The sequence below is a fragment of the Helianthus annuus genome, chromosome 3, assembly GCF_002127325.2.
Source record: "Helianthus annuus cultivar XRQ/B chromosome 3, HanXRQr2.0-SUNRISE, whole genome shotgun sequence".
NCBI classification, from domain to species: domain Eukaryota; kingdom Viridiplantae; phylum Streptophyta; class Magnoliopsida; order Asterales; family Asteraceae; genus Helianthus; species Helianthus annuus.
Genome location: NC_035435.2, coordinates 129,105,653 through 129,177,741, shown reverse-complemented (window position 1 = coordinate 129,177,741; position 72,089 = coordinate 129,105,653). Strand labels below are relative to the sequence as shown.

General features: G+C 36.7%; 4 protein-coding genes and 2 long non-coding RNA genes across 23 annotated transcripts; 3 read left to right on the top strand and 3 right to left on the bottom strand.

Moving 5' to 3' along the window:
- The first annotated feature begins 41,507 nt into the window (after window positions 1-41,507).
- Window positions 41,508-47,586, top strand: LOC110894484. Of its 12 annotated transcripts, none has more exons than XR_002566348.2 (9): window positions 41,508-41,720; window positions 41,910-42,102; window positions 42,168-42,286; window positions 42,367-43,708; window positions 44,110-44,257; window positions 44,406-44,528; window positions 44,710-44,786; window positions 45,152-45,250; window positions 47,269-47,586. It is a non-coding gene; the product is annotated as an uncharacterized LOC110894484 (long non-coding RNA). The 12 variants fall into 12 exon arrangements; XR_002566352.2 differs by lacking the exon at window positions 47,269-47,586 and adding an exon at window positions 45,347-46,213; XR_002566350.2 differs by having other exon boundaries at window positions 41,509-41,720; window positions 47,338-47,586.
- Window positions 47,587-48,228: 642 nt separating this feature from the next.
- Window positions 48,229-53,087, bottom strand: LOC110894483. 7 transcript variants are annotated; one of them, XM_035988458.1, is made up of 5 exons: window positions 52,887-53,087; window positions 52,364-52,810; window positions 51,843-52,015; window positions 50,683-50,763; window positions 48,229-50,578 (listed from the first exon to the last, which is right to left on the bottom strand). In XM_035988458.1, exons 3-5 carry the CDS (start codon window positions 51,843-51,845, stop codon window positions 48,428-48,430), a joined length of 2,235 nt encoding a protein of 744 aa, XP_035844351.1. In that variant the 5' UTR covers window positions 51,846-52,015; window positions 52,364-52,810; window positions 52,887-53,087; the 3' UTR covers window positions 48,229-48,427. The 7 variants fall into 7 exon arrangements, with proteins under 7 accessions (XP_035844351.1, XP_035844350.1, XP_021997402.1 ...); XM_035988457.1 differs by having other exon boundaries at window positions 52,364-52,728; window positions 52,861-53,085; XM_022141710.2 differs by lacking the exon at window positions 51,843-52,015 and having other exon boundaries at window positions 52,577-52,810.
- A 688-nt stretch (window positions 53,088-53,775) lies between these two features.
- LOC118490501 (glutathione S-transferase T3-like) lies at window positions 53,776-54,349 on the top strand. The gene is made up of 2 exons (XM_035988166.1): window positions 53,776-53,977; window positions 54,060-54,349. The coding sequence occupies exons 1-2, from the start codon at window positions 53,776-53,778 to the stop codon at window positions 54,347-54,349; spliced, it is 492 nt and encodes a 163-aa protein (XP_035844059.1).
- Window positions 54,350-57,964: 3,615 nt separating this feature from the next.
- Window positions 57,965-58,748, top strand: LOC110894482. Its single transcript, XR_002566346.2, has 2 exons — window positions 57,965-58,124; window positions 58,513-58,748. It is a non-coding gene; the product is annotated as an uncharacterized LOC110894482 (long non-coding RNA).
- A 1,042-nt stretch (window positions 58,749-59,790) lies between these two features.
- Window positions 59,791-60,650, bottom strand: LOC110894481 (cytochrome c oxidase copper chaperone 2). Its single transcript, XM_022141708.2, has 2 exons — window positions 60,481-60,650; window positions 59,791-60,227 (listed from the first exon to the last, which is right to left on the bottom strand). The coding sequence occupies exon 2, from the start codon at window positions 60,213-60,215 to the stop codon at window positions 59,985-59,987; it is 231 nt and encodes a 76-aa protein (XP_021997400.1). The 5' UTR covers window positions 60,216-60,227; window positions 60,481-60,650; the 3' UTR covers window positions 59,791-59,984.
- Window positions 60,651-69,856: 9,206 nt separating this feature from the next.
- LOC110894479 lies at window positions 69,857-71,047 on the bottom strand. The gene has a single exon (XM_022141707.2). The coding sequence runs from the start codon at window positions 70,568-70,570 to the stop codon at window positions 70,136-70,138; it is 435 nt and encodes a 144-aa protein (XP_021997399.1). The 5' UTR covers window positions 70,571-71,047; the 3' UTR covers window positions 69,857-70,135.
- Window positions 71,048-72,089: the final 1,042 nt, after the last annotated feature.

The window sequence follows — 72,089 nt, the reverse complement described above, 5'->3', positions numbered from 1 at the left end:
GAAAGTTCCCTTTTGTTGCCGCATTTTTGCCTAGCAATGATTTCAAACAATATTCCAACTTAAAAGTTGCATAACTTCCGATCTACTTATCCGATTTACGTGATTCTTTTTTCTATGCGACCGTAATACAATTATGGATATGCTTATCACCTCGGTTTGCAATAAATCTGATTCATAAACTATTGGCTTATAAATCCTTTATGTGATTATTTGACCCGTTTCATTTTAACATCACACTACATGGTATATAACAATGGTCATTTCTTATCATTTTTACCCGTCTCGGGCTTATCAAACGTTAGCGTTTTTGCTCCCATTACATGGTTTGCGTACGCGTTTACATTCATCAGTTTATTTTCTAACTTTCTAAACACTTAAACCAACAATTAACCACCTACTTTATTTTGACCCGTTTAGAGGTTTTTTAGCATATAAGCATAAATTTCGCTCATCATTACTCGCATCTTTTTTCTACATTAAGATATCTATTTGCCTTCCACCACAACTATATTTGTGGTGGATTTACTTTGGAAATCTAACTATTCAGAAGTCTACCCTTCGGTTAGTCAATTTTACGGAAAAAGGCCCATTTTTGGGCGTTTGACCCGAAAAGGATTATACAAATAACTTTTACATTTATCAAAGACTTACTTGGTAATAATACTCATTTCTAAACAACCTTTAAAGGTCGTTTGCCCGGTTTATTGATCAAGGGCGTTTTGTGTCACGACCCTCGACCCCACCCTGGACGGAATCGGGAGGCGCGAACCAGTTTAGTGGTACCGGTGGTTATTTAGAAAAGTAGTGCAGCGGAAATTTCATCAGGAACGTGAGTTAGGAAAAATATCAGAGTTTAGAAAACACCGGATTTTATTTATTAAATAGATGGGATAAAACCATGTTTTGAAAGGTAGCTTTAATATGGGATAAACCCGAATACATAAAACAAATTTTATTAATTTAATTTAATTGATAAATTAAGCCACTTCTGTAAGCCTTTTGGTGTCGTATCCAACTCTTATTCCGATCTACTGTAATTACTTGAAACGCATTTTAAAAACATTTGGTCAGCAGGAAATACTGGTGAGTTTATTCAGTTTGTACAAAAATGACACATTGTTATAGATTACAGCATAAAAGCGATTACAATGGCTACTATCTTATTGTTATCTGGCGCCGTGTCACACCCTGGTGACGATGGTCATACCACTATTGGGTGCTTTCACACAAGTAGTGATGATTATCACAGTTAGGTTTGTTTACCTAACCGTGAGAAATTAGTAATGTGCACAATACCCCACTTACCAGTGATTTAAGATAACCAAGACTTAATCCCTATAATATATAACTAGAAAACATTTGGGTATTGTAAAACATTTTTGAGAAAAAGAGAATGACTCACCTTGTTAGCATATAGTCTTGATTAAACAAGCATCTACTTTACAGTTCTGAATCTTCTGATGATTAAGCATCTTGTTTGATTGTAAGTGTATAGTTTGGAGTTTTCTGATAGTTAAACATATAGTTTAACAGAGTGGAATACGTTTTAGTGTAAAACCATTTCAAACCTAACGATGGTCACGAGATCAGGACCTTAACGAAATTCACAAAGTATAGTCTTTATTTAGACAACACTTTGGCATTCGTTTCAGAACCCTAACGAAATTCACAAAGTATAGCACTTTGGCATTCGTTAGTTGGTTCCCGAATCGATCGGACAGAGTATCACATCGGTGATTATTGGTTAGAACACCAACGTATAGAGAGAGAAGAATAGAAGAAATGAGCAAAGAAAAATGAATCTTAAGCTTCCTATTTATAGGTAGGAAATATGAAATTTCTAGGAAATTTCATATAGCTTTTCTAGGAAGTTACCTATACATTTTCTAGGAAGCTTCCTACCCATATATATATCTTCTTATACCTTCCTTTCATATTATGTATCTCATATATTTTCATGTATATCTATTTAGGTGTTTAATTTACTTACTTAATTAATCTTACTTAGCTTAATTAATCTTGCTTACCTAAATTAATCTCGCTTAACTGATTAATTAATCATACTTAACTTAATTAATCATACTTATCTGATTAATTAATCTTACTTAACTTTAATTAATCTTACTTAACTGATTAATTAATCTTACTTAGCTGATTAAGTTTAGCTTATCTATTAAGGTTTCTTAACCGCTAAGTTATCTTAACTACTAAGTTTACTTAACCACTAAGTATTCTAGCTTAGTAGTTCCCTGGTTACAAGTTCTAATTTCTAGCTACAATGGAACTCTTATTAGTGTATTACTCAATTCAACTTTAACGATAATCACGAGATCAAAACTCACAACGAATGACAAAGTATAGCCGTATACAGGCAACACTTAAACATCCGTTGGATCAGTTTCAATCAATCGGATATAGTACCGTGTCCGTGATTAGAGTTATTACCCTGATAACGAGAAGAATTTCTGGTTTTAGAGTACCCGAGCTATTAGAAGCTAAAAGAAGAAAAGAATTGAGCGACTTTCAACTGAACTCGAACTCCTTATTTATAGGGCTGGAAATGGGGCGTGTCGTGGCCCGCGTAAACTCGAAGGAACATCTACGCGGCCCGCGAGGAAGTCTAGGTCGGCTGAGTCATCAGAGGTTTTGACACGTGTCATGCCATGTGGCCTTGATCATTATCCGGTAGTTTACATTGCTGTCGCGGCCCGCGTAAGCTTGGCTTAACTCTTACGCGGCCCACGAGCGAACCAGAAATCTTGTTTTTCTTGGTTTCTCCAAGTACGAAGGTATTTCAGGTCCGTTTCTCGCACTCGGGGTGTATTTAGGAGCGTTTAGGGTTACCTTAAGGGTCCTAGGAGAGTCGTTACATCCTCCCACCTTGTTTTAAATCTCGTCCTCGAGATTTGGGCTACGATATCTCTTTTAGAGTTATGTCACGTCTTAGTCAATAAGAGTAGTTTTAGGATGAATACGTGTTTTACAATAAATAGGGCTCAATGGTTTAACTGAATTAGTTCAAGAAGTCGATGTCAAATGAATGAGATGAAATGATATAGTTTCCAAGGTGATTAGGTTTAAGTCAAAAAGATATATGATCAATAGATGTGAATGTTTACAAGTTGTGAATGATTTTTAGAAACAATAGAATTCACTGTCAACAGAAAACCTACTTTGATTGTCAACTGAGGAAGTCTCAGAATTAACAAGCTCGAATGAAATAGAAGTACGAAAATGATTTGTCAACTATTGAATTATGATATGAGAAAAATCAATGGGTTGACATTTATCGAATTACAAGGATACACCAATATACAACAGAGTTTAGTGTATCATTGTCTTAACACATAGTTGTATTAAGACCAGTTTCAAGGATGAGTCAAACGAAAGGTATATATAGATTAGCTCAAGCTACAAGTCTATACCGACGCTACAAGGTGTCGTAGTGATCGAAATAATAATAACGGTGACTGGACGAGTTCACCGTGTTTTAAATCAAATGAAGTAAGTCCGAATATTTGTTTCAAACAAATCTAGTAGGATTTTCGATTGAAATTGAAACAATTGAATAATGTTTTTCGATTGAAGATGATAAAGAAATAAATATCACGAAAGGCTCGATTGATGCTGTAAGAACCATTAAGAGATACACTGAAATATGACATGAATTTGTGTATGATTATCTTAGCACACGATTGTGTTAAGATTGCTTTTATAGGATAAACCAAGAAAGCGGATTCAATATAAATAAATAAATAAATAAATCCGTATATGATGTGTGTAAACGAGATTAGCGCAAGCTTCAATTTTGTGAAAACGTCACCACAAGGTGATCGTGATTAAAGAAACGATTTAATGAAGTCGAAGACCAAACAAGCCTGTTATGGTTCAAAGTAATTGAAGGGCTTGTTGGGATTAATTCAAATATGATGACCTTAATCTATCATACGAAACCTTGAATTGAATACGTATTACGAGCAAGTTCAAACAATGGAACTTGGTTTAAACACAACGAGTTCATGTATCAATAAGAAAGTTCTGACATGGTCACAACAAAAACCATGTATACCATTCAAAAGAAAATCGAGTTTTTCAAGAAATTCATCGATTCGATATCAAAGAGTCATCGTTTTGCAAAAACGCGGTTTACAATGCAAAGATCAAGTATAGGAGAACGATATTTGAGTTTTAATAAAACAACAAATTGGAATGAAGCCCTCCCATGGTCTTCATAATTCAAACTAACCACATGCGCAACAAACAGTGCATGTGTAACGTGTGGATTTACCAAGAAATGAAACAACCAAATAAATATTCGCGATTATGAAAGAAATCCTCATGATGACCATTAGGAGAGTAGAAAGGCAAAAGTCTATTTACTATGTGCAGAGGTCTGAATTTTAACAAAAGGAATTTAAGAATTTTATCTGGAATTTTGTGTGATAACAGTTGTTAAGTGACATTACCAGGGAATGTCGAATGAAATAGGGGGATTGTAAAGGTATGTGACTTCTTTTGCAGCGTCAAGAATTGGATTAGACTATGCACCGATTGTTGTGAAATCTTGTTCTATCGTACCTTAGCAAGCTTCATGTCGTTTGTAGGATCACGTGGCCAAATGCTGCTTTTTTATTAGTAGTTCTTCCACTGACGGGATTTGCATTGGTGTCGTCATGCCCAATTATATTTTCCAAAGGTCTTGCCTTGAAAGTCGTGTGTGATATACTTCGACGTCTGTGGACATATAATTTAAGTTTCATGTGTTTTTCTTGTGCACTAGCACAACTTTACATGCTTCTTACTTGCGTTAATAGTCTATGGTAACGCATTGGAAATTCTTATACTTTTATGGGCGTCCCAACTTAAAGGGTTTCCATTGTTTATATTGTCACACGAGTTACGAGGTAGATGATCAAACGAAATAATGTTTGATATCGGAGTTATAGATATATGCAAGAGATTCCTGATAAAGAAATCTAGAATTATTATTGACACTTATGTTCATGATTTATTTTAAATTGTCAATCGTTATGGTTTTTTAAATTCCTAATAGATATACATATCTATATAATCATACATACCATTCATAAGGTCAATGTTTTTAACAGATTGATTTTTTTTTTCCAAAAACAAGTCACACATTAGGTCATGGTACTATTTAGGGAATTTTGTCACTTATTTGACATATTATACTCCTTCTTACCCGGTTCTAGCCGGAGAGGTAACCTCATCTTGCCCGGTTTTCGCCGGAGAGGTAATTATTATGTTTCCCATAAATAGTATCTTTTCAAGATTTTAAAAGTGCCTCTTTTATTAAGGCTTTCATCCAGAATCAAGGAAATTTGTATTCCCATAACATATCTTATTCTAGACCAAGTAGTATCAATAAACAAGAATTAACAACAATTAAGTGTTATTGCTTATTTATCGTACTTTGCAATGTTCTAATCATTATTCTTACGGCATACCAATATCTATCACATTATACTTATACAAGTAATTAGCTCATCTTGAAGCTCATATTAAGTCATCTTTCTTAAGTTCAAGTCTAAATACTATCCTGAGTGCTACCAGAAAATATCAAGTTCCTAACTCTTCGTTTAAACTTAGGTACTTTATTACAACACCTATTTGCTTAAACAAGTGGCTCTGATACCACTTCTGTCACGACCCCCAACCCCACCCTAGATGGAATCGGGAGCCGCGAACCAGTTTAGTGGTACCGGTGGTTATTTATAAAAGTAGTGCAGCGGAAATTTCATCAGGACCGTGAGTTAGGAAAAATATCAGAGTTTAGAAAACACCGGATTTTATTTATTAAATAGATGGGATAAAACCATGTTTTGAAAGGTAGCTTTAATATGGGATAAACCCGAATACATAAAACAACTTTTATTAATTTAATTTAATTGATAAATTAAGCCACTTCTGTATGCCTTTTGGTGTCGTATCCAACTCTTATTCCGATCTACTATAATTACCTGAAACGTGTTTTAAAAACATTTGGTCAGCAGGAAATTCAGTTTGTACAAAAATGACACATTGTTATAGATTACAGCATAAGAGCGATTACAATGGCTACTATCTTATTGTTATCTAGCGCCGTTACACCCTGGTGACGATGGCCATACCACTATTGGGTCCTTTCACCCAAGTAGTGATGATTATCACAGTTAGGTTTGTTTACCTAACCGTGAGAAATTAGTAATGTGCACAATACCCCACTTACCAGTGATTTAAGATAACCAAGACTTAATCCCTGTAATATATAACTAGAAAACATTTAGGTATTGTAAAACATTTTTGAGAAAAAGAGAATGACGCACCTTGTTACCATATAGTCTTGATTAAACAAGCATCTACTTTACAGTTCTGAATCTTCTGATGATTAAGCATCTTGTTTGATTGTAAGTGTATAGTTTGGAGTTTTCTGATAGTTAAACATATGGTTTAACAGAGTGGAATACGTTTTAGTGTAAAACCATATCAAACCTAACGATGGTCAAGAGATCAGGACCTTAACGAAATTCACAAAGTATAGTCTTTGTTTAGACAGCACTTTGGCATTCGTTTCAGAATCCTAACGAAATTCACAAAGTATAGCACTTTGGCATTCGTTAGTTGGTTCCCGAATCGATCGTACAGAGTATCGCATCAGTGATTATTGGTTAGAACACCAACGTATAGAGAGAGAAGAATAGAAGAAATGAGCAAAGAAAAATGAATCCTAAGCTTCCTATTTATAGGTAGGAAATTTCATATAGCTTTTCTAGGAAGTTACCTATACATTTTCTAGGAAGCTTCCTACCCATATATATATCTTCTTATACCTTCCTTGCATCTTCCTTTGATATTATCTATCTCATATATTTTCATGTATATCTATTTAGGTTTTTAATTTACTTACTTAATTAATTTTACTTAGCTTAATTAATCTCGCTTAGCTTAATTAATCTCGCTTAGCTTAATTAATCTGGCTTAGCTTAATTAATCTTGCTTAACTTATTAATTAATCATACTTAACTTAATTAATCATACTTATCTGATTAATTAATCTTACTTAACTTTAATTAATCTTACTTAACTGATTAATTAATCTTACTTAGCTGATTAAGTTTAACTTATCTATTAAGGTTTCTTAACCGCTAAGTTATCTTAACTACTAAGTTTACTTAACCACTAAGTATTCTAGCTTAGTAGTTCCCTGGTTACAAGTTCTAATTTCTAGCTACAATGGAACTCGTATTAATGTATTACTCAATTCAACTTTAACGATAATCACGAGATCAAAACTCACAACAAATGACAAAGTATAGCCGTATACAGGCAGCACTTAAACATCCGTTGGATCAGTTTCAATCAATCGGATATAGTACCGTGTCCGTGATTAGAGTTATTACCCTGATAACGACCAGAGTTTCGGGTTTTAGAGTATAATACCCGAGCTATTAGAAGCTAAAAGAAGAAAAGAATTTAGCGACTTTCAACTGAACTCGAACTCCTTATTTATAGGGCTGGAAATGGGGCGTGTCGCGGCCCGCGTAAACTCGAAGGAACATCTACGCGGCCCGCGAGGAAGTCTAGGTCGGCTGAGTCATCAGAGGTTTCGACACGTGTCATGCCACGTGGCCTTGATCGTCATCCGGTAGTTTGCATTGCTGTCGCGGCCCGCGTAAGCTTGGCTTAACTCTTATGCGGCCCACGAGCGAACCAAAAATCTTGTTTTTCTTGATTTCTCCAAGCACGAAGGTATTTCGGGTTCGTTTCTCGCACTCGGGGTGTATTTAGGAGCGTTTAGGGTTACCTTAAGGGTCCTAGGAGAGTCGTTACATTTTGGTCAATTTTAGTCCATCATTTTACGACGAAGGACTTTCACTAAATATTTGACCAAAATCGCACGTTTAACTATAATCTTATTTATGCGTACCTGGCTCAGGTCAAAGTATTGACCCGTTTTAATACCTTGCCTCAATAATTTGCTAATACATACCAAATGCAAATTTCCATAAGCCGTTTTACCCTGTGAGCATTAGACTCGACAAGCCCTTATTAGTCGTTATTTGTCAAATGGTATTAACATTACCATTTGACCCGTTTGGTCTAAACGACCAAACATTTTGCACTTATATTTGAATGGTATTTATTTACCATTTCGTTAATTAATTCATTTCAGATTTCTCACCATTTAGTTATGTCTCTTAAATACGTTTCTTATGCGTTTGACCCAATATGGCTTAGGCCACATGGTGTCGTTTTAAACTTCAACTTTTATCCGTCTACACGTGACTAAATCACCATTTTACCCTTTTTATTTGTTTAGGATTACTTATAAAGTAGCCATTCAAAAACTCATTTTATATATGTCATCTCATGACCAAATTACCATTTGGTCCCTTTTTACCATTAAACATGGTTTTTCATCTTTTTATATGTTTCGACCCGTACAATTTCTTGTCGGAACCATATTTTGGATATAACCTGTGTCGTATTTATAACCTATAAATAAATACATATATTACAAAAAGGGTGTAAGCTTTACTTACCTTGCATCCTAAATACGCTTTTCCTTCATGCTTGTTTCGTTTGACCCGCTTCCTTCCCAAGCTTCACCTAGCTTGTCAAGCGTCAAACTATTACCATAATTCGTAAGATGGTTAGATTAGTCATCCTTACTTACGACTATTCCATCTTACGAAATTTATGTCGAAACTACTATTCGACTTCATCATTGGTTAGTTTGACTTTCAAAAGTCAACTACCTTTAATCATATGATATGTGCAATTAATTTAAATCAACGTCATGATTAGAACCCATATTATCCCATATAACATGTAATTAACCAAATTAGGCAATTACGCATTTCTTTCATGATTTTATTCATATCTACATTCATTCGGGCATTTTAACAAACACATTGCGGGCAAGATTCTTATGCGTCTTTTATCTAATCTCATGGTCATTCTTTTAACCAATTTTAACATCAAAATCAAACCTCTATGTCTAGTGTTCATGAACTACATCTAGAACTTGCATCACAACATCAATGTTCATCCATTTAACACTCTAATTCAAGTGTTCATCATATTGTTATTGATGTGTGCAAAATGCAACATATAAATTACATCAAATGTGGCATAAAACTAACCCTTTTTTAGTACTAATGTTGGAAAAAGTGTGTTTTTGTCTTCCTTTTGTATTTTCAGGGTTAAAAGAGCTTAAATGGATAAAAGAAGCAAAAATGCAGCAAAATTTAACAATAATACAAGAAAAGGGATAAATGTGGCATGCCCGACCCCTCGACAGCATCTCCCCAAGCAAAAACAACAGAACAAAAGGCTGAACACGCCCCGTGCTCAATGAGCACGGGGGCGTGCCCAAGTGTCTGCAGAAAAGACAAAGTTGTAGAAGCTTCTATCACCCAACATGGGGGCGTGCCCAGCCAACACGGGGCCGTGGTCAACGCTAAGATTCATAGAATCTAGGCAAATCTTGATAGTACAGATACGCTTCTGCACACGGGGTCGTGCCCAGCGGACACGGGGGTGTGGTCAACTAATGCAGACAAACTACAATTAATGAAGAAAGTGAAGATGGGTGGACACGGGGCCGTGTCCGGGCTTCTGTGCAGGCTATAAATAGGGGTGCTTGGCTCACTTGCAACTCATCCCTTGGCAAACCACCTCTCTCACACTACACCCACCCACCCACCACCACCATCACAACCCACATCCACCACCATCATCCATAATCCATCATAGAGTGTGTGTAGTAGTCTCGGGATCCAAGATTAATCGTTGAGTTCTTGACAATCAAAGGCCATGTTTGCCTAAGTCTCTTACATCACTTGGTGAAGACAAGCATTTAGTGTAATACTTTATATTTTTTATCTTTTCGCACTTTTTATTTGGTTATGTATTAATGACTTTAATAACTAGTTTCTTATGTTGAAGGTGAATCTTCCTTATCGTTTGTCCGTGGTGTCTTGGTGTTATTTTATTGTCTATATAAAATAAAAGATTTACACCATTCATATCTCCACGGTCTATATTGAGATATGTTGGCTACCTGGTCGAGGGTTAAGGGAATGGTTTGGTAAGAGTCTTGCCTTGTTCAGTGTATAGATCCTGCAAGGACCTGGGTCAAGCTTAGTAGGACTTCCTTCAATACCCACTTGTATTGGATGGCGGGGGTTCGAATTTCTTGATCCCCTCATATGTAAACTACTATTAAAACATTAACCCGGCTATTTAGGATTGTATCCCTGCTGACTCAAACTACTTAGCCGAGGGTAACGTCACCTTCAAAAGAGGGGCCTACCACATTACGCATTAATAACTTAATTAATCATCTTTCAATAATCCAACCCTTTAGGATTGTATCCTTGCTGACTCAAACTACTGGGTTGAGGGTAACGTCACCTTCAAAAGAGGGGCCTACTACTATAACTAAGATAATCTCTTAAAAAGTGCAAAAGTGCGAAAATAATCAAACGTTACACTAAAGGATAGTCGGATCCAAGTGATTCATCTTGTCTATCTGTTTTTATTTTTATTTTTATTTTTCAGCATTTTTAGTTTTTTTTTTTAATTTTCTAGCTTAAAACCTTTTTCTAAACTTTTTGATTTGATTAGACGTTGATGATAAACCGATACTAAAAGCTGTTGTGTCCTTGGACGACCTCGGTATCTTACCTACACTATACTACGCTCACGATGGGTGCACTTGCCCATATGTGTGTTTGGTGTTAGTAAAATATCGTGTTTTATAAATTTATAACTTGAGTAAAGTGTTAAAAGGGGGCTAAAAATATACATAAAAATATGTCACACCGCATGCACATCAAGTGTTTGGCGTCGTTGCCGGGGACACAAGGATTTTAAGAAAGTTAGGAATCAACGGCCTAATCGTTTTTTCTTATTTTTCTGTTTTTTTAGGATTTTTTATAAATTTTCAGCTTCTGCAGAACTCAGCACGAGCCGTGCCCGCTGAACACGCCCCGTGCCCAATCTTTGGTACTGGCAATCCTGTTTTAAGTCAAACAGTAGCTGAACACGGGGCCGTGCCAACTCAATACGCCCCGTGCCCAAGTATCAGTTACTGAAAACAGAACCGTAAGATCCCGACGGTTGGTAATTTATGACACAAACATGAGTGATACTGATTTTTTTTTACTATCGGCCTTCTTATGGTACGTGGTGTCAAATATGTGGTGGCAATCATAAAGATTTAGAATGTTATTTTTTAAATTATAAGTCCCACTATATAGACCCATTGTTTTCCTGTAGCCTTAAGAGGGGCGGCGAAAGTAAAAATAATCCTTATCTCTCCTTCGAATGCTCTCAATCGACTCTTCTAGGAGAAATGCTTCTTGATGAATTATTTCAAATGGAAGATTTAATTCTTAGTTTGGTAAAAGAACTTGAGATGAATATCATTAATTCATCTCAAGACGATACCCAAGAAGAATTATTGAGATCGCATTTGGATAAAAACAACTTCGTTGTTCCTGATATCACCTCTAACTCTGGTGAAGACTTGAGCGATAGTCGTCCCTGTGTCAATTGTGCCGTGAATGACTCCCCATCGACTTCGTTCGATGCATACATAGACCTGAGCGATTCGGCATACACCTTCTTTAACGAGAGCTCGGGAAAGGGTTGGACTTGTCCACCTACATTTAGCATAGGAATCACCCTTACCGACAACCTCTTGCGTTCTCGTCTAAATCTAGAACAATTAAGATATCTCAGGCACTTCGGGGTTGTTCCGTCCAGTAAGGAACCACCCGATCCGGAAAAATTCCTTAAAATAGACGAAACTTCATAAACAGCCTCTAGACACGGGGCCGTGTCCAGGTCAGCACGCCCCCGTGTCCATCAAAAGATTCCCGTCTAACTTTTTGTCAGAATACGGACAAAATGTGTCAGGATCCTGTCTGCACACGGGGCCGTGTGCAGCATGCTGTCGTTTTCTATAAATGCAGCTAAGATTCCTGCACATTTGGACCACTCCAAAAGACAGAGATTTTGTGGATCTTCACACATACCATCCTAGGCATATTCTAAAGAAGGTTTCCAACAACCATCTTTTCTTTTCTACTTTTGTCTATTGCCTTCTTCTTCATTTTCACCTCAAAACACCTCCATTAATGTCACACCCCGGTATTTCCACGTATTACCGGTGGACCCGGTGGGGAGTATCGTGACGTAGTTGATATCATCATAGTCAAATAATCACATTTCAATGCACAACGGAAGTCTAAAGTAATTGTATTACAAACCGATTCAAAAGTAATATCAAATATTACAACGGGATGTAAAATGGATCCACAGGCGGATCTTAAAACAGAAAGATAACACTGTTCAACAGACTTTAGGCATCTAGAACTTGCAAGATTCCCTATTAACGCCCTGAGCTCCCAGCCAATTTCATACAGTACCTGTCACTTAATCTTTTTGGAAAATACGTCAGTTTACACTGGTAAATACAATTAACCGAATCTTTTGAAAATGTTTAAGAAAATTGATTTGAATGCACCAGGCACAAATATTCTTTTATAACTTGGGACAATTATATAAAAATAATCTTGTATACAGATCTACATGTTCGTTATACATTCAGGGCCCGATGTTAGAAACCGAGTCAAGATTAACAGAGACACCACAAGTATAGGCCCACAAGAGAGTGAGATACTGTTTCCCTTATGCAACTGTCAGGTGTATGCCTACACCCCGTTCTTAAGACGTGGCCATTTTATTATAATGATGCCAAGGATATCCGAGACCTGGTCATTAACCCCCAAAGGCTTTTATTTCAAACAATACAGATTAAAACGGGTTACCTCAATAATTTAATCACAATACGATTAAACATTCAATACCCGACCAAACGGTATTATTATAATACCGTATCCCAAGCCCATATAAGGGAAAATAAGTTAAAAGTATTTACCTGAGCTTAAAATGCAATTTATACTCAGCCGTATATCCTAATCAGCAAGCACAAGTACCTCTACTGGGGCTCTTAATCTGGAACGAAGGTTTTGTTAACCTATTAGATTCCTAACGGGTCTTATTTAAGTCGTAACTTAGACCGGTTAGTTTTAAGGAAAGGTTTACGGTTCAAAACTCAAGATTAAGCGAAGACCGGATTAGAATGTGGTTTAGACCCAACAAGTTTGTATACTTGTATAATATGGGTAAACTAAACACCTTCTGGATTTTGAGATAAAAATGATAAGGTTTGACCCGTTTCGGCTAATTCATGCAAACTAGTTACATAAACCGCACCGAACGCGAAATATGCGTAACGGGTAATCAAATGAGTCATGAACATGTTTCACAAGTTGATACGCCTTAAATATGTTGTGATATCAGTAGGATACCTTCCATTATGCCCAAAACCAATTTAAACTCAAATTATGCCCTGTAGGGGCATTTCGGTCATTTTAAGGCTTATAAAATAGATTAAATATTAATCTGAGATTCAGGTCTGATGTAATCAGTAAAAATACTTAATTTGATAAGCTATATTAGTAGGGTATTGCATATATGTGAAATTTACCATTTATAACCAAACTATGCATCGTAGGGGCATTTTGGTAATTTCACATAAGCTTTAAAGGTCATCTGGAAATTTGGGTTTAAAACCTTTGCTTACTGTTTAATTATAAAAAAAACTTACTTAAAATATCAGTAGGTATTAAGTTTCATATACCGAAAATAGTTTTAACTTATACTATGCGCTTAAAACGCGTAAAAGCCGGTTTTAAGCGATTTCCGGGTTAAAATAGGAAATCTGAGTTTTTGATCAGTTTATAAAGTTCAAATTGTTTTATTTATTATATAAAATCAGTAGCAAAAAGTTTGGTATCAATATGTTATGTAAAACTCATTTTATTCAAGAAAAGGGTATAACCGACAATTACCGGACTAAAGCAAGAACCTTATGTTATGCTCAGCTTAAAAATAAATAAAGATCTTCAAAAATCCCAAAATATTATATTACATCAGTGGGTAAAAAGATTGGTGTCAAAATTTGGTTTTAGATAGGCTATATGCTAATAATGCCGTTTAATTAATAAAAAGCTTTTCATTTACGCTATTAAGTATAACTCCTAATCTAGACCTCAAACTGATGTCAAATTTTTAGGGCAAGTTTATAAATCAGTAATAGAGGGTTACTCCTAATTAGGCATATAACGGAAACATGCATACGAATTGGATAACTAAGGAACCAAGTTGTATAATCACAGAGGGTTATACTAACCCATAACCTGGTCCTAATAGAATCCTAAGGCATATCTAAACTAAGCTAAATCGGGGCAGAACTGAAAGTCAAAGCAAAAAAGTCAACTTTTGTGACTTTCGGTTCCGAACCGAGCCTAAACTCAGAATTTGTCGGGTTGAACATGCGTAGACATGTTCAACTAATATTTACCAAGTTATTAAAGTGAGAAAACTGATTTTATGACTTTTATATTAATAGTTATGAATTTTATTTAAAACTAACCCGGTTGACTTTTATTTTGATTATTTGACCCGACAATTTAACTAAGTAAACGTGGTAATTAGGAGGTGCCATTTTGAGGGTTTTGTCACACCCCAATATTTCCACGTATTACCGGTGGGCCCGGTGGGGAGTATCGTGACGTAGTTGATATCATCATAGTCAAACAACACAATTTAAATGCACAGCGGAAGCAAAAGATAAATATATTAAAATCCGATATAAAGAGTAATATCAAGTATTACAAATACGGAATGTAAAGGATCCACAAGCGGATCAAAAATAAAGAGAAAACTTTGTTCAACAGACTTCAGGCATCTAAGCTTGCGAGACTTCTATTTGATGCTAGGAGAGACCAGCCTATTATGCGTAGTACCTGCACTTAGTCTTTTTGGGAAAATACGTCAGTTTTCACTAGTAAATACAATTTAACTGACTCATTTTGAAAATGTTTTAGAAAATTGATTTGAGTGCAAATGGTACAAAACTTTTTATAACTTGGGATAATTATTTGAATATAATACTTGTAAAAGATTTACTTGTTTCTTATGCGTCCAGTAGCCCGGGTCTACACCGGGTTAAAGATCAATAGACACACCACATGATATAATCCCGCAGCGGTTTAACCCAAAACCAGCGGTTATACCTTAATATTTATTTATGCACAACGGGTGTACGCCTACACCCGCACGCTTAGGTCGTGGCCATTTCGTAAAATGATGCCAAGGATATCCGGGACATGGTCATTAACCCCCAAAGGCTTTAAGCAAACAAAACAATTTTAACGGGTCATTTCAATGATTTAACCTTCATTTGATTAAAGACTCAATGCCCGACCAAGCGGTATTTTATATACCGTACCCCAAGCCAGTATAGGGAAAATAAGTTAAAAGTATTTACCTGAGCAAAGTTATACAATTTATCCCAGCGTATACCACCAAGCAAGTACAGGTAGCTTTTACTGGGCTCCTAAATCTGGAACGAAGGTTTTTAATAACCTATTAGATTCCTAACGGGTCTTTAATTAAGCTTAAGCTTAGACCGGTTAGCTTTTAAAGGAGGATACGGTTCAATACGCATGATTATGCGAAGACCGGATTAGAATGTGGATTAGACCCAACAAGCTTGTATACTTGTTTAGTATGGGTAAACTACACACATTCTGGATTTTGAGATAAAAATGATAAGGTTTGACCCGTTTCGGCTAATTTATGCAAATTAGTTACATAAGCCGATCCGAACGCGAAAAGTGCGTAACGGGTTACCAAATGAGTCATGAACAGGTTTCCTAAGTTAATATGCCCTAAACATGTTGTGATATCAGTAGGATACCTTCCATTATGCCCAAAACGAGTTAAGGACCAATTTATGCCCCGTAGGGGTATTTTGGTCATTTTAACGGTTATAAAAGAGATTAAATATTATTCTGAGTTACAGGTCTAATTTAATCAGTAAATATACTTAATTTAATAAGTTATAACAGTAGGGTATCATATATATGTGAAATGTATTAATTATGACCATATTATGCACCATAGGGGCATTTTGGTAATTTCACATAGGCTTAAAGGTCAAAACTGAAAACCTGAGTTTAAAACTTTTCCTTACTGTTAAAATATAAAAATTTACTGAATATATCAGTAGGCATCAACCCTTATATGTTTAAAATAGTTTTGATACATACTATGCGTTAAAAACGCTTAAAAATGCGATTTGGAGCCATTTCCGGGTTTTCAAAGGAAAGCTGATGTTTTTATTATTCCAGAAGGATCAAAATATTTTATTTATCATATTAGATCAGTAGAAAAAGGTTTGGGGTCAAAAGGATATATAAAACTCATTTTATAGCCCAAAAGGGCAAAACCGGCAATTACCGAATTAAAGCTAGAACCATATGTTAGGCTCAGCCTAAAAATAAATAAAAATATTTAAAAATCTCAAAATATTATTTTATATCAGTAGGTAAAAAGTTTGGTTTCAAAAATTAGGTTTAGACAGGCTTTATGCTAATTATGTCGTTAAATAAATAAAAAGGCTTTCTAATTACGCTATTGAGCATAACTCCTAATCTAGACCTCAAACTGGTGTCAAATTTTAGAGACAAGTTTATAATTCATTAGTGAAGGTTTCTATCCTCTCACATTTTCAAAAATATCGTTTTAAGGTCCAAAGGGCATAACGATCAACATTTAGGCATTTAACGGAAACATGCATGAACTAGGATTTCTATGGAACCAAGTAGTATAACATCGGAGGATTATACTAACCTATAATATGGTCCTAATGGAATCCTAAGGCGCATCTAAACTAAGCTAAATCGGGTCAGAACTGAAAGTCAAAGCAAAAGTCAACTTTTGCGACTTTCGGTTCCGAACCGAGCCTATACTTAGAATTGTCGGGTTGAATCATGCTTAGGCATGTTCAACTAATATTTACCAAGTTATTAAAGTGAGAAAACTGATTTTATGACTTTTATATTAATAGCTATGTATTTTATTTAAAACTAACCCGTTTGACTTTTATTTGACCCGACAATTAAACTAAGTAATCGTGGTAATTAGGAGGTGCCCTTTTTAGGGTTAAACACCTACCTAATTACGGTCACGTAGCCATGTTCATTGCTAACACTGACTCAACCGTTTAAAAGTCAAAGCGTTTATCGAAAACGCTTGACTTTCGGTTATAACCGCTAAAAATTAAACTAAGCATGAAAGGACACTTACAAAAGGTCCAAGCAAGGAGGGAGTTGATCTTGGATGTTCAGGTATGAAGCACAAGGCCCCAACTTAGAACAATTAAGATCAAGGTGTGAATGAAAGCAAAATCAAGAGGGGTATTTATAGGTTTTTGAGAACGGTTAGGATCGTTTCTCGTAAACCACGATCAAATCTGAGCCATACACCTCTTACCCATGGTTTACTAAACAATGGGCAGCCCCTAGATTCAAGTATGAGAGACAAAGAGCAAAACCAAAGCCGGTTTTCAACATTCTGCTGCTGGGACCTGATCAGCACAGCAAATCTTCAAATGTTGACACATTAGGCCCCTGCACTTGTTAATTGCCATTTCCGACACATCCAAGGCCCGTTAAACCATTTTCAAGGCTCTACAATGATGCCTAAGCATAGGTAACATGAAAAATGCTCAAAAATATGCCGGATGTCGGTTCGTTTGGTCGTATGGTCACGTTGTTCGGCTAATTACGACGAAACACGAACGGACGCGAAAAACGAACCAAATTACGCGACGAATGGAATTTTATCAAGCCAAACACTAAAATAAAATATTTTAGTGCTTACATAAATTTTTGGGAGTCCGGGGATATTCAGAATGCAAGATATGCGCGAAAATGCAAACTTGTGCACTTTTTGACACTTTTAGTCCCTGCATGACCTAAAAGTTTATTTTTGCGCACCAAACACCTTTAAGCCTATATCTAAGCTATATAAAGGATAAATAGGGTATGTTTAACTTATGTTCATATTTCGGAAGGTCCGATTCTATACGAATCGACATACTTTTGCAGTTTGACGCAATTAGTCCTTTAATTGCGCAAAGTAGCGCGAAATGCCGTTCAATGATATCTAAGCCTTCCATGGCCCATATTAATCATTCCCAAGAATATACTTAAATATTACTATGCTTCTGTTCGCTTAAATGATTACCGAAAGGTGTATTTTCAAAAGTTGACACTTTAGGTCCCTCTATTGCGCAAACTTGCACATCTCATCATTTAATAGCATTGAAGCCTTATCTAATCCATATTAGACATTCTTGAAAGTATTATTGAACATCACGATGCTTTGGGCTCGCTTAAAAGGTCATTCAGAGGTATAATTAAACATATTGACACTTTTAGTCCCTCTAATTTGCAAAGTTGCGCGTAACTTTACTTATAGGCATAGAAACCTTAGATGGCCAATAGTTGGCATTCGCGGGAGTATAATCAAATATCATGAAGCTCCCGGTTTGTTAAATGGTCACTCAGAGGTAAGAATTAACATGTTGACACTTTTAACCCTTTATTGCGCAAACTTCCAACTAATTACGCAAACCGCTACACTCGATTGACAAGTGGCTCATTTGTGAATATAATCATCGTGAGAGGTTATTTGGAAACTTATTTCAGGTATGCTAACACTTCCAGTCCTTTTATTATCAAAGTTTTTCGATTTTTCCAAAAAAATTAGTCCCTTAAATTCAACATTGGACTTTATTAGGGTTTATTACATGTGTCAATACATTATTGGACGTGATTTTACGAGGTGTTACAGGTTTAACACCTACCTAATTACGGTCACGTAGCCATGTTCGTTGCGAACAATGGCTCAACCATTTAAAAGTTAAAGCGTTTAACGAAACGTTTGACTTTTTCGGCTTTAAAAACCAATAAACTAAACTAGGCATGAAAAAGGATGCTTACAAAGGGTCCAATGGACTGAAAGGAGGTTCCCAAAGATTCAGGATCCTCTTAGTTTTGCAAGCAAGAGCAGATTGCAAGGAATGGTGTGATTGATCAAATGAATTTCACCCCTATTTATAGATCTTTGGGGTAACTTGGATGATTGACATGTGTTAAGGAGGATTATAGGATCAACACATGTGTAAAACCACCTATTAATACCAGCAAAACAGCCCATAGATTCGAAGTATGTGAGATATGGCTGTAAACCAGGGCTGCACACAGGTTTCTGAAGCTGGTAATCAGCACAGCAACTTTCATAAATTACGGTTTTAGTCCCTGTAGGCTTGTAAGGTCCTTTTTGACACGGTTAAGGCCCGTTAAGCCATTTTCAAGGCTCTACAATGATGCCTAAACATAGGGAACATAAAACATGCTCAAAAATATGCCGGACGTCGGTTCGTTTGGCCGTACGGTCACGTTGTTCGACTAATTACGACGAAACACGAACGGATGCGAAAAACGACCCAAATTACGCGACGAATGGAATTTTATCATTCCAAACACTAAAATAAAATATTTTAGTGGTTACATAAATTTTTTGGTGTCCGGATGTATTCAGAATGTGAGATATGCGCGAAAATGCAAAATTGTGCACTTTTTGACACTTTTAGTCCCTGCATGACTTAAAAGTTTATTTTTGCGAACCAAACACCTCTAAGCCTATATCTAAGCCATATAAAGGATGTTTAGGGCATGTTTAACTCATGGTAATATTCCGGAAGGTCCGATACCATACGAACCGACATACTTTTGCAGTTTGACGCAAATAGTCCTTTAGTTGCATAAAGTAGCGCGAAATGTCGTTTAATGATATTCAAGCCTTCGATGGCCCATAATGGTCATTCCCAAGCATGAGTTTAATTATTGCTACGCTCTCGATTGCTTAAATGGTCACCGAAAGGCGTAGATTCAAAAGTTGACGCTTTAGGACCCTCTAATGCGCAAACTTGCGCATATCATCATTTAATAGCATCGAAGCCTTATCTAATCCATGTTAGGCATTCTTGGGAGTATTATAAAACATCACGATGCTTCGGGTTCGTTAAAAGGTCATTCAGAGGTATAATTAAACATATTGACACTTTTAGTCCCTTAAACTTGCAAAGTTGTGCGTAACTTTACTTTTAGGCATAAAAGCCCTAAATGGCCAACATTAGGCATTCCCAAGAGTATAATCAATTATCATGAAGCTCTCGGTTTGTTAAAAGGTCACTCAGAGGTAAGAATTAACATGTTGATGCTTTTAACCCTTCGACGCGCAATCTTTCAATTAATTATGCAAACGGCTACACTTGATCAACAAGTGGCTCATTTGTGAATATAATTACCACGTAATGTTATTCAGAGGCTTGTAATAAGCATGTTAACATTTCCAGTCCTTTTATAAACGAAGTTTTTGATTTTTCGCAAAATCAGTCCCTCAAATTCAACGTTTGACTTTATTAGGGCCTATTACACGTGTCAATACATTATTGGACGTGATTTTACGAGGTGTTACAATTAAAGCTTGAAATCAACATGGTTCCAAGCTTTATTGTGATGTTTGTTAGGTTTTTACTTAAGGAATCTTGTTAAAAATAAGTTCTACAACATTGTCTTAAGTTATTTCTGCTTAAAAATGCTTTAACAAATAGAAAAATAATTTGAAACTCCAAGGTTCCTTGTTTCGAAAATCTGCAGACAGGTGAACACGGGGCCATGCTCATTGAGCATGGGGCTGTGTCCGAGGTTACTGTTTCATTAAAATGAACTCTTTTTAGTTTATTTTCATAGAATGTCGAGCCAAAACAGTGGAACTTCGTCAGCACATTCCAGAAACAGTCGAAGAGAATGGAGGTCTTCAATCGAAGCAACTCTCGTATGCTACGTGATGACATTACGTGAAGCTCTTGATGAGATGACATCGGTAGAGGAGGTCCTCATAGACCGTATAAATTATCTTACGGTGGGGTTAGAAAACAGTTTCCAAGAAATCAACCTCTTGCACTAGAGGTTGAACATTCTTGTGACACCTCCTATGGAACCAATCCTCCCTCAAGAGGATTGGAACCTAGCACTTGGAGTCAATAATCCCACCGGGTGGGATGACATCCCCGCGGAACCTCCTTTTGACAATTTGCAAGAAGTCACGGTGGAAGTTAAACCCCCTCAAAATGATGATGCCAATGAGCCCGCCTTTCTTCTCCCAAGGGAGATAGAAGAATGGCTCGTCGACGTATGAGGGACCCCTATCCGGAGAAAGAAGTTTTCCGAGCCGCATCCAACCGAGAGAATTATCTTTTCGGAAATTTTGCTATTAGAATAAACTATAGGCTAGAACTTCTTTCCGGGTTTAGACTTCTTGTGTTTTCTGACCTATTTATCTAGGATTTTAATTTATTAGGAATATTATGTAACTTTTTCTATCGAATGAATGATGGTTTTATAAATTATTTGGTGTTTGGATGATGTTGTAATGGATAAAACACACTCGGGATGGTGAAGGATACCAAGGGAAACTTGAACCAACACCCCATGCACAAAAACAGAGCCTCCCGTCAAATTTTCTTCATAACAGCAAGTTCGGCACGGGCCGTGCTCAGCCAACATGGCCCCGTGCTGAACCATCTGCAGAAAATCGCCCAGTTCAGGTAACTGGACACGGGGCGTGTTCGTTGAGCACGCCCCCATGCCCAGGCTTCTGTTACTTTTTACTAATTTTTGTTACTGTCAACCTGAACACGAGGCCGTGCCCGGACACCACGGGCCCGTGTCCAGCTGCCCAGTAACATAAAAATTTGTTTTTAACACACTTTTTACACATTTAATCAACCTAAAAACTTATTTTTGGGACACATTGAGGACAATGTGTAATTTAAGTGTGGGGGGGATGCTAAAACCTTGAATTTTGCAAGTCCTAATTACAAGCCTTACACAAAACTCTTTTGGAAACGCTAAACACCCCAAAATTTTTTTTCAAAAACATTTCATTTTTTTTACTTGTCTTGGTTTAATTTGGGAATTACAAGTTCTAAAAAGGTTATATTTTTACTAAATTACAACCGATAGCGTCGTGATAAAAAGAACCAACATAAGAAAATTATGAAACAGCATGACAAATCTAGTTAAAATTTGATTATATATACTTGATCACATAAAAACCCATTCCTACAAAAAGTGAGTTTTGAGCCTTTATTGAGCATACAAATACACATCTTTAAACTAAATGCTCATTTTTCGTTTCTTGTGTGAATAGCCGCTTGATTCTTACGACTCTAGAACTTGCGATGACGATACATTCCCGGTCCTTACCAACTTAAACCCAAGTAAGTAAATGATGGAGGCATTAGGACTAACCCTTTTTATTTCAACACCATTATTTTTTTTTTAATTTTTTTTACCACCTACCCAAAATCCCCCTAGTTAACCCCTTTGAGACTAAACCTTTTTCATTTCTTAACCCAAAACAAACATCCTTTTTACCCACCAAAACCCTTTTTCATTTTAAACCCTTTATTTTAGTAACAAAACTCGGTTTTCTGGTGACTTTCTTATGAGAAAAAAATAATAAATAAATAAATTTATAGAGAAGAAAAGAAAAATGAAGTTAGCAATAAACAAACAAAGCTCATCAAAAGAAGGCTTGTTTGAATAATGCTTCATTAGAATAAAAAGTCACAAAAACAAAATGTTTTACGAAAACAGATGCTTTTTACGCCTTTCGCCCTTTTCTACTAACCACTAACCCAACCACCTACCTTTAACCCAAGCCTAACCCTTCCCCCAAAAGTCCTCTTGAAATTTACAAAGGTGTATAGTTAAAAAGGAGGAGGATTGATTGCTTGGCAAGCTTATGGTAGAAGTAAGTTCCATGCCGCTCTCGAGTGTTTCACAAAAATACATCTTCGGCCGAGTGTTGAGTGATCCCCCGTGAGGTATGTGAACTTGTATATAAATGGAATTTTAAAAAGGCATGTTATGCCCTAATAAGTAATTTATCTTATGTAATGTTCTAAATAAATCATGACGAATAGGTTTGTAAATAACATAAAAATAAAACCTAATAAAAATCTTGGAATCCCGACACTCTATGACAAGCCCAAAACCTTCTCTTCTACCCATTCCATTTGGGAGTGTAAGCCACATTATAAAGAGTTTTGCTTAAGGACAAGCACAGATTCAAGTGTGGGGGTATTTGATGTGTGCAAAATGCAACATATAAATTACATCAAATGTGGCATAAAACGAAGCCTTTTTTAGTACTAATGTTGGAAAAAGTGTGTTTTTGTCTTCCTTTTGTATTTTCAGGGTTAAAAGAGCTTAAATGGACAAAAAAAAGGAAAAATGCAGCTAAATCTAACAATAATACAAGAAAAGGGATAAACGTGGCATGCCTGACCCCTCGACAGCATCTCCCCAAGCAAAAACAAGAGAAAAGAAGGCTGAACACGCCCCGTGCTCAGTGAGCACGGGGGCGTGCCCAATTGTCTGCAGAAAAGACAAAGTTGTAGAAGCTTCTATCACCCAACACGGGGGCGTGCCCAGCCAACACGGGGCCGTGGTCAACGCTAAGATTCGCAGAATATAGGCAAATCTTGATAGTACAGATACGCTTCAGCACAAGGGGTCGTGCCCAGCGGACACGGGGGCGTGGTCAACTAATGCAGACAAACTTCAATTAATGAAGAAAAAGAAGATGGGTGGACACGGGGCCGTGCCCAATGGAAACGGGGCCGTGTCCGGGCTTCTGTGCAGGCTCTAAATAGGGGTGCTTGGCTCACTTGCAACTCATCTCTTGGTAAACCACCTCTCTCACACTACACCCACCCACCACCACCATCACAACCCACATCCACCACCATCATCCATCATCCATCATCCATCATAGAGTGTGTGTAGTAGTCTCGGGATCCAAGATTGATCGCAAGAGTTCTTGACAATCAAAGGCCATGTTTGCCTAAGTCTCTTACATCACTTGGTGAAGACAAGCATTTAGTGTAATACTTTTTATTTTTTATCTTTTCGCACTTTTTATTTGGTTATGTATTAATGACTTTAATAACTAGTTTCTTATGTTGAAAGTGAATCTTCCTTATCGTTTGTCCGTGGTGTCTTGGCGTTATTTTACTGTCTATATAAAATAAAAGATTTACACCATTCATATCTCCACGGTCTATATGGAGACATGTTGGCTACCTGGTCGGGGGTTAAGGGAATGGTTTGGTAAGAGTCTTACCTTGTTCAGTGTATAGATCCTGCAAGGACCTGGGTCAAGCTTAGTAGGACCTTCTTCAATACCCACTTGTACTGGATGGCGGGGGTTCGAATTTCTTGATCCCCTCATATGTAAACTACTATTAAAACATTAACCCGGCTATTTAGGATTGTATCCCTGCTGACTCAAACTACTTAGCCGAGGGTAACGTCACCTTCAAAAGAGGGGCCTACCACATTACGCATTAATAACTTAATTAATTATCTTTCAATAATCCAACCCTTTAGGATTGTATCCTTCCTGACTCAAACTACTGGGTTGAGGGTAACGTCACCTTCAAAAGAGGGACATACTACTATAACTAAGATGATCTCTTAAAAAGTGCAAAAGTGCGAAAATAATCAAAGGTTACACTAAAAGCGAGTCGGATCCAAGTGATTCATCTTGTCTATCTGTTTTTATTTTTATTTTTATTATTATTTTTCAGCATTTTTAGTTTTTTTTTATTTTCTAGTTTAAAACCTTTTTCTAAACTTTTTGATTTGATTAGACGTTGAGGATAAACCGGTACTAAAAGCTCTTGTGTCATTGGACGACCTCGGTATCTTACCAACACTATACTACGCTCACGATGGGTGCACTTGCCCATATGTGTGTTTGGTGTTAGTAAAATATCATGTTTTATAAATTTAAAACTTGAGTAAAGTGTTAAAGGGGCTAAAAATATACATAAAAATATGTCACACCGCACGCACATCAGTTATAAAACCCACTTAGCACATACATGACTAGCTAACCGAATCACTAATTCATGGCAATAATTTAACAAGTTTACATCTAGGGTTTGTTCCTAGACTTGTACTCATGTCTATATCACTCATATATTCAACATTCACTCTAGAATTTCGATTGTGAGTGTTTATCATAAATTCAAAACGTCACCAAATTACAAAATTTGACATAACTTGTGATTTCCTAGCTTAGGTGATCACGAATTTAGTTAAAGCCCCAAATTCTTGGCTTGATTTCCCTTGATTTTGATCAAACTTGTGAGTTTAGGTGTAACAACTGCCACTAAAATCAACAGTTAGGACAATAATTAGTCAATAAGAAAACCCTAATTGAGACACCCAAGTAATTCTGCACTAACCCTAAAATTTTCAGAATGATTGGAATCAGGATCAGGGCCCCTAAAACTCGAGGGGGGCAAACCCTAGTTGATAATTATCTAAAAAATTACGTTGCTTAAAGCTGATTGGCCAATTCTATTGATTCATGCAAGCTACTCCCGTGCATGGCAAGTCTAGGACCTATAGGTATCCCTTACGGACCGTAAGGGATCAGGCTTACGATCCGTAAGCAAGGCCAAATTTTGGCTATAAATAGCCGACCTTGGGACTTGCACAGGGGAGTTGAAACGACGTAAAGTTGCTGTCTGTACGTCGAGATATCACTGTTATATTACAATTAAACACACACGATCACGAGGTGCTGCCGCAGTCAGGGTAATAACTCGATCGCTATTACGATTCAACGTCCGATCGATTATAACTATCCAACGATTGTCCGAGTGCTGCTCAAATTGAGCTTGTACTTTGTTATTCATTGTGATTTCGACTTGAATGATTGAGTGTTGTTCGAATTCGGACTATGCTCTGTCATTCGTTGTGAATCCATTGAATTGTTAAGTATCGCACTTGATAATAGTTGTGAGGGTTTAATCTCGTGAATTGACGTAACTGCTGAATTAGTTACTAATCCCGTTTGTGTGTGTGCATTGTTATTTAAATTAGGTTAAAAGGCTAATCAGTAAAGCTTATACTCTGCTCGTAAATTTGCAATGTGAGTCATTCATCTTTTATAAACTCTTTTCTCACAGTTTGTGAGTCAACTGTTTTACAAAACTCCAAGTTATTTTTAAAGTTATAGTTACAGTGATTAAGTCTATGTAATCACCAAGTTACAGCCGGTATGTGGGGTTTTGTATACATTACTTATTTCCCGTCACACTTAGACAAACGGGTGGCCAAGGGGTGATCTGACCACAGTCACAGACACCATTGGACAAATGGGCTAGCCAATGGATGGTCGAGTGACAAATACTGTGGGTAGTTGGTTTGATATCAGAAACATTGTAATTCCCCTTAATACTGTAGATTATAACAAATGTGTCGTTTTCAGTAAATTGAATGATTCACTCAGTATTTCCCCGCTGACAAAACCTTTTTCAAACATGTTTCAGGTGATATGGTATGAGCAAAGAAAAGTGCCGTGGAGCACTCCCAGCTTAGAAAAGTGGCTCATTGTAAATAAATAAATGAACATGTTTTGAAAATAAAGATTTCCCTGAGAAATCACATTATTGTAAATTTCGGGAATTTAACCCTAAATTATGAAACGGGCAGTTTAAATTATTGAAAGATCCTGTTTTAAAAAGACTTCCGCTGTCGCCTAAATTAAATACCACGGGGTTCCTGTCCCGCGGCTCCTGAAACGGGTCAAACCGGGTCGGGGGCCGTGACAGGAAAAGGTGGTATCAGAGCCACTGTTTTAAGCTTACTGATTAAGCTCACTATTTTAACTAGGAAAATGTTTGTTTGTCATTCTGTGAATATATGCTTATTAACTGATTAATTGTTAAAATTACAGTATGGGTAAACAAAAGATTTCTGCTATCTACCGCAAATTAGATAGTACACCTAAAGAACAGGGAACCTCTTCCTCCAAATCTCCCACCAGTTTAGAAAAAGGAATCTTTGTCCGTAAGGCAAATATGAAAACCCACTTACACCGGAGAGAAGGAATTCAATCCTTAGAAAAGGTCAAGAGAAAAAGAAACCCCGAACCAAGAGAGTGAGGTTTAACCCAGAAATTCAGGAAATTAGCAGTAATCCACCAAGGGAAAATAACTTAGATGAAAAATGGGCAAATATGTATCTACTCGCTACTGTAGCAGAAAATGCAAATCTTTAAACTTTAAAATCTAGAAATATTTACTTCCTAGTAAATAAATAAATAAATCTGAGTGTGTTCTGTTTGCTGTTATGTTGTACAAATTGGTGTGCAATAAAAATGTTTATTTGTTAAGCTTTGTTCCAAAGTTTTAACTTAACATTTTTGTGTATTTTGCATATATGCCGTACAGCATGAATGAGATGTCGGAAGCATTTCAGAACCTCAACCTCTATCCTGTGCCAATTGAAGTCTCCCACAACTTCATTGGTTACATTGCTGACATAGAGGAACCGCTAGAATTCCAAGCTCCACCGCTGGAAAAAGCAAAACCTAAAAAGAAGAGAAGATATGTAGGGTGGCGAAAGGTGCGCCGAAGGAAACCTAGGAGAATCCCTAAAATAGAAAACCCGGTGAGTGTAAGCAAGGGAAAAGAAATAGAAACCGGAGAAAGTTTCAAACCAGCAGAAATAGGGGTAGACCTAAAGCAAAAAAGCTCTAAACAGTCTGAGGAAATCACATTCCAGGACGAAATAGACCGCCTACTGGCTAATTGTGATGTTTTAGAGCCTATCAACGATAATCTCTTCTCTTATCCTGCTACAGCCCAATTCCCAATAAACCTAGGACCAGCTATTCCAGACCCACTAGTTCACACCCGACCATTAGGCCAAATGGAGGAATGGTGGACCAATGACTGGCAATTCCAAAACATAGTTAATAGTCCCTATAGTTTTCTTCCACAGTTTGATCCAGAACCTATCCCTAATCCGCCAATGAGCTATGAAAATTTAGCTGAACTACGTCAGTTTGGTGAAGAACTGATAGGCACCGGGAATAGGATCCGGGAAATGGGGGAGCAAATTTCTTGGAAGTACGACGAGAGGGAGCGTCGTTACTGAAACTGCCAGTAAACCAAAAGATATGAGGGGTTTGGAGAAGTTTGTTTGTATTATAACTAAAATAGTAAAACTGATTCTGTAAAATGGGCAATAAAACAATGTAAGATAAAAGTGTGTATTGAAGCAGGTATAATATATAAAACAAAACAGAAGTCGAGGCATCGACAATTTTGGCTATGCTTGCATGTTATACTGATCTATGTGTTTATCTGTGTATTTATCTGTGATTTTGTTATCAATAATTAGGCATTAATAATTTCTATTAACATTAATTAGCAGATGGAAAACGCTAATAGTGAACCAGTTAATGAAGTAAATCAGTCTGAGCAAAATCAGGAAGATCAATATATAACTAGACAAGATATTGAACACTTTATTGCTCAAGGGATAGCCAATGCTATTCCAGAAATTGTGGCTGCTGTTCAGAAACCTGCCGAACCACAATTAATTCCTAGTAAACGTATTCCAGAAGATAACGGCAGTAACAGCATAAACGGAGGTGGCAATCATGACGACCATGATCCGCAATAGGCCCCACTCCCTAAGAGAATGAAAGCTGCAATGCCTGGTTGCACTTACAAAGAATTTCTTGCCTGTAAACCCGCAGAATTTGCAGGTAATGAAGGGGCAACTGCAACACTGCGTTGGTTAGAGAAAACCGAGGCAGTAATTGCAATAAGTAAATGTGCTGAAGAAGATCAAGTGATGTATGCATCAAACTTGTTCAAAGAAGGGGCGCTAGAATGGTGGAACACGGTGCTACAAGCAAAAGGAAGAAGGGTGGCCTATGCAATGAGTTGGGAAGAATTTAAGAGTCTTGTCGAAAGAAAATTCTGTCCCGAATACGAGAAGGAACAAATGGCAAACAAGTTCCTGAGTCATCGTATGCTAGGTGTAGACTGTCGAGGATATACTTCGACATTCTTCGAATATGCGAGAGTGGTACCTTCCCTGGCTTCGCCAGAACCGGTACTCATTTCCCGTTATATTTGGGGATTAATTGGAGAAATCCGTAACATCGTTAAAGCTGCGAGACCACGCACGATTGACGATGCTGTGGAATTAGCTAATACCTTAACCGATGAACTAGTCCGCACCAGAGAAGAAGATCGCAAGAAGGAATTGGCTCAGAAGATTACCCAAGGATTTCGCGTGGGTAATAGTAACAATAAGTTCAAAAAGAGGGGAACAGGGCAATCCTCATCACCTCCTTTCGGAAGAAATTGCAAAAAGAAACACTATGGACAGTGCAATATATTTTGCAACTTCTGCAAGGCGAAAGGACATCGGGAAGAAGACTGCAGAAGGAAAACAAGAGTCTGTTATAACTGCAGAGAAACCGGACATTTCCAGTCTGAATGTCCTAAGTTAGCTAAACCAGCAGACAGTAGAGCTAAAACGACTGAAGGAACTACTAAGAAAAATGCTCGTGCATTCCAGCTGACCACTCAAGAAGCCGAACTCATTCCAGACGTGATAGCGGGTACGTTCTTAGTACATAACGTCTATGCAAAAGTATTATTTGATTCTGGTGTAAACCAAAGTTTCATTAATACTGCATTCCATCAAGCTCTTAACTTACCTCTAACTACCCTTAGGCAGATTTATGCTGTTGAAACGGCAGATGGAAATTCTGTCAACATAGATAAGGTTTTGCAAGAAGTAAAGATAGAATTGTTAGGTCATAAGTTTTCTGCAAACCTGTTACCTATGAATTTAGCCGGATTCGATGTGGTATTTGATGTGAGGGTGTTTAATCGTGTTTTAAAGTGTTTAATTATGAGGCTTTATATGATTTTGTGTATGGAAACGGTTTACTTTGGGTTGATTTTGATTTACAGGTACTCGGAGCATAACGGATGGCTTTTGGAGCTTGACGGAAGGTTTTCGGGAAGCATTATGGAGTATTGGAAGCATACACACAAGTTGGAAGGCCAAAATATGAGAAACGGGAAGTTCGGTAGCAATCGGCGCCACTAGGTGCTGATTTCAGCGCACCACAGAAGGAAATCATAGTTCAGCGCACTAGGCGCTGATTTCAGCGCACTGGGCGCTGACTGCCAGATATGACTCGCGAATTTCTTGTTTTCCCACCATATTTAAGCACAAACATTCCCCAAACGAAATTATCATTAACCCTAGCCGTTTTCCACTTCCCAAGGACGAATTTTGGAGTTCCAAACCTCAATCCAATCATCAATCATGCAATTCCTCATCAAGATTGAAGATCAAATCAAGAACATGAGCGGCTAAACCACTCGTGATCATCTCCGGGACTAGGGTTTGTGTTAGGAACCGGGTTAACTTAGTTTTACAAACTTTTGGATTAAGATTTGACTAATCATTCGGTTAGTTTATCTTTATTGTTTATTTGTTTTTGATTAAACATTGTTGGATTATCATTTGCATACTTGTTCATCAGTTATTTGGTTTTGTCATCAACAATTGGGATTAAATTCTAAGTTGTCATTGTCTTCAACCTTTAACCATTGAACTTGTTCATGTTTATGAAATCTAGGATTGGTAATTATCTAGGTTACTATTCAGTTGCATCAATCTTTCGGTTTCGATCGTGGATCATTGCAATCAAATATATTATCTGTTAATTATTTATCAAAACAAGTAGTTAGCAAATCATGTCTATGTGATTTCCAATTGGTAGTAATTAGGTAACCCGTGTTTCTACACAACCTGAAAACCCGTAGATTGGTCCCTCTTCTCACAATTGTTTACAAATCTAATTTATTTTGTTTTCACAATCATTCTAGAAACTGCAAAAAGCAATTAGTTTAGACGCAGATGGTAATTAAAGCAACGAACTTTCATACTTTCCACTGATTCCCCGTGGATTCGACACCCTACTTGCCCTTTACTAGTAAAAGGTGAATAGGACACTTTTAACTTTATTTTTGACCGACCTTACGACATCGATCAAAATGGCGCCGTTGCCGGGGAATCGGTGCGCTTAGTGTTTAGTTAGTTGTTTTTCTTATAAAAAAATTTAAAAAAAAAGTTAGAATAACCAAAATTATCCAAAAATATTTCTTGTAGTTTTTAGTTTTATTGTATATATGTTAGTTTCTACGTGGGTATTTTAGTTTGTTTGTGCAGGAAGTGAAATCTTTGGGTCATGGATAGAGCTCAGCAGTCATGCCCTTGTTGTGGGAAAATTCACACAGATGAAGATTGCCTAGTGTTTTGGACAGACCCGGTGTTTTGGAAAGAAAAATTGATGTCTGGGTACAAGGCACCTTCATATGAGGGACACTATCAGTCAAATGTCAACCAAAGGTATGAGCAAAATTTGGATTACGATACTTACGATTCCGAGGTGGTGCCCTTCTCAAGATACCAAGAAGATTATAATGGTCGTTACCATGACTACTCTGAGTCAACATACAATGATTTTTATATGCGGAATCAATGGTGTAATCATGGTAATTACCAAGGGAGTTCAGATCAGCCACACCAAAGTCAAAATGATTGTCAAGGTGAACACCAAAGTTCTAAACTTGATGAAATCATGGATATTATGCTGGAGATGGCACAAGAGAGCAGGTCGAGAACTGAGGCTATGGTCCAACGATCGAATCGAATAGATGAACAAATTGCAGCATTGAAGGTTGTGAGGGATAATACCACATCCATTCCTGCATTTGTTGAAGAAATACCAGTTTTGGTTGTCGAAGATGAAGAAGAGGTTGAAAGTCTTCCTGAACTTGAAATTATATGTTTAAACCTACATGAAGACTTAGCACCTATTGAAGAACTAGAGACTGATGTAGTCCAAGTTTATCCCGAACCACAGCATATTTTGATTACTCCAACTAACAATATCGGGAATGATGGCTCGAGTGGGAATAAGAGAAAGGTGAGTAGAGAAGACCTCGGAAAAGGTAAATTGAAGTGGCTATACAATGATCCAACAGACGTGTTCATGAGAGGAAAGAAGGTGAAGACTCGACATGTTAACTATCGAGCACACCTTGGAAATTCGGTAGGCAAATGTGGATTTCACTTGTTCCAATTTGATTCGAGAAATATCGTTGGCAGAAGAGAGCAGATAGGAATTTGGAATGTCAACCAACGAGCATATGCAGGAAATTCGATGGGTAAATGTTCACTTCGACCCCCATGAACGAACGTCGGGTACGGTCTGGCTGAAGACCTATAAACTTAGCGCTCTCGGGAGGCAGCCCGAGGATGTAGAGTAGTGTATATTTGTTGTTTTTGCGTGAGTATTTTTCAGGTTTTATCAGGTTATTAATCTCTACAGATGCAATGGTCCAAGTGTGGGGATGTTTGGTGAAGTCCCGATACGTTCTAGTTGCAGTTGCGGACAATGCACGGATTAGAGTTCAGTTAGAACTGTCCATACTCAATCTCCATTTGGACGGGGATGACCTGAACAATAATTGTAGAGATTGACCCGAGTACTTGTGGACACGGCCGCGAAGGAAATGCTATACGGTCGTGGTGGAACATGACGCATGATGCTTCTACGCTTTTAACCAGGGGAGTCTGTTCCACTTTTATTATTTCATTTTTATTCGTGTTTTTTTTGGTGGCGTTGAACAATTTATGTGTTAGGGAACGTGTTTATGTCTTTTGTGTTAGGAATGGTCGCTCATGAGGTTTGTTAGTTGGTATTCCCGGGTTTGTTTTAAAAACACTATACATTGGGGACAATGTCGCCCAAGTGTGGGGATATGGAAACCCGGGAAGGAAAAGGTTTGGGACGAGAGCTTGACAGAGGTTGAAAGTGATTGAAAACGATGAAAAGTTGAAAAAATTGAAAATTTTAAAGAATTTCATCGTCTTAAGTGAACTAAATGGATACGAAAACCGAATGTTTCGATCACTAATGGGTTCCTTGCCGGTAGTAAACTAACATAGTCCCTTGTCATGGTTGTTCCTTTAAGTTTCATGAGAGTAGGTCCGACAGCTGTTTTTAAAAAAAAAAAAAATTGAGAAGAGATGTCTATTTAGGGGTAACATGCTTTAGATTGCATATGCTACGTGTCGGCAGCCTTTTACCTTTTCTTTGGTGAGAATTTTGAGCCTGTAGAATGATATTATGATTTACAGTATGACTTCATTTGTTGAGAGCAGGCCGCATGTTATTCTGTGTTAGAACTTGTACGATTTGATGCATGCTGAAATTGTGGATTTGATATGTGCACGTAAATGATAAAGGCATTAGGATATACCCTACACCTGTTTATTTGTTTTGTGTTTACCAAACCATCACCCTTAGTAGCCCTGTTGAGCCTATTTACCAATTCGTTTGTCCACCCAATGTGAATTGTTTGATATCGACCGTGAACGACAAATTATGAATAATTGAAAAAAGAAAGAAAAAAAAAAGAGAAAACAAAAAAAAAGAAAAAAAATATAAAAAAAATAAAAAAAGGAAAAAATATAAGTGTTGTGAATATCGTTTATGTTCTTGGGTAGAAACCAACCCAAAAGTATGTTATGTTTGTGAATAAAGTTGTCACGGTTGGTCGTTTGTTTGTTCACCACACAAAAATATAAATATAAGCCAAAAATTTCCTACCCTTAACCTAAGCCCAAAACCGAAAGTCCTTTTGATATGTGCCGTGTTACATGACACAGTGGAGGTGTGATTGTCATACAAGCATATGATTACAGGATTTCATGTTTGGTTTTGAGTGATATAAATGCTAGCACATTATACGCTAGTTCAGTTGTTAAACCGAGAGGAGAGTTTATTGTGAGGGGCGTGTAGCATGTGTATAATCCTAAGCATGTTAGTTTTGAATAGACAAGTCTTAAGTTTTATAAATAGCACCAATTGCTTGTTGGACTGTCAATCTTGATTGTGTCAGTCTATGGAACGGGTATGATTTGGTACTTAAACGGTTGCATCAGTTTAGGAGTTCAGAGGTATTGTTACTATGGTGAGTAGTTCCATATTGGTTTGCTTGGGGGCAAGCAAAGGGTAAGTGTGGGGATGTGATGTGAGGGTGTTTAATCGTGTTTTAAAGTGTTTAATTATGAGGCTTTATATGATTTTGTGTATGGAAACGGTTTACTTTGGGTTGATTTTGATTTACAGGTACTCGGAGCATAACGGATGGCTTTTGGAGCTTGACGGAAGGTTTTCGGGAAGCATTATGGAGTATTGGAAGCATACACACAAGTTGGAAGGCCAAAATATGAAAAACGGGAAGTTCGGTAGCAATCGGCGCCACTAGGTGCTGATTTCAGCGCACCACAGAAGGAAATCATAGTTCAGCGCACTAGGCGCTGATTTCAGCGCACTGGGCGCTGACTGCCAGATATGACTCGCGAATTTCTTGTTTTCCCACCATATTTAAGCACAAACATTCCCCAAACGAAATTATCATTAACCCTAGCCGTTTTCCACTTCCCAAGGACGAATTTTGGAGTTCCAAACCTCAATCCAATCATCAATCATGCAATTCCTCATCAAGATTAAAGATCAAATCAAGAACATGAGCGGCTAAACCACTCGTGATCATCTCCGGGACTAGGGTTTGTGTTAGGAACCGGGTTGACTTAGTTTTACAAACTTTTGGATTAAGATTTGACTAATCATTCGGTTAGTTTATCTTTATTGTTTATTTGTTTTTGATTAAACATTGTTGGATTATCATTTGCATACTTGTTCATCAGTTATTTGGTTTTGTCATCAACAATTGGGATTAAATTCTAAGTTGTCATTGTCTTCAACCTTTAACCATTGAACTTGTTCATGTTTATGAAATCTAGGATTGGTAACTATCTAGGTTACTATTCAGTTGCATCAATCTTTCGGTTTCGATCGTGGATCATTGCAATCAAATATATTATCTGTTAATTATTTATCAAAACAAGTAGTTAGCAAATCATGTCTATGTGATTTCCAATTGGTAGTAATTAGGTAACCCGTGTTTCTACACAACCTGAAAACCCGTAGATTGGTCCCTCTTCTCACAATTGTTTACAAATCTAATTTATTTTGTTTTCACAATCATTCTAGAAACTGCAAAAAGCAATTAGTTTAGACGCAGATGGTAATTAAAGCAACGAACTTTCATACTTTCCACTGATTCCCCGTGGATTCGACACCCTACTTGCCCTTTACTAGTAAAAGGTGAATAGGACACTTTTAACTTTATTTTTGACCGACCTTACGACATCGATCAGTATTAGGAATGGATTGGTTAATAGCCAACCATGCTCGAATCCTGTGTGATAAGAATTCCGTAGAAATCCGTACTCCCACAGGAGAAGTAATTCTAATTACAGGAGACAAACCTCGAAAGCCACTGAAATTCATTTCAATAATGAAATTGGCTAGTTATTCTAGGAAACAAGGAATGGTGTATATGATTTCTGTAATCATTAACACTAAAAGTAAGGAACTCCAGGACATCCCTATAGTTTCAGAATACCCAGATGTTTTTCCAGAAGAATTACCTGGGTTACCACCTGATAGGGAAGTAGAGTTTAGAATTCATTTAATTCCAGGTACTGCACCAATAGCTAAGACACCTTATCGATTAGCACCTACTGAAATGCTAGAATTGAAAAAGCAATTAGATGAATTACTAAGCAAAGGATTTATACAACCTAGTTCATCCCCTTGGGGTGCACCAGTGTTGTTTGTGAAAAAGAAAGATGGATCAATGAGAATGTGTATCGATTATAGGGAATTGAATAAAGCTACAATTAAGAATCGATACCCATTACCTAGGATTGATGATCTTTTTGATCAATTACAAGGAGCTAGGTATTTCTCTAAGATAGATTTAAGATCTGGATATCACCAATTGAAAGTACAAGAAGAGGACATACCTAAAACTGCTTTCAGAACTAGGTATGGTCATTATGAGTTTACAGTCATGCCCTTTGGATTAACAAATGCTCCAGCTGCATTTATGGACATGATGAATAGAATCTGTAAACCATACTTGGATAAATTTGTAATCGTGTTCATTGACGATATACTTATTTATTCCAAAAGTCAGGAGGAACATTGTGAGCACTTGCATGCACTCTTAACTTTGTTAAGAAAGGAAAAGCTTTATGCCAAATTCTCTAAGTGCGAATTCTGGCTACAAGAATTGCAATTTTTAGGTCATATGGTGAATCACGAAGGAATTCACGTAGATCCTGCTAAAATAGAAGCAATCACGAATTGGAAAGCTCCATGAACGGCTATGGAAGTTAGAAGTTTTCTAGGATTAGCTGGATATTATAGACGATTTATTAAAGATTTCTCTAGGATAGCTGTACCTTTAACTAAGCTAACCTGTAAAGCCGTTAAGTTTGAATGGGGATCTAGACAAGAGGAAGCTTTTAGGATTCTAAAGCACAAATTGACAAATGCTCCAATTTTAGCTTTACCCGAAGGAACTGAGAATTTTGAAGTATACTGTGATGCTTCAAAATTAGGATATGGATGTGTGCTGATGCAACGCAAAAAGGTAATTGCGTATGCCTCTAGGCAATTGAAAAAGCACGAAGAAAATTATACGACTCATGATCTAGAGTTAGGAGCCATAATTTTCGCCCTTAAGATTTGGAGACATTATCTGTATGGAAGTAAGTTTACTATCTATACGGACCATAAGAGTTTAAGGTATATATTTGGGCAAAAAGAGTTAAATATGAGGCAAAGAAGGTGGATGGAAATCCTAAGTGATTACGACTGTGATATTCAATATCACGAAGGAAAGGCAAACGTAGTCGCAGACGCCTTAAGTCGTAAATATCATGAAAAGCAAAAGCGAGTCCGTGCTCTTAGGTTAAATCTACAATTAGATTTAATGGAGCAATTGAAGAAAATTCAGGGAACGGCAATCAAGGACGATGCCGAAGGAATGAAAGGTTACCTAAAGGAATTAGAACAAGGAAAATATGGAATTTGGAGATTCCACAAGAAACGAATTTGGGTACCTAAGCAAGGAGAATTAAGAAATAAGATTTTAGAAGAATCTCATAAATCTAGGTATACTGTACATCCAGGAAATAATAAGATGTACCAGGATTTAAGAAATAATTTTTGGTGGATAGGAATGAAAAAGGATATAGCCGAATACGTATCCAAGTGTCTAACCTGTTCACAAGTTAAAGCCGAACATCAGAAACCTTCAGGACTACTACAACAGTTAGAAATGCCTGTATGGAAATGGGAACTCATAACAATGGACTTTGTTACTAAGTTACCCAAAACCAGAAAAGGTAACGATGCTATTTGGGTAATTGTGGATCGATTAACCAAATCAGCTCATTTTCTACCAATGAAGGAAACCTTTAGCATGGAAAGGTTAGCCAAATTGTATGTAGATGAAGTAGTATCCTTACATGGAGTCCCACTCTCCATTGTATCGGATAGAGATAGTCGTTTTACTTCCCGTTTTTGGACAAGTTTCCAAGAAGCAATGGGAACTCGACTTAATTTAAGTACCGCATATCATCCTCAAACGGACGGACAAAGTGAAAGGACAATACAAACCCTGGAAGACATGCTCCGAGCATGTGTAATTGACTTTGGTGGTAATTGGGATAGCCATTTACCATTAATTGAATTCTCCTATAACAATAGTTATCATTCGAGCATCGAAGCTGCTCCATTCGAAGCACTGTATGGACGCAAGTGCAGAACTCCCGTTTGTTGGGCAGAGATAGGAGAAAGTCAATTATCGGGTCCAGAGATTGTGCAAGAAACTACTGACAAGATATCACAAATCAAGGAAAGACTGAAGACTGCTAGAGATCGTCAGAAGAGCTATGCAGACAATCGCCGCAAACCGTTAGAATTCCAAGTCGGAGACAAAGTACTATTGAAAGTTTCTCCTTGGAAAGGAGTAGTACGATTCGGTAAGAAAGGAAAACTGAGTCCCAGATATGTTGGACCATTCCCAGTAATCCAACAAATAGGACCAGTAGCTTATCGTTTACAACTACCAGAAGAATTAGCTGGAAGACATGATGTGTTTCATGTATCCAATCTCAAGAAATGTTTATCAGACGAATCCCTGGTAGTACCTCTTCAAGATATAGAGGTAAATGAAAAGCTGAAATTCGTAGAGAAACCCTTACAAATAGAAGATCGGAAGATTAAGTTTCTCAAACACAGACGACTAGTGCTAGTAAAAGTCAAATGGGAATCCAGGAGAGGACCAGAGTACACTTGGGAACTGGAATCAGAGATGAAGCGAAAGTACCCTCATCTATTTCAGTAAATCTCGAGGACGAGATTTTTCTCAAGGTGGGTAGGATGTAACAACTGCCACTAAAATCAATAGTTAGGACAATAATTAGTCAATAAGAAAACCCCTAATTGAGACACCCAAGTAATTCTGCACTAGCCCTAAAATTTTCAGAATGATCGGAATCAGGATCAGGGCCCCTAAAACTCGAGGGGGGCAAACCCTAGTTGATAATTATCTAAAAAATTACGTTGCTTAAAGCTGATTGGCCAATTCTATTGATTCATGCAAGCTACTCCCGTGCATGGCAAGTCTAGGACCTATAGGTATCCCTTACGGACCGTAAGGGATCAGGCTTACGGTCCGTAAGCAAGGCCAAATTTTGGCTATAAATAGCCGACCTTGGGACTTGCACAGGGGAGTTGAAACGACGTAAAGTTGCTGTCTGTACGTCGAGATATCACTGTTATATTACAATTAAACACACATGATCACGAGGTGCTGCCGCAGTCAGGGTAATAACTCGATCGCTATTATGATTCAACGTCCGATCGATTATAACTATCCAACGATTGTCCGAGTGCTGCTCAAATTGAGCTTGTACTTTGTTATTCATTGTGATTTCGACTTGAATGTTTGAGTGTTGTTCGAATTCGGACTATGCTCTGTCATTCGTTGTGAATCCATTGAATTGTTAAGTATCGCAGTTGATAATAGTTGTGAGGGTTTAATCTCGTGAATTGACGTAACTGCTGAATTAGTTACTAATCCCGTTTGTGTGTGTGCATTGTTATTTAAATTAGGTTAAAAGGCTAATCAGTAAAGCTTATACTCTGCTCGTAAATTTGCAATGTGAGTCATTCATCTTTTATAAACTCTTTTCTCACAGTTTGTGAGTCAACTGTTTTACAAAACTCCAAGTTATTTTTAAAGTTATAGTTACAGTGATTAAGTCTATGTAATCACCAAGTTACAGCCGGTATGTGGGGTTTTGTATACATTACTTATTTCCCGTCACACTTAGACAAACGGGTGGCCAAGGGGTGATCTGACCACAGTCACAGACACCATTGGACAAATGGGCTAGCCAATGGATGGTCGAGTGACAAATACTGTGGGTAGTTGGTTTGATATCAGAAACATTGTAATTCCCCTTAATACTGTAGATTATAACAAATGTGTCGTTTTCAGTAAACTGAATGATTCACTCAGTATTTCCCCGCTGACAAAACCTTTTTCAAACATGTTTAAGGTGATATGGTATGAGCAAAGAAAAGTGCCGTGGAGCACTCCCAGCTTAGAAAAGTGGCTCATTGTAAATAAATAAATGAACATGTTTTGAAAATAAAGATTTCCCTGAGAAATCACATTATTGTAAATTTCGGGAATTTAACCCTAAATTATGAAACAGACAGTTTAAATTATTGAAAGATCCTGTTTTAAAAAGACTTCCGATGTCGCCTAAATTAAATACCACGGGGTTCCTGTCCCGCGGCTCCTGAAACGGGTCAAACCGGGTCGGGGGCCGTGACATTAGGGTTCACTTGGAAGAACCCTTCTTGCTTCTCCTGATGTTGTTCGACTAAACACACCTTTGTGTGTGTGTTTTTGGTTTTTGATTTATTTTAATTAAACTTCATTCACATTTTGCCCTTTTTTTGTCCCTCTAGTTTCAAGGATCTTTAAAGAGGGTTATTAATTCATGTTTTCCTTATTGTTTTTCTAATACAACTTATTAACTAGGTTAATTGTTCCTAGTTAGGCTACCTTTGGTTATAATCAAATTTTGATTTACATATGTATATGTAAATTTTATATTTTGGGGTGTTACAATATACGGCATTATGTGGTTATTATAGGTGATTTGGCTAATAATTTCTATACAATATATCCTTAATCACTTAGTGGTGTTTCACATAAATTACTATATAATGAAATCACGTAATCACATAATGGGCATTCATAATCCTGTATTCAAAATTGCATAATCACGTAGTCATGTGTTGGTATTCAAAATCACGTAATGACGTAATGGGTATTCAAAATCCTGTATTTTTTTTTTCAAGAAAACTATAGCAATAGGCTGTTCGAATTAAAGAGAATGAAATGCTCGTTAGTACGGTGTAATTTTTTTTAAAAAAAATATTAACCTATGAAAAAATTATTGTCGTTTGAAAATCCAGGGGGAAACTAGTTAAGTGAGAAATGACCAACTTGCCTTTTCTTCTATTTATCTCTAATTTCAGTTTTGATTATATCCGGTGATGTGTGGTTTAGTGCAGATCTGGTTTTGTTAGGTTTTGATAGCGTTGTGCGATTTAGTTGACGTGAATTTTCCGGAACTTTAAGGAGTCAGTTTATTTTGACCTAGTTGTAATTTATTTTATTTTTTAATATCAAGCTAATAAATATATAAACTCAAATTTATAATTAAAATTAGAGGACATACAAACAAACACAATTAATTGAACCACAAGTTTGTAATCTATTATCTAATACTAATGTTAATGTGACAACACCTTAAAACATCTAATAAATAAATTATTATTTTATATTATAATAATAAAAATGGTAAAGAATAGGTTAATCCAATACTTGAAAACCGGTTTACTTCCATGCTTTAAAAACACTTTTAATGTTATTAGACTCGTGTAATACACGGGTTTAAGGATAGAATATATTCATAATAATTTTGATGCAAGTCTATACTCGCCAGATGTCCTAAATGGAGTTATATTGATCAAAAAAATAGTTTATGTAATGGAACTCTACTACAGATCCTATCACCGGGTGATCAGGTTATTGAGGCATTCATATTATCCGGAAGTAATACTGGCACTCAAATGTTTATCCCTAGATTTCGTTTAATACTGCCAAACAAAAGGCTTACGTTTAAATTGAAAAGAAGATAGTTTCCTCTCGCCCTATGTTTTGCCATGACGATAAATAAAAATACAAGACAATTTCTATGTAAAGTTGGTTTGTTTCTAAAAGAATCGGCTTTTACGCATGACCAACTCTTGCGTCATCTATGGTTAAAAAAATTCATTTATATAAATTTACAAAGACAACATAAAATTAAATAAGTTATAATTTTATATCTTTAAACCCGTATAGTACACGGGTCTAATAATCTAGTCTAGTATATAATAAACGAATAAAATCTGGGACACATGGCGCAATATTAGAGCTTCATAGATGTGGTTTTGGCGGGAAACTGGATGGGTCTTTTTTTATTAGAGGGTTATACGGGATCCGAATTTTGACCCGAGTATATATCATTTCTAAAAGTCCAAAATCATTTGTTCCTTTCATTCAACAACACTGATTTCACATAACCCTAGCGTCGCAGACACGTTTTCTTTAAAAAAATCGACATCAAACACCAATTTCACATCTTCATTAGAGGTACGATTATGTTCTATCATTTACCAGATTGTCATCGATATATCATTTACCAGATTTTCACTCTCAAAACCCTAAATCCCAATCTAAAGAAACTGAGCATAAGGTATGTTTTCTTCTCTATCCTTACTGTTGTAACTTGAAATTCCTTTGATGATTCTATGATCATCTGAAACATTTTAAAAAGTGATTTTGTGATGATTGTTGGTTTTAGAAAACGTTGATTCGAATCTGATTAACATTATCGTTCTTATTTCTTTTAGACCCGGTCATAAAATTTGTAGGTAATTTGTAGGTATGATGTTGTGTTCTAAAACACTGTCCCTCATTCGGCAAACCCTAATACACCAATCAATCTGCCCGGCGATTCTTCTCCGTTAAGCCCTGGTATACAAACCCTAATTATATCGATTCAGCTGCTCTGTGTTATCTCTTCTCATCATTCATCCATCTATGAATCATCGGATCTTTACATCCGATTTCAACAGGTATGATCACTTCATCGGTTTCATAGGTTAATTTCAGAAGTTTAATATTGTTATAGACGGTACAGATTTAAAAAGTTGATGAAACATTCGTACCTTCAAGCAGCACCAAATTGGGCAAAATTGTGATATCCACAACCATATGGTACCCACTTGGTGCACGTATGTCGATCTCTTCGTCTCGAAGGTGTGTTTTTCGTACAATTATCTTGCTTTGTTTTAACTTTCTTTCATCGATTTGATGTTAAATATGCATTTTTTTGTTAGGGTTTTTATAATCCTCTAATCGATTTGATGTTGAATGTTCATTTGTAAGGTATGTTTCATTATCATTTAACATCCTATTTTTTGAATCCTCTATTTTTATTTACAGATTAGGGTTCTCTTTAGGCATCCATTTTAGATTAGGGTTCTTTTTGGGTTTGGATTGTGTCTCTGTTACGCATCCGTTTTTTGCAACTAAATCTACCACCTTATCTTTGTTGATTTGAACTTTGCTTCTGTAAACATCCTGATCTGTTTAGACTCATATAAGGTTAATTCAAAAACCTTTTGAGATAAAAGATCATTATGTTGTACTTTATATCTTTTGCATTTACTGGTATGGACTCAGTTTATATAAACCATTCGATTTTGTTTAAATTCACCAAAATTAAAAAAAAAAAAAAAACATTTTAAATAGGAGAATTTAATCATCCGATTCTATTAAAACCTGTTTTCCTAATTTGTATGCATAAATATATCTCTTTTTTTGTAAATATTAATCTCTTTTGAGTTGAATAATTTACTTGGAATAGTATCTCATCATTGTCAATAGGAATTCTTGTATGAACTTCGTTTAGTTCGGTAAAAGTGAAATGTAAGCCTGTTTGAAATGTTGAGTTATACAATCAACTAAGTTCATTAATATGGATTGATGAAAAGGTTAGGTTGTTCTTCCATATTTTTATCTTTCTTTCACTAAGTTCACTAAATGTCGTTCTTACATTTTGATTTTTGTCATAATTTACATTTTCTAGGCAATTTACTTGCAAAAGTTGTACCTAATAAATCAATATGTAACATTTTGAATAAAGTAAACAATGTAATTTAATTACATAAGTTATCCTTATGTATGTTACGAGTCCAAGGTGTAAGCCAAGCCACGTGTTGTGACCGTTGGAAGGAAATGAAGACGCTTTGATCTTTTTCAGAGACCCATTTCTTTTTCTTTTTTTTTTTTTTTGTCGTTCGACATCTTTTGTGGGTTTCGCATAACAAAACCCTTACCATCAAGTTTATGCATTAACCAAAAATAATAATAATATAAGTAACTTTCTCTAGCCCGGGAAGCAATCCCGGGTGATATCTGTTTCGTTTTGTTAATTGGTTAGTCTCCTTTTGATTTTCATACCCAAGACGCAAGATTATAATATATGTTTAATTTTTAGATGATTGTTAATAATATTTTTTGCTCTTTTTATTCCATGTTACTTTTGAGGAACGGCATATTGGAAGTGTATTATGAGATCTTTCAGGGTTTTAAGAACTCTCCTAAAACTCAGTTGTTAATTCCTTATGCCCCACATATCGTTCAGTTTCTAGATCTGATCTACATGTAGAAAGACATGTGAGTAATTGCTTTTACTTATGATGTTCACTTATTTTTATTTTGTGGGTCAAAACTATGGGTGTGAATTTCTGACACGACACGAACCTAACACAAAATTCGCGGGTTTAGGTTTAGTCTAAATGGGTTCGGGTCAGTTTCAGGTTGAACCTGTGAACCCTTTTAGCTAAACATGTTGGGTTCGGGTCAACCCGGTCGGGTTGGCGGGTTTATATGTTTAACCCATTTATATTATATGATATTTTTTACAATATTTTTATGTCATAAATTAAAATGGGTGTGCATTTCATGACATAATTATTACTTAAAAAGAGAAATTGACATAGGAACTTAAGATTTAAATGTAATCGTATAATATACATTTGTGTTTTTAAAGTAAATTTTAATATATTAATTTGCAGATAAAAAAGTATAAAAAAAATGGGTTGAACGGGTCGTGTTCAGGTCAAGCTGCAAATATTCGGGTCATGTTCGGGTTCATATGACAAGATTTTCGGTTCGGGTTGAACCGGCTAACACACGAAATTACGGTAAAAAACCGTTGAGGAGGTATCCATACAAAGTTCTTATTTCTGTGTATCGTTTTGCTGCTTGGTTCTAAAAATATTCTAACATTTTCTGTTATTAATTGGTTATGCACTTATGCTATTACTTAATTTCTTAAATTTTTCGTTTTTTTTTTTTTTTTTCTGTAAAGATCATCAAGGAGTGGAATGTTGAGCTCCAGGAAAGAACTAGCAAGTTCAGGAAGCAAGCTAATGCAATAGCTGAGTGGGACAGGAGAATCTTGCAGAACCGAGATGTTCTTCTTAAACTTGAGGTGAGTCATAATACTCATATCCACTTTGATTATTAAGAAGTACGTTTATATAAACTTTTTGACCAGTCATTTGACCTCCTATGAACCAAAGAGACACAACTTTGTTTCAAATTGAAGACAATTGACAGCCTTTTTCTTTGATGCCTCATGTTTATATTAAACTGCTTTTTATTTTATACAGGCAAAAGTTGCGAAAGTTGTTGATACTCAATCCAACCTTGAGAGACACCGGAGCTAATTGAGACTCGTCAACAAGAGGTATTTTAAGTTTTTAACAAGGTTTTGCTTTTTTATTATGTATCCGAAGTATTGCTTTTAACTTAGGTATGAGCAGGCTGAATTTATTTTGGGTTTTGCTTTTTAACAATCTAAGTTTTTATCAAGGTTTTAAGTTGAAGTAAACAATGTAATTTGAGTGCAAGTTGTAAGCATATATTAACTTATGGAACATATGACGGAATAAATAAAATCGATTATTTAGACTCTCAATGCCAATCAGGTGATCATTTATTTTGGGTTTTAATTTAGATTGTTCTGTCCCTCTTAAAACAAAATGGTACTGAAGTTTGTTTGACGTTCATAGGGGCTAATGTTGATACGTATTTGATTTGTGTCTCATTTAGGGTGGAGAACTTGAAGCAACTGATGGTATGATTCCAATGGATGTCGTTGTCCGAATCCTTAACAATCAACTAAGTTCATTAATGTGGATTGATGAAAAGGTTAGGTTGTTCTTCCATATTTCCATCTTTCTTTCACTAAGCTCACTAAATATCGTTCTTACATTTTTTATTACTGTCCTAATTTACATTTTCTAGGCAATTTACTTGCAAAAGGTGTACCTAATAAATCAATATGTAACCTTTTGAATAAAGTAAACAGTGTAATTTAATTACATAAGTTATCCTTATGTGTGTTACGAGTCCAAGGTGCCACGTGTTGTGACCGTTGGAAGGAAATGAAGACGCTTTGATCTTTTTCAGAGACCCGTTTCTTTTTTTTCTTTTTTTTTTTTCGTTTGACATCTTTTGTGGGTTTCGCATAACAAAACCCTCACTGTCAAGTTTATGCATTAACCAAAAATAATAATAATATAAGTAACTTTCTCTAGCCCGGGAAGCAATCCCGGGTGATATCTTAATCCTTTTCTTAATCGGTTAGTCTCCTTTTGGTTTTGATATCTGTTTCTTTTTTTTTTTTTATGTTTGATCGTTCTTTGTTGCTTGCTTAAGGGGATTTTGATCAGTTTTGATTAGTTTATGATTCTTCCTATCGTTCTTGGTGTGGTTTTTTGTTATAGATCTGAAAGTATTCTTAGCAATTTAAGGTTTGGTACTACAATTTCTTTCACAAAATAGTTCCAGTTGCTTGCCATGTTAACCTTCTTAAGTGTTTTGTAAGCTCGTAGATTGTGGGAAGAAAGTCATTAAGCTGCCGCAGATGAAGTCGCTTATGATCAAACATGGGCATCGGACTTTAATCCTCAAGCAAACACCGCTACTAATGAAGTTGATGTCATGGTAGAAAATACATGGGAGGAAAGTCATTAGGCTGCCACAGATGAAGTCAAATGTGATCAAACTTAGACATCGGTAGGGGTGCAAACGAGCCGAGACGAGCCTGAGCTCGGTCAGGCTCGAGCTCGATTAACTTATGAGAGCTCGGGCTCGAGCTTGGCTCGTTTGTATTTTATCAGGCTCGAGCTCGGCTCGGGCTTGTCTCGTTTATTATCTATTAGTTAGTATATTAAATAAAAATAATATAAATAATAGACTTTTTAGGCTTGCGAGCTCGATAAGTAAAGCTCGGACTCAGACTCGTTTACTAAATAAGCTTATTTTTAGGTTCGAGATTGGCTTGTAAACGAGTTTAAATAAGCTCGGCTCGTTTACACTAAGGCTCGATAAGGCTCGACGAGCCTAACGAGCTTCACATGTGAGGCTCGAGCTCGGGCTCGATAAACAAACGATCTTTGTTTTGAGGCTCAAGCTCGGCTCGGGCTCGATAAGGCTCGGCTCGTTTCGAGCTTTTTCTCGAGCCAATCTCGAGTTGCTCGCGAGCCGCTCGGCTCGTTTGCACCCCTAGACATCAGACGTAAATTTTGAAGCAAACACGACGGTAAATACATCGGAGGAAAGTCATTGGGTTTCCACTGATGAAGCCGAATGTGATCATACTTGGGAATCAGATCTAAATCATGAAGCAAACATCGCTACAAATAAAGCTGATGTTATGCATTTATGAATGACAGTATTTACATAAGTTGTTATTGTTAACATATATGAAGACATTTTTAATTTATTATTGTATTAACAATTAATCAATGCCGTGTAAAAGTTTAATGAAATAATATGTTACATTTTAATAAAAATACATGTTTATTAACTAATAAAAATAAACGACCCGGGAAGCAATCGCGGGTGATAACCTAGTTGAGAATAAAAGATATATAAACAAACAAAATTAACTAAACCACACTATTTAGAAAAGGTTTATTTGAGTCGAGTAATCGGTAATTTAAATTCTTACGAAGTCACTAGTAACGTAATTGAGAATAAAAGATATATATACAAACAAACTTAATTAAACCACACCATTTAGAAAAGGTTCATTTATTTGAGTCGAGTAATCCATAATTTTAATTCTTATGATGTCACTAGTAATTACCTATGTTATGGGTGGTTTTCTAAACATATATCCTGGATTATATTCTGACTCTGTTACTTTTGATTGTGATCAGGATACCGGATCAGGATATTGGTAACATCCTGATGCAGTATCCTGGTGATGACTAATTGTTCACATGCAGATTAGCAAGGAATGTTTATAACGGTCAAGAAGACTGCTTCTCCTGAAGACTCGGACTTGATGGTTGAGAAGAGAACGTTGAAGCCGCAAAGAAGGGGTCTCCAACATTCTAAAGGGAATATTCGGAGCATCCCCCATTCTTGGGATAGTTTGTTATTTCCTTTTGCTATATAAAGGAATGTACGGATCATAGGAACACAACTTTTTACGCAAACTTTTGCTTTCTACTAGCTGCAATCACTCTCAATCACTAACACTTGTACTCGAATCTCATTATAACACTTAGTTGATATGCATCATATCCTGCACTGTATCCTGAAGTTTGAAGTATTAAGAAGAACAAGGCAGCTGCGATTGTCAGCTCCCGAGGTTTTGTACCGGCGATTCAGATTGATCAAGAGCTTTCCTCGTACATCTCGTGTCACCCTTTACTTTTTTGCTCATTGTTTTGATTGTCGATATAGCTCGATATCCTGAGCTATATCCTGAAAACTGTTTTTGAAAACAATATAATCAGAATATTTTCAACACACATTGTTAGCACACTACCTCACAAAACTAATTTGATCACTTAATTGCTTAGGTAATTTTTGACCAAAACAACCTATATTCACAAAGAAACTTTAAATGAGTCGACACGAAACACGACACGATTTTAAACAGGTTCAACGTGACACGAGTAAATATATGGGTCTAGTTAGAATTTGAACTCATCAACCCAACAACCCGCCAACCCAACACGAACACGATTGACAATCCTACTTGATACCATGCTATAAATCCATTGGTATAATGGTATCAATTATAGAGAACCACACAATCCCAATTCTGCCATAAAAGTGTTGATCCCTTAAAAGACTTAACTCCTATAGTCTAAAACAATCCCGACACAAGCGTCAAAATATATATCGGCTATCAAATGAAAATAGGATTATCTTAGTAAATATAAAGGTTCCTTTACAACGAATGACAATCCTAAGAAGGGTAAGGAGACATAGGTTTGATAATTTCTTATATTATTAGGATTGATGAAACGCTTATTCCATATAGTGATTCCAAAGCATCTAGTGAATTTTCAAATCTTTGATTGTCTATTTTGATGAAATAATGACCGGGAGCGTATTGCCTTCACCCACACAAGCATACTTGAGATACTTGGGTAACACCTTCAACTCCACCGTTAGAGGCTCTACCAAGGAAGGCTTTAATTTTGTGTCTATTTTGTCTGGTAGACTCCCCACTTGGTGAGTCCACAGGGACCTTCCTTCCCTTACTGCCATAACCTCCAACTTCTTTTCCTCCTCATCTATGCTTCGATTTGTCTCCGTTTGCAACCTGTCGAACATAAAACATTCCCCCATTGTGTTTTCCTCATCAACACCCGTGTCTGATAGAGGTATACACTCGTCAACACTGTCCGCCATGTAGCATACATCGTTGACTAGAGGATTCGTCAATCCCGAAAACACGTTTAACCGCAACCGACGATTACCAAAAGTCATGTTGACCGTGCCAGATTTGCAATTGATTTGGGCATTTGATGTTGCCAAAAATGGTCGACCAAGGATAACCGTTGATTGGTGCTTGGTTCGGTCTAGAGAGACATAATCAAGTACGAGAAAGTCCACTGGATAATAAAAATCCTCAACCTTGACAATTACATCCGTGACTATCCCACGAGGTGATTTGCATGTCAAGTCGGCCAACTCCACGGTGGATTTTGACGCTTGAAGTGGACCGAATTCGTATTGGTCATACAAACTACCCGGTATGATACTCATGCCAGCACCAAAATCTAGAAGTGCCCGGATCATTTTGAATTCACCCACTTGTATTGAAATAATGGGATTCCCCGGATCTTGTAGCTTTCGTGGAAGTGCACCCGAAGGAATCGAACTCACATTTTTAGTCAATCCTGAATAGTGATGATCCGAATAATACTCAATAATATCAAACTTTTTGAAGTTTCGATACTTCCTAAGTACGTTAGCAGGCTCGGCATGAACCTTCCTTGCACCACTTTGTACCCGTAGACCTGAACCTGCCGATACTTTTAAACCATTAGCAGGCTCGGCATGAACCTTCATTGCACTCCTTTGTACCCGCAAACCTGAACCTGCTGATGTTTTTGAACCGTTGACCTTAATTTTGTTTTTCATCTTGATAGAATCAGCAAAATGTGGAATGGCAGCTTCTACTCCAGTAGGAAGATCTATGTTATCAAAACGAGATTGCAAAACTGCATAGTCATCCTCGGATTCAGACTCGTCGAAAGATAAATTTATATAATCTTTTCTGTCCGCCATGTAGCATTCATCGTTGACTAAAGGATTCGTCAATCCTGAAAACACGTTTAACCGCAACCAACGGTTACCGAAAGTCATGTTGACCGTGCCCGATTTGCAATTGATTTGGGCATTTGATGTTGCCAAAAATGGTCGACCAAGGATAACCGTTGGTTGCTTGGTTCGATCTAGAGAGACATAATCAAGTACGAGAAAGTCCACCGGATAATAAAAGTCCTCGACCTTGACAATTACATCGGTGACCATCCCACGGAGTGGTCTGCGTGTCAAGTCGGCCAACGTCACGGTGGATTTTGACGCTTGAAGTGGACCGAATTCGTATTGGTCATACAAACTACCCGGTAAGATATTCACGCAAGCACCAAAATCTAGAAGTGCCCGGCTCATTTTGAATTCACCCACTTGTATTGAAATAATGGGATTCCCCGGATCTTGTAGCTTTGGTGGAAGGGCACCCGAAAGAATCGAACTCACATTTTTAGTCAATCCTGAATAGTGATGATCCGAATAATCCTCAACAATATCAAACTTTTTGAAGTTTCGATACTTCCTAAGTACGTTAGCAGGCTCGGCATGAACCTTCCTTGCGCCCCTTTGTACCAGTAGACCCGAACCTACCGATATTTTTAAACCATTAGCAGGCTCGGCATGAACCTTCATTGCACTCCTTTGTACCCGCAGACCTGAACCTGCTGATGTTTTTGAACCATTGACCTTAATTTTGTTTTTCATCTTGATAGAATCAACAAAATGTGGAATGGCAGCTTCTACTCCAGTGGGAAGATCTATGTTATCAAAACGAGATTGCAAAACTGCATAGTCATCCTCGGATTCAGACTCGTCGGAAGATAAATTTATATAGTCTTTTCCGTAACAGGAATCATCATCTGAATCTATATCTATTGCACAACCAAATGTTGATGACATAACAACGCCCTAAGAAAACGAAAACAAAATGAGTTACTAATTCAAAAACCGTCATGGTGGATTTAACAGTGCTATAGATCTAAAAAGCAGCAATGGAAAATCAAGATTTATACCTTTCCCTTCTTATCTGACTTGACCTCTTCTGAACACCGAACCGCGTCAGCGGTTCCTGAAGATGTCGTTACCAAAGCTTTCTAGGAATACAACATTTCGTGTAAAAATATCGTTAAATTCAAAAATGATACAGCAACAACCATACCAAGTAAATCCCACAAGTAGCAAAGCTACTGCTATATGGAAAAATAAAGCTACCAATAACAGATGAGCGGTGACAGAAACATAGTAAAAATAAACACTTATACAACATAAGAAACAACATATAGACAGAAGTAAAAAAAACAATGACATGCAAAGTCCACCTAAAACGTAGGAACATCTAAGCCACTAAGACAAAGCTAAGACACATCTGCAACCTCTCCTAAAAGTCGTCTCCACAACCTCCTATACTGGACCATATCCTTAGAGAGGTTCAACTTTAGCAAATCCTGCCTAAAATCAAGAATGATCTAAAGCATAAATACTGAAACAAAAGAGATGGAAGCACAAAACAAAGGGTGTATATTTTAAGAGCAATCACATATCATTCAAAACAAAACCTTAAAGGAAGCTTAAAGATACTGCATTTTCAACAATTAGTTAGTTAACTTGTGAAAATTCTATTGAAATATTTGGTAGGTGAAATTGGTTTCCCAAGTACTCTTTGAATGATTTTTTTTTACTGAACATATTTCATTTATCAAGTGAATCAAGTCTACATCAAGACACTTATCACATCATTTCTTACTTAGTACTAAAAAATATCAAGACCTTAAAAAAAACAAAATTATCATGATCATACCACTAAAACAAGCTAATTGGCCTGTCAATGGATGGATATGGATTGGATCATGATCTGATCCATTAATGATCCAACTTAAATGGATCATGATCCGATCCATGATCCAACATAATGGATCGTGATCCGATTCATATCCAAATAATTTTAAATGGATGGATAACTATCCGGATCGATCCATATAAAAAAATATAACAAAGAACCTCTAAAAAAATAAAAAATAATAATAATTTTAAAAAATAAAAAAAAAATCTAAAAATAAAAAAAAATCTAAAAAAATAAAAAAATCTAAAAAATAAAAAAAAATCTAAAAAACCAAAAAAAAACAAAAAACCTAAAAAATCTAAAAAATTCTAAAAAATCAAATATACACCAGACCATTTAGTTTGCTGCCAACATCTGCAGTTGAGGCTCCAGGCAATTTGTAAGTACAGTCTCCCTGTTTAACTAAACTGAACAAGATTACATGATTGACTTTGACTCCTTGAAAATGAACTTTGTTGGGATGCAGAATGATGCAAGCTTTAGTAGACAGACTTGTACCATTGCTACTGCAACAATTGATACAAGATTATGAAAGGTGGGTCACACAGAATCCTCTCATCCCACAAAATTCTTGATTAAGTCACCTTACTACTGCTTGATGGAAAAAATTTATACATTCAGCATATGTGCTTGTAATAATAAGATGTGTTCGTGTATGTGCAGTAACCAATCTATTTCAGTTCTGTTTAGAAAATTAACAGCTTTAGATGATATGTGACTAGATAATGTGAATTCAGAGAAACATTTGGTTATTGAAAATTAGTAAAGAAATGTAGTTAGCAGGCTTGATGATGTGATACTAATTGCAAGTGCCACAAACAAGACTGTTAACGGAATAATATTGGTGAACTTACTGATCATTCACATACTGGCATTGTGTGAAAGGCTAATCAGTCTAATCAAAATGAAGCAATCTACTGATGCATAAATCCTAAACATCTTGAAATTCATAACACAATGAGTTCTTTAGTTAACGCGAGCTAGATAAAAATACAAGCTTGATGAACTTATTATATGAAGTGAACCAAACCAAGAGTAGCAGGGGTGTCGAAGAAGATGGTTGAAACCTGGACAACAGTGGCTCGAACCGTTGAGCTAGAATCAGAGGAATCCATGTCGACTTCGGTGAACACAGCACCGTCGGTTTCGGTGGTTGGAACTAAGGCCATTGGTTTTCTTCCAGTCTTACGCGTCTTTTAACGGTAGTAATCACAAGCACCTGTATATATATTGCTACTTACTGATCATTACTTCTCCAAAACAGCTCATGATGTTCCCTCTTTATCAAATTACATCAACATCTACAGCCAATTTAATCAAATCACACACAATCACAAATAAAAAGACTTACACTTTCTAACACAATTGGACTCTCACGATTGCAGTGGACTGGAGGTCGGCGGAGGTGGGACGGTTGCGGTGGACTGGAGGTCGACGGAGATGAAGTGGGAGATCGACGATTTGCTGCAGTGGACAATTGGGGTCTCCGACTCTTCGTGAAACCCTAGATGCGATTTTCAGAGCGTTTCATTTTTTTCTCCTCCTTTTTAATTAGGGCATGTTTGGCTAAGCTTTGAACCAACTTATATTGATTTATTAGCTTTTTCAAAAAGTTAATAAGGATATTTTGTGTTTGGCAAACTTAAAAGAACTTTTTAAAATGACTTTTTGTAAGATTAAAGGGTATGGGGGCCGGTTTAGGCTCGGCCTGGCCAGACGCCGGTCCCTCACACCGCTCCCGTCGGCCCGGCCCGACTTGTCCCAACCGGCTGCCACACGACGCGGGCGACGTGCCTCCTTTTCAAATTTCTAGCCGTTACAAACGACTATATTAATAAAAAGAAAAATATCTTTTTAACTTTAAATAAATACCCCTCATCTCATCCATTTTTATATCAATCTCTCAATACTTCTCCCATTCTCATCCAATTTTATAAAAAAACACTACATCTTTTTTATACAATCATGAATCCATTCAACCCAAACAACCCCAACCTAAACAATCCCAACCCGAACAATCCCAACCCGAACCAACCTAACTTTTTTTCGACTCCCGCTTACACTCCGACTATCGATCATTCATGGGTGTCTCCGCAATTTACGTTTTCGGGTTTCCAACAATCACCCAACGCCTTCAAACAAATGTCCCAAATTCAACAAATGCAACATTACCAAGCACTCCAACAAATCATGCAACGCAACTCGTTTGAACAATTCCAATCGCAACCGCCAACTTCCCAACCGCAACCCCCGGTTCAACTTGACGATGATGATGAAGAAGTCGTCCCCGAATCGCCACCTCAAGAGCTCAAGCGCAAAAAAAAACAAGGGGAAGGGGAAGGCGGTTGAAACCGTAGCCGAAACCTTGCCCAAAGGCGGTTCGAGAGCAAAGCCAAGACCTTGGACAAAAATAGAGGAGGAAGCGCTAGTAATGGCGTTTGTTAAGTCCTCAACTTGCCCGATTATCGGTATGAACCAAAGTTTATTTTTTATTTAAATTTAAAAAGATTTAATTTTTTATTTTACTAATGCATTTTTTTAAAAATTTAGGGAACAACCAAACGGGTAGTAGTTTTTGGAAGGCGACAACGGAAAGATTTAACGGGATTATGGAGCAAGGCCCGATGCGTGATCTCGATTTCGTCTCGGGCAAGTGGCGTAAAATGAGCAAGGCCATCAATACCTTTAGCGGGTATTATAACCAAATTTACACTAAGCCTCCTAGTGGGAGTAACGACGAGGACATTCTTAACCTTGCTTTGGCTAAGTGGGACTCTAAAAATTCAACGTCTTTCCCACACCTCCGAGCATGGAACATTTTAAAGAAAGAAAATAAATAGAAGCCGGTTCCAAATGAGGTCGCAACCGCCAAACGGAGTAAAACTTCCGAGTCTGGAAGTTATAGTGCGGGAGGCTCCACCGCTCGTTGTCAAATCGACATAAACGACGACCCGGAATATGACGAGGATGTCTTGCCCGTTCACGAGTCGGAACGTCCCACCGGAAGGGACAATGCAAAAAAAGAGGCGGCCGGAAAGCGAAAAGGGGCCGGCTCGAGCGGAGGGGGCGGCTCGGGGGGCGGGTTCGAAAATGGACGAGTTGATATCCGAATTCCGTTCGTTCAAAGAGCTCGTGGCCGAAAAATATAGTTACAAGAAAACCTTGTCGGCCGACTATGCTCGAGCGGAGGATTTTAGGATTACGAGGTTGGATCTCGACTCGGTTCCGGAGGATGAACGCGAGGTTTATCGGAGGATGAAAGAGGAGGTTAAGAAAAAATGGACGTCGTAGGTTGTTTACTTTTTTAATCGTATCCTTATTTTTTTTTTCGTTTTTATGTTTACCGTTTCTAGGATTAGTAATTTTAATTTTTAGGAAATGTAATTTTTTTATGTTATGAAATGAATTTAATTATGTTGTTTTATGCTTTAATTTCATTTAATTTTTATGAAGTTTTTATTAAGTTAACAAAAAAAAGTTAGAAAATTATAAAATAATTAGGTGGGGTAGGCCCATCCTCCACCCCCCTCAAAATGCAAGGAGGCCCATCCTCCATGGGATGGTGATCTGGCGCCTACGTTGCGGCCCATCCTCATGGGGATGGGGCTCTCCATACCCTCTAGTCTAAAGGAGAAAAAAATATTTTTGAGAAGGTAGGATGGTATGACTTTTTGAGCAACTTATAACTTTTTGAGCTCTTTTAGTCATTTTACATCAATAAGCTAAGCAAACAATTTTTAAAAAAACAACTTATTGACTTATTGGCTTTTCTCACCCTATAAGCTAGACCTAGCAAACGGGTCGGGTCGGGTTGGGTCATGGGTCAAAAGGGGTTCGGGTCAGAACGGGTCAATTAAAAAAAGGGTTGTTTTGGTTCGGGTCGGAACGGGTTCAGGCCAGAACGGGTTCGGGTTGAAACGGGTCCGGGTCAGAACGGGTTTCGGGTCGGGTCGGGTCGGGTCAGTTTTCTTAAAAAATGCTTTTTTTTTAAAGAGAGAGATTGTACATCAATGGGCAATTTTGTCCTAATATTTTCCACCAAAAATAAAAAACTGACCAACTACTGTTCGTTGTTGATACGCTACCAACACACAGTAATGGCGAAAATCAATCAAACAGCAATATTCAATCTATTAATCATATGCCTACTGTTATCTTCATCATGTATACAGATCTCTTATTCTTCAAAATCACCAGGAGTTGCTCGTAAAGATGATATACCTTTCATCAAATGTCAAGTATGCGAGAAGCTCGCGAAGCAATTATACGAACAAGTTCGTGACAAAAAAGCTAATATTTCATCGTAGAAAACCGATTCATCGCGAAACGGTTCGGTTCGAAATGGTAATGGTCGAAACGGTACGGGTCGAAACGGTACGCGTTGAAACGGTTCGCGTCGAAACGGTTCGCGTCGAAACGGTTCGATTCGAAATGGTACTGGTTGAAACGGTACAGGTCGAAACGGTTCCCGTCAAAACGGTTCGATTCGAAACGCTACTGGTCGAAACGGTTCCCGTCGAAACGGTTCGATTCGAAACGGTATTGGTCGAAACGGTACGGGTAGAAACGGTACGGGTTGAAACGGTACTGGTCGAAACGGTTCGTGTCGAAACGGTACTGGTCGAAACGGTACGGGTCGAAACGGTACGGGTCAAAACGGTATGCATCGAAACGGTTCGCGTCGAAACGGTACGAAACTCGTCCCGACCCGAAACTCGTCTAGTGCGGAAACTCGTGCCGGCCCAAAACCTGTTGCGATCCGAAACCCGTCCGTGCAGAAACCCGTGCCGGCCCGAAACCCGACCCGAACCGACCCGTTTCTTTAAGACACTAACCCACATCAACCCATTTCTTTAATGTTGTCGACCCGCTTTGTCCCGAAAATAACAAGATGGAATTTCAAGTGACCCATTATGACCCAATTAGTTAAAATATCTTACCCAAATCAACCCATATAATTTTAAAAGCAACCCAAATTGACCCATTTGGAAAGCTTTGGGTCAAGATTGCCCCCTCTACTATAAGCTAATCCAAACACTTTTCTAAAAACTCCTTTTCAAAAAGTTATAAGTCAATAAGTCATTTTCACAAAAAGTCATTTTTAGGTTAAATAAGCTTAGCCAAACATGCCCTTAGTGAGAGCGTTTCATTTATTTCTCATTTTTTTTTAATTAGTAAGGGATCGATCCGGATGGATCATGATCCATATAATTAATTGGATAAATGGATTGATCCATAAGATTAACTAATGGATTGGTGGATATTTTTTATGATAGAATAAGTGATTTAAATGGATCGCATTGGATTGGATATGAATCAATATCCAATCTATTGACGGGCCTACATGCATGAGTTACGCTTATCTCCATCTAGCTCTCATACACTACGGTATGATAATCTTGGAGCTACTCATCAGTCAATCTCATATCTCAACAACACCAAAATATCTTAAGATCGATGAGATACGGTCTTGGTCCAGATGCGCAATATCCAATATATTTATAATACATAATATATACACACACAATACGAAAGTCGCTACAAATTATTTTTTATTTTACAAATTCCTAGCCATTAGTACAAAGATCCGGATTAACTCTTAGGCAGCCAGAGTAACAAGTAACACTTGCTGAAAAAGTCATAATAGCGCCATTAGATCTCTATCACATAATAAAATCAAATCATACCATACGATATTGTTGAATAAAACAAGAGAAAATGCATACATGCAGAGTTCATAATCATCAGGATAGTATTTCAGGGTTAATAATTGAGGGTTGTTAATAGAAGCGATCTTTAAGCACCGACGATGAGGCAGCTTGCGCGTTCTGTTGCTCTCTTAATACTTCTCAAGGGTGAGAAAAAAAAACCCGAATAATTGAACCATAACTTAAAAAAAAACCAAAAAAATAAAAAGAACCAAACCACAAGAAACCAATGGTTAGGTTACTGGTTATGTTTTTCTTATGACCGACTTCTGTGGTTATATGTTTATACAAACTGAACCAACAGAACCAACTTCCTCATAACCGAACTGAACCAACTGATGCTCACCCCTAGTTTTCTTACATAAAAATTTAAACTACAAATGATGAATTAACAAAGGTTAAGTAATATAAGATAAGAGAAACTATGGACAACTAATTTTATAAAAATGATTCATCTTAGTCATTGTGCTTTTGACGCATCTTGCAGGACAGACAATAGTATGTTGTCCATCCAATGCACCGCGCGCACACCTATTCCAAAACGAAAACGAAAGGAATATGAGGCTCTACATTTAACGAAAAGATAAACAAGTAAAATATCACCTAACCACAAAAGAAAAAAAGAATATGATATTTATCTGCAAAAAAGGTGCATTTTAGAAAGTAGGATATATTCTCAGGAAGTACCATACAACTTGGATGGTCTAGCATGAAAATGCAACCATTATGCAGATTCTTGACAACCATTATAAATACCAGACTCTGCATAAACTTTAAAAAAATATAGCGAATCTAAATCATCTTCATAGTTTCGTTAGTCTAGAGTTCCCCTATTGCCACTTCATATTATAAATTTAACTATGTCTTCCTGTACCAACTGTGACTGCTTTGACAAGGCCAACTGCACGTAAGTAACACGCTCGTGTTTATATGTTATCATTCTAAGTAGACGTCATGTTCGACCCATTTACTTATGAATGGGTCGATACGAGTTATGTTCAATAGATAAAATATCTTTGAAGAAAACATGGTAAAAGTAGCCCAATGTTTTTGTACAATATTTTCCTAATTGTTGTATTCAAATTTCAAACTATAGATTATTAACTTATTATTAAAAAATATTAACTTGAATCCAGTTAATTTAAAAAAATGCAATCTTTTATCAGAAAGTGTTTCAGGTCAACCTGACCCGTTTTAACTCATATTAAAGAATTTTACCTTTTTGACCCGTTAACCAACCTGCCCCGGCCCAATCATTTTGCCATCTCTAATTCTAAATGATTTTTTATATGCAGCACTGAGGAGACTATTGTGATGGAGGTTCCTGCAGCTGAAAATAATGGCAACTGCAAGTGTGGTGCTAACTGCAGCTGCACCAACTGCACATGTGGTCACTAGAATATGATGATGTAACCGGAACTCACTGGTGTCCAGTATGCGATAGCTAATGTTAGTCTATGGTTCAATAAAACTGTCACACATATGTGGCTATGGTCCATAACTATATAAATATACTTACTGTTGTAACGTAGTTTGATCTGTTTGTTTTATGCACGCGTTTATTACAAAAACAAAAACAAAAAAAAAAAAAAAAAAAAAAAAAAAAAAACTCACAAGAACTGCTGGTAACATAAACACATATACACACTCATAGACAAACAATCGTACCCAGCAATATCTAATGACACATATACACACTCATTAAAACAGTCGAATATAATTGCAAAAAATTACACTAGTTATGATGTTCTCTCGAGTTCACATCTAGAGGTAGGGTTGTAAATGAACCAAACGAACACGAACAAGACCATGTTCGTGTTCGTTCGCTAAGAAAATTAACATGTTCACGAACGCATACCGAACATAAGTTTATGTTCGTGTTCGTTCGTTAAGAAAATTCAGTTGTTCACGAACAGTTCGTGAACACTGGTCTCGAACACAAACAAGCATTTAACTTGAAAATAAAATAAAAAAAAAAACATTGTTATCCTTAAACATTGGATGTAAGTAGTTAAATACAACCATCAAATGATAAATTAAAACACAACAAGTCTAATACACCACCAAACATCGAATAAAGTTTAACTAACTTAGACATAATTATCCCAAAAAATGTCTTAGAATGTCCAAATTTTAGCTAACTTAGAAAAAAATAAGGTTTCAAGATTTCAACATATTTAGATAAAAGGTTTATTATTTATTATATTTTTAATATAATCAAACGGACACGAACTAACGTAAACGAACGAACATAACCGAACATATTACCGAACGTTCACGAACGCAGTCGAACGAACGAGACCCGTGTTCGTGTTCGTTCGCTAAACTAACCGAACAAAATTTTTTGTTCGTGTACGTTTGTTAAGCTAATCGAACGAACATAAACGAACTTCCCGCCAAACAGTTCACGAACTGTTCGCTGAAGCGGTTCGTTTACAGCCCTATCTAGAGGGTATCCAATGTTGACACGCGTTATGATCGTATTCGTATTCTATACAGACTGCAAGTCTTTCAGATTAACCTCCAAATCACACACAAACAAGCCAGTCTACAATGTATCAAAGTACCACATATAGATCACAAATCAAGAATTCTTTTGTTATTATTAACGTTCAATCATTAGCGTATAACAACAAGAAAGACGTACGAAAACGAGTATTGACCTGAGTAATTCAAAAAATGTTATCAACCAGTATTCATTTATTCATCATGTAATGAAAATCCTAAACACTCTCATCCTAACCGGTACCACCACGGGTTTTAGTAGTCAAACATTGAAACCCTCAGCGCGAAGACATAATCGATGGGCTTCAATCCACTTTTCGCAAGCGGATTCACCATGCTCTACAATGCATTCATCCCTCAGCTTCTTAGTGTCAGGGCAGGCACAGCATATCTTCTTCTTTGGTTTTGTTTCAGACTCGGTTGATCCTTGGTCTTTTTGTGCTTTAGTTAATCTTAAAGCAGAAGGGAAATCCTGTGTTTGTAACCCACTCATGATTACAAGTTCCTGAATAATAAAAAAAAAAAAAATGTCTAAACATTAGTTCTACCCTCCAAAATTTGAAAACCCAGAAATTCTAATATGAAATTACAAGGTCAGTCACAAGTTCCTCAACAAAATAATAATAACAACAATAAAACTTATAAAGATGCTGATAAATCTATGAATAAAAAGAAGACCTTAAACCCTATAAAAACCCAATTGGAAACGATACGAAGAATAGACATTCATCGGTGTATAGAAATTTAACGATGCGTACCTTTGTTGAAAGCAGGCAGGAGAACTGGAGGGATTATAATACAGAGGAAAGAGAGAGTTTAAAGAGGCGATTTGAGACCCAAATGAAATGACGTGCTGCGTTTGAACGCCGCACAAGACGAAGAAACTTGTACTGGATCTTGTACGATCCGGACCTCCACACGTTGTATACTTTTCAGTTTGTATACTAGAAGGGTTTTTTTTTTTTTTTTTTTTCTCGAAGGTTCCTTTTTATATATATATATTAGTAAAGTGGGGGTGGTCACCAGTGATAGAATTTCATCACTCACAAATATCCAATCAAGTTCCGTCATGTCATCAACCACTATTCTACCACTCACAAGCCTTTTTAGTGGCGGTGGTCATCACTAGTGATGAAATTCCATCACTCACAACTTTTTTTTTATTTTTTAAATTAGAAATTAACAATAAAACACTAAATTATAAATTCCATTAAAATTAAAAAATAAATTACATAGCAAAATAAAAAACAACTAAACATTAGAAAAAAAACTTAAATTAAACGGGTGGCATCTCCCAACCCCATCTTTCGCAAATCTCGCGCTTTTGTTGAATTACAACCGACTTAAACGGTTCGTCGAGATGGGCAATTAAGATTTATATAAAGATGAGGGACCTGAATTGCAATTAAAGGAAAGCTATTTAAAAATAGCTAACAAAAGTTGAGGGGCTAATTTGCACTTTTCATCAAAGTTGCTATTAATTCAATTTCATAAAACGACAAAACAATCTAAAAGTGAATTGTTTTCAACGCGTGATGATTTTAACGCGTTGAATAGTTCACGCGTTATATTTGATGCGGCAGCGGTGTGCTATTTTGTTCCACGCGTGATGGGGTGGCCATCACGGACCACCCCCACTCCCCTTAGACCGGAGGGTATGGGGGGCGTCCCCATGCCCGTCCTCCCGCCGCCGCCCCAAGAGTTCCACCCCCCAGCCCCGTCTCCGCCGTCCCCTGCTCGACGCCCAAGCCGGGCCTCACCCACTCACACACACCTATATATACACACATACATATATAAAAGGGTTCATCCCCTACCCCCTAGGTCCATCCCCTTCAAGCCCCGCTTACGTGGCGGTGACGTGGCGACCCATCCCCTTGGGGATGAGGCTCTCCATACCCTTTAGCCTTAAGAGCATCCACAATAAGACCCATTAAAAACACCTAAAAACTTGTCCAGTCAGCTGCCACATCAGAAAAACACTCACCCTTCAAAAACATCAAAAACCCACCCAATAAGAAAACACAAAAACACATAAAAATATCGCACATCATCACCACCTTTTTAATTTTTAACCACACATTTACACCACTTATTCACTCTCTCTATGTTATATATAGGGCATGGTTGTAAAACAAGGTTTCCAAGGCCGAGTATTCCCCGAGTAGTCGCTACAAGGTAGGCTGCCGAGGCGACTTTCTTTAACTCCGCCTAATTACTCGGAATCGATCAAACGCGGTCAAACTCGGCCAAAATCGGATCTAATAGGTCAATTCGGGCCGAGTTTGACTTAAAAAATAATAAAACATAATTTATATGACTATCATATTAAATAATGAATATCATTTTCACGTATTTTGTTATAAATATTAGTAAATTTATGTTATTAGACATATATTTAATTTACGAAAACTAATTTCTTTATAATTTACATGTCCGAGTACTCCCCGAGTACTCCCCGCCTATGCCGAGTACTCTCAACTCCCCGGTCGACCGACTAGGAGCGCCTAGCGACTTTTGCAACCATGATATAGGGTAAATTACTTTTAGAGTCCCTGTGTTTTGGGGGTTTTAACCACTTGAGTCCAAAATCAAAATGTTTAACGCCTTGAGTCCCTATAACCACTTTTCTTAACCATTTGAGTCCAATTTTCTAACACCATCCACAAAGTTTGTTAACTACAAGGGCATTTTAGTCATTTACATATAAAATACAACTCTTTAATGCACAAAATACAAAGAACAAGTCTTTAATGCATGATTTTAATATTATTTATAAAATCTTACTATATAATAAAAGAAATTATTTGAGAGACACTTGTCATCATATTAAGCTATATATTTTTTGATTTTTCCATTAATCGCTTATAAATAATTATTATTTATAGATAATCCTCCTATTAAACATTATTTAGTTTAGTTTCTTATGGATAATTATTATTTAGTTTAATTCATTTTAATTAATTATAGATAACTCTCCTACTAAATATTGTTTAGTTTAATCTCTTCAACGTTATTATAGATAATTATTATTTAGTTTAAATTTAATGTATACTTCTCATTTATAATATTATTTATTTGATCTTCTATATCATATTATCTTTATTATTTGTATTACCTAACGTGTCATGTAACAGCTACAATTTTTAGTTTCATTTTACCCAAATTATTACTTCTTTTCCACAAACACCTACTTTTTATTTGTAATATACAAATTTACTCTTATTCTTTTCAATGATGTAATTATCTCTAATAAAATTTTACCATAGTATATGTAATAATAGACATAAAATTAAAAAACATTTTGGATGGCATCAATAACTTAAGACACAATATAATTATATGTATAATATGCGCTTTTTCATTAAATAATACCAAACAAAATTACAAATATAAATATAAATGATTGATTTTACTAACAATAACAAAGTCTTAATTTTTTTAAAAAATAATTCAAAAAATATATAACTAAAAACATAGGACATTATAATAAAATCAACCGATTATCATGATACAACATCCCAACTATTCAATCATATTTTTTATGACTTATATTTAAAATAAATATAAATTAATATTAAATCTTATCCTACTTTAAATGTCGAATAAAATACTTCTATTTTTCTAATAAAATATTATCCTCAAATTTAAATTGTTAATTTAAGATATTTTTGAATAACCAAATTATTTATCACCACAACCAAACTTTGTATTAACATAATATTTCTTTTTATTATTTTCATTATTAAAAAATTATTATATCGATTTTATTACATAATTTTTAAACAAATTGTATATAACTTTCAATATTACTTTATATATAAAATTAAATTTATTACGGGTTTTTTAAATATAATTTATATTTTTCACTCAAATAGCTACTTATTTGCTTCTTGAATAACGTGTTTGACCACTGTACCTTCTTGTCAATAATTATCTTCGCAATCACCATATCTATCGCGTACCAAGTGTATCCATTAATTTTTTTAAGAGTAAATTACAAGTTTTGTCCTTTATCTTTACATCAAATTGCAGGTGGTGTCCTTTGCCTTTAAAATTGATGAGTTTTGTACTTAATGTTTCAAAATCAGTCACGGTTTGTCCTTTAGCCCTAACTCAGTTTATTTTTTAAGTTAAGTTAGATAATGTGTAACACACATGAGGGCAATTCAGTCTTTTCCCTACTATTTTCATTTTACACATTTATATAATCCAGGTTATTTCAGAAAATCCGTACACTCTCTCTCTCTTTGAATCTCTCTCTCACACTACGCCACCATCATCAACACCCCTGTTATCGTAGTAATCAAGCCTTAGGTAACCTAATCTAAACATACAACAAATAATCTACCTCTTGAACCCACAACCGTTGTCAAATTTGTAGATTTACACCATCAGGACACCCAATCGAAGTATCCGTTGTTTAGATGGTGGGTATAGAGCGGTGTTTTCGATCGGGAACAATGACCAGCAGCCACGGTGGGACCGGATCTGGACGGAATCCACCGCAACGATGACGGGAGAAGACAGATCTAGGGGGTGTTTGGGATTCCTTCTCAAAATGACAGGAACAACTGCGCAAACCCTTTTTTACTCTCACCGCCTTCTTTCCATTTTCACCCTTTTTAGCTCCTCTGTTTTCATAAACCTTTGCAGACTCATGAACTTATGATCACTCCACTCTGTTCTTGGCTATTGAAATTTGAGGTGTTAAAAGAGTAAAAGTGACAACAAAAAGAGAAACATGGTGGCCTTAGGTTCAAAAACAGATGGAAACAAAGTAGTTGGAATGTTGGTTCTTCATGAAACTGTAAGAAACATTTGTTTCAATTCTGAGTGGATTTACTCTGTTTTCTAGACTATTCGTCCTCAACTGTAAAGTTCTAATCTCTTTTGCAAATTAATTCAACCCCACTTTATTGCAACGTGGATCTTTACTCAACTGGGTTTTTGTTTTTATGTGTTTTTGTTGTGGTTTTCAGAAGAGTTAAACGGGGTAATGAGTTTTCAGGAGACTTAGTAAGGAAAAGACTGAATTGCCCTCATGTGTGTTGTATATGATTTAACTTAACTTAAAAAATAAACTAAGTTAGGGCTAAAGGACAAACCATGACAGATTTTGAAACATTAAGTACAAAACTCATCAATTTTAAAGGTAAAGGACACCGCCTGTAATTTGATGTAAAAATAAAGGATAAAACTTGTAATTTACTCTTTTTTTAAATATAAGTTTCTTATTATTTCGTATATAAAATCATATTATTCAAGCCGTGTAATATAGGAGGGTTTTTAAAGATATATATTTTTATATTTGGTTAACAATATTACATTTATTCAACCCGTGTAATACACGTGGTTTTAAAGATATAAATTTTTTATTATTTGATATATAAAATTACATTTATTCAACCCGTACAATACATATGGTTCTTATAGATATAACTTTTTATTTGTTAATACATAAATTTACATTTATTCAACCCGTGCAATAAATAAGGTTTTTAAAAATATATTGTTTTATTATTTACTATATAAAATTCATTTATTCAACCTGTGTAACACACGGGGTTATAACCTAGTTAAATTATATATAATACAACACCTACAACCTAACCTGCACACACACTCTCTCTCTCACTCTATAGACCATCCTACCACCATTGCCACCACCGCACCACTACCACTACCACCACCAACCAGCTGAGAAACAAACAAAATGAGTGAACAACAGAAATTCCTTCCGAAAAGAATCATATTGGTCCGTCACGGGTAGAGTGCGGGCAATCTAGACGGTTCAGCCTACGCCACCACAGCAGATTACAAGATCCCACTCACCGAAGCCGATATTCAACAGGCCAAAGAAGCCGGAAAAAAGATCCGGGATGTGATCTCCAACTCCGGCAAGTGGAAGGCCTGCTTCTATGTTTACTGAGAGGATGAAGATTATTAAGGAGACCAGGATTTTGGGAATTTTCTTCTCTCTCTCTCTCTCTCTGCAATTCCTACCCAAGTCAACACACATAATAACTTTACTTTTTCATTCTTTCTTGTTTTACTTATATAGCTTTCATGATTCTACATATATACTGATTAGACATGCCAACTTTCTAGTGAGTTGTGGATACAAATTGTGGTGAAATTTGTATGATACAGCGTGTATGCAAGTATTTTTGTGTGAAATTGAAATTTGGGGGTTAGGGTTAGGGTTTCTTACTGACGTAGAGTGTGTTCTTCTGCACCTGTTGATTCATTGTGTTGTTGAACACGGTGACGGTGGTGACTGGTGAGTCAAGTTTTGTACTATGGAAGTCATTTGTGCTTTTTAGTTTGATTTGGTGGATGTGCAGTGGTGGGTGTGTGTGTGTGCGGTGGGGATAGTGGTGCTCATGGTGGGGATGGTGGTGGTGATGATGGTGCAGATGGTGGTGGTGCAGTGGTGGCGGTGGTGGTGTGGTGCGGTGGTGGAGGGAGGTGCAGCAATGGGGATAGTCTGATATGATAGGGAAAGAAAGATAAGAGATCTTAGGTAAGGGTAATTTGGTCTTTTAACAAATTTTAACAAAATAATTCTAACAGTGTTAGAAAATTGGACTCAAATGGTTAAGAAAAATGGTTATAGGGACTCAGGTCGTTAAACATTTTGATTTTGGACTCAAATGATTAAAACCACTAAAACACAGGGACTCAAAAAGTAATTTACCCTTATATATATTATTAAAAGTATATGGGTCCCATTATTTACTCATTTTTTCTAGTTTTTGGAGAAAAACACCACCCAAAAAATGGGTATAAAAAACATGTCCCACAATAAGAAAAATATGAACATATGCCACATAGACATATAAAAACATAAAAAAATAGCTTATTGGAGATGCTCTAAGTTTAATTTAAGGCTACATGGTATGTGGATGGTCTGCCACGTCATCGCCACATCATAGTCCTCCCAAGGATGGTCCATCCCCCAAATTTAGTGGAAATGGGAGGATGATCCTACCCCACCACTTTTTTATTTTTTATTTTTTTAATCTTCCACTTTTTTTAACATTTCACAAATAAATTAACAAAATATTTTCATTAATATTAAAAAAATCACATAAACTTAAAAAAACGTAGACTAAAAAAAACTTAAAAAAAACATAAACTTAAAAAAAATTCCTAATATATTAAAAAAAGCTACTAGTCTTCGTCCTCCATGTCACCATGTGGTCGTCTGATTCGTTTGTAGTGGGTGGAAAGGTGTGAAAAATGGTGTAAAAGTGATGAGTATTTATAAATTTTGGAGTGAATTGGGTATAATTTTGAAAAAGGACCGTTATTTAATTAATTCAAAAGTTGAATTTAATTTTTTTTAATTGAACGTTCATAACATCTCAGTCCCCACATCTTTTTTGTCTTTTTCTGCCCGTCTCAAACATCTTCCTCTCGACGGTGAGGACGGAGACGATCCGAGCGGCACGGTGTTTGAACCGTCGTCAGTCCTGAACGCTCCAGAGATGTACTTCATACCCTCTAGCCTAATAGAATTGTTAATTACTATAATGTACCTACTTTAGTACGTTTTTCATTGGAACAATGGTGACTTACTTCACCACATGACATTATACCTACTAAACCAAACTAGGTATATTATACGTACCTACTTTATCTTTTACTAAATTTTCAATGATAATTTACTTCAAAAATTATAAGTAACCAACCCATAATCATAAACACAATAAAGATTCAAAATTAAAGGATACAAGAAAGAAACCATCACAACTAACATTATAAAATAAGTAAACAATTTTAATTTACTAAGGGCATGTTTAGCTAAGCTTATTTAAGTTAAAAAGAACTTTTGTGAAAAAGACTTACTGACTTATGACTTTTTGAAAATGAGTTTTTTAAAAAAATGTTTAGATTAGCTTATGGGGTGGGAAAAGCCAATAAGTCAATAAGTTGTTTTTTAAAAAGTGTTTGGCTTAGCTTATTTATGTAAAATGACTAAAAGCTAATAAGTCAATAAGTTACTTCAAAAAGTCACAACATTCTAACTTTTCAAAAATGACTTTTTGATGACTTTTTCTCCTTTTAAAAAAGTCATTTTGAAAAGGACTTTTGCATTTGCCAAACACTAAAACTCCTTATTGGCTTTTTGATTAAGCCAATAAGTCAATAAGTTGGTTGGAAAAGCTTAGCCAAAATGCTCTAAATTTTCAAACTTAAATAAAATTACAATAACCCTAAAGCTATGTGTTGTGAATTTGATGGGCTTGTGGACGTGGGGTAACTGAGATGGTGAAAAAGGTGAACATAAGGATGTGTGAAGGAGATGTTAGGGGCATGATAACAACAGTAGAGGGTTCGATTCAAAGAAGATGAATGATGATTGCTTACGTAATATCTACATGGCTCCATTTTTTTCTCATTGAAGCCCCCAGTCTTATAAACCAAAACCAGAATGAACCCCACTACAAAAGTTTCAAAGTTTAAACCCCATACCCACCCACAAACCCCAAAGGACATCAATATGTTACTCCTTTGGGGCCATGTTGTACGTTGACTATCCGGCTGTTGGATACATGTTTACATGGTCTCTCTCCTTGTTCCACGAGGCCAGGGTCGCCACCAAGCATACGGCACGTTGTGAGTCCAAAAGGAAAAAAAAGTTTCTAAATTAACCCATAAATTTGTTAAAAGTCAACATAGTACGGCCCGACTCGTATATTTCAAATTTTTATTCACATAAAATAATAATCAAACCATGAAACTTGGTTATCAAAATAACCATAATCTTAACATAAGCTTCTGATTTTTTTTAATAAAATTGTTTTTTTTACATCTAAATAGAAGGTAAACCGGAAACAAGCTGCGCCGCTACCCTTTTTTTAATAGCAAAACTACGCCTTTTAAAAAGTACATTCATAGATCTCGGGGTCATGACATTACTATGCATGACCCTTTGGACTCGACTAAGCAGGTCCACAACCTCTGGCGCAAGAAAACCAAAAGTGTCAAATGCTTATTTTATGGGTTATTGGATTTTATCACTCTCAACTATTGGGTATTGGCCGCTGCCACTTTCAACTATTACTTTGTGTGTTGTGTCACTCCGGAGTTAACCATTCTACAAGAGTTTCTGCAAATTAGGTGGAGCAGCATCCAAATCGTAACACGAAAGATGTCATAATTAAGGGATTTCGCCACAATAACATAGCAAAACATGTAAAGTATAGGTCCGGGGTGACACAACGCACCAAATGTTAAGTTGGGAGGGGTGGCAGTAAAAGTGATAGTGGAGAGTGGTAGCGGCCAATACCCAATAGTTGTGCGTGATAAAATCCAATAACCCTTAGGGTGTAAGGAGTGGTTAAACACTTGAGACACAAACTAAAAAATCAACCAATCAGGGTGCGCCACGTCAATTAGTGAAAAGTGTTTAAACTTTGGTGAAAAGTGTTGGCAATGGTTTAGACATTTGGTGAAGTGGTAAACTTAAAAAAAAAAGTGTGATTGGTTGAGATTGGAATGGACCCCACCCCCACACTACCCTCTCTCTCATTCCTCCCTTCACCGCAGCCCTCTCTCTCTCCTTCCTCCCTTCACCGCAGCGGCATGCCTTCCCTGATCAACATTGAAACCGCAGCGGCAAAGGGGTCGGCGGCGGTGTTGCCGCGCGGCAAACCCTTTGCCGCTCCCCTTTACCGCACCACTCCGGACATCCTTATTTTATTTAGATTAAAATTATATTATTTGATTTTTCTACTCACCCAGAACTCTGTGAAGGAGAGGAGGAAAATTCACCCAGAACTCTGTGAAGGAGAGGAGGAAAATCAGAGGCAATGCATAAGGAGGGGTAACTCCGTCTTCATAGTGTAAAAATACCCTTTAATTCCGTCTACGTAGTGTAAAAATTTTATCTTTTTATAAGGATGCCCCTAATCCCCAAAAACAAATTGGGATACCCCTAAATTTTTGGGTTAGCTCCGCAACCGAAGAAAATAGTGTAAACAAAAACAACAATATAGCAAACAAAAACAACAATATATTCAGCAGTTAATCCACTGTTAGAAGCAACATTTTCTGCCATTCAACATAAAAACTAACCACAAAAATCAAACATGAGACCTAGAAATTGGAAGATGAACATATGAAGACAATAAGATCAAAAGTTTTCTTTATAAACATGAAAAAAAGATAACAGAGAAAGCAAATTTGAAAAACTCCCAATCATTTACTAATCACAATCATGAATATATGTGCATTGCTCCTACAATTAAACAAGAAAAAACCCCTTCACAGCCTCCATTAATCACCAAAACAGATCACACAACCTGCGATATCAATCCAACAACGACTCTTATATCAATCCAACAACGACTCTTATATCAATCCAAGAACAAGGAACGAGTCATGAATCGGTTGCGTGTTTGTCTAATCGTACTTTTCTCTCCAACCACACACAAGAAACAGTACCCACGAAATCGCCAAAACAAAATCCCCAACAACCAGCCGGAGCCAATCGCGACCAAGTTCTTCAAGCTTCCTCTCGAAATAAATCCTCCAAATCGCCATGGCAATGTGAAGAAGCACACACCCTTTAGCAAAAAAGCTCTGAAACTCCCTATCCTTCACAAATGCCACCATGAACAACAGACTCCCAACAGCAAACAAAAGCAACCCGGAGAACGAATCAGACGTCTTGATCAACAACTGATCATGTGGTGTTGATCCCAACAACTTAATTGCAATTTCATTCCCATGACTGAATGCAAACACCTCATGGCTATAAAACATCATTAAAGTTCCACAACTTAAAGCCACTACAGAGTATATCATACATATTGAGCCAAAACCTGATGACCCCATATTACATATCACCAAATAAACTCACAAAATCTTGAATCTAATCAATGCTTAACAAACCCATATGCTATAAATTTATCAGAAACAGTAAACCCTAATAAAACCCTAGCATCAACCCACCAAAATCCATCATCAAGATCAGATTTTTAACAGAAACCCTTAACTACCAGCTAAAATTAATAACACCCAGATGAAATTTTGATGGAATTTCACTGTCAATGATCTCAAAACTATGGTATATGATAAGAACACTAATAAAGATCGAAGCTTTTCTTACTGTACGGTGTTAATCAACCAAACCCACAAAGATTTCTGAACAGAAAGGTGAAATACTAAACGTGTGAATGTGAATTTGGAAAGAATGAGGTGGGAATAATGTTGAAGATGGGAAAAGGGTTTATAGGAGGAAGGTGAAGTACAAGGGATTATTATTGTGATTGTGATAGCGATAGCGATGGTGGGGTATTGGGAGGGTGTTAAAGGATATAGTCGTTAATTTTTGAGTGTTTGATGCCGATGATGGTGCTCGAGATGTCATGATGTTGTTTTAGTGCATTAAAGGCTTGTACTTTTATGTATAAAGAGTTGTAACATTGTTTAATGTATTGAATTAGATACCGATAGATTATTATACTATGAGGTTAGGTGGGGCTTAGGTTAGGGGCATTGCTTGACACATGACAGGTGTGGGCTTCACCGGTTCACACTCAAAAAAGTAGGGTGTCGAAGAGGCGTGACCAAGCCGGCGTTGTGGAAGGGGCTAGCCAAACGGTTAACATCCTAGCCATACATTGTCGGCCACGTCACCCTAGTCCAACGCCTCACGCCAAGCAATATTGCCACACTAAGCAGACAACACTGACCAAAACGCCAACCCGGGTGAAGCAGCCAGCGTTAAAAGGCCAACAACGCCCAAAAGCCATGCACACACCCACCATTCTTAATCTTGATAAATTGAGAAAATTATAAATTAATTATTTTGATATGTTGTGATGCCGGCACGTTTAGAATTTAAAATTGAATAGTTTTTTTTTTTTTTTTTTTTTTTTTGAGTAAACTGCCATTTTGGTCCCTGTGGTTTGGGTACTTTTGTCATTTTAGTCCAAATCTCAAACTTTTTAAATATGGGTCCCTGTGGTTTCACTTTTGTTGCCATTTTAGTCCAAAATTCAAATTACCTTCTATTTCACTATTAAAAGCTGGTAGTTTTGTCTTTTTGTTCAGGGGTATAATCGTCCATTTTTTTTATAACAATTAAATCATTAAATTAATTATACTCATTAATTCCTTTATACCCTCATTTAGCCATCATCTTCCCCAAAAGACCCTAACAGCAGTTCATCTTCCTTCACATCCTCAAACCTCTCAAACAAGCTTCACAAAACCTCCACCAAAACCCTAACCCTTCACAAACCGATAACAACACAGTTTCAACTTCTCTGTCACAGACGTTGCCGGCACCACCACCATCGTCTCTGCTGTAAACGCTCCGGCGATTTGCAGAGGCCCAAATGGTGGTGGA

Coding starts and splice junctions, on each gene's coding strand:
- LOC110894479 (XM_022141707.2), bottom strand. CDS start 70,570: ATGGGGTCATCAGGTTTTGGCTCAATATGTATGATATACTCTGTAGTG.
- LOC110894481 (XM_022141708.2), bottom strand. CDS start 60,215: ATGAGTGGGTTACAAACACAGGATTTCCCTTCTGCTTTAAGATTAACT.
- LOC110894483 (XM_022141710.2), bottom strand. CDS start 52,678: ATGGCCTTAGTTCCAACCACCGAAACCGACGGTGCTGTGTTCACCGAA. Junction 50,764..52,576: donor TTCGAGCCACTGTTGTCCAG/GTTTCAACCATC, acceptor TTGTATTCCTAG/AAAGCTTTGGTAACGACATC. Junction 50,579..50,682: donor AGTCAGATAAGAAGGGAAAG/GTATAAATCTTG, acceptor TCGTTTTCTTAG/GGCGTTGTTATGTCATCAAC.
- LOC118490501 (XM_035988166.1), top strand. CDS start 53,776: ATGATGATGAAGAAGTCGTCCCCGAATCGCCACCTCAAGAGCTCAAGC. Junction 53,978..54,059: donor CTCAACTTGCCCGATTATCG/GTATGAACCAAA, acceptor TTAAAAATTTAG/GGAACAACCAAACGGGTAGT.